At 42.6% G+C, this 53,466-nt stretch overlaps 2 protein-coding genes across 2 annotated transcripts; one reads left to right on the forward strand and one right to left on the reverse strand.

The window, feature by feature from the left end:
* Positions 1 to 206: 206 nt before the first annotated feature.
* On the forward strand, positions 207 to 28,657 carry TP53BP2 (tumor protein p53 binding protein 2; the record flags this gene model as incomplete). Its single annotated transcript, XM_079532939.1, has 18 exons — positions 207 to 257; positions 5,035 to 5,182; positions 8,509 to 8,622; positions 9,219 to 9,298; positions 10,254 to 10,355; positions 13,278 to 13,452; positions 14,799 to 14,980; positions 15,393 to 15,557; positions 15,945 to 16,182; positions 18,292 to 18,417; positions 18,796 to 18,932; positions 19,643 to 20,126; positions 20,490 to 21,271; positions 23,058 to 23,195; positions 23,814 to 23,947; positions 24,683 to 24,849; positions 25,993 to 26,192; positions 28,616 to 28,657. The coding sequence occupies exons 2-18, from the start codon at positions 5,035 to 5,037 to the stop codon at positions 28,655 to 28,657; spliced, it is 3,414 nt and encodes a 1,137-aa protein (XP_079389065.1). The 5' UTR covers positions 207 to 257.
* A 1,138-nt stretch (positions 28,658 to 29,795) lies between these two features.
* Positions 29,796 to 51,560, reverse strand: LOC306944318 (calpain-2 catalytic subunit; the record flags this gene model as incomplete). Its single annotated transcript, XM_079532808.1, has 21 exons — positions 29,796 to 29,834; positions 31,581 to 31,639; positions 31,976 to 32,092; positions 32,558 to 32,636; positions 33,273 to 33,341; positions 34,488 to 34,552; positions 36,089 to 36,146; positions 36,386 to 36,451; positions 37,280 to 37,316; positions 37,947 to 38,158; positions 39,796 to 39,807; positions 40,534 to 40,703; positions 41,125 to 41,285; positions 41,456 to 41,530; positions 42,187 to 42,272; positions 43,208 to 43,291; positions 44,766 to 44,934; positions 45,750 to 45,883; positions 46,128 to 46,246; positions 51,137 to 51,206; positions 51,324 to 51,560. 21 exons carry the CDS (start codon positions 51,558 to 51,560, stop codon positions 29,796 to 29,798), a joined length of 2,118 nt encoding a protein of 705 aa, XP_079388934.1.
* Positions 51,561 to 53,466: the final 1,906 nt, after the last annotated feature.

Raw genomic sequence — 53,466 nt, forward strand, 5'->3', positions numbered from 1 at the left:
TCTATGGTGCTTCCTACAGTACTCCACCTACCTTGCATCATAACTTCCTTTCTCACACTTATGGCCAAGAGCCAGTGCAATATAAACGGAGTAGTGTGCGCTGCAGATGAGACAGGAGGAACCTCACTCCATGTATTTGGGTGTGGCTATAGGTAAACATTAAACTTCACTTCGTTTCTGTTTCAACGCAGCTTTATTGAACAGCTGAATATGAAAAAAAATCAGGGTTAGTAATCATCCTGTGTGCCTGTCTTCTAGTAAGTCTATTATATAATCTTTTGCTTCCCTTAATCTTTTGCTTCCCTTAATCTGCAGGTACAATAAGTGAGTGTGTTGCCTACGGAAGGGCTATTGTAAGGTTCTGAGGGGCTTCATATGACAGGGTCGCTAATTTACTTTATTAAGGTACACTTTACAGGTCTTAACTTTTATTGTAACCATGTACCAGTTTCAAATGCTGTTTATTAGAACGTGAAAATCTGCCATCGCGCAGGCTGTCTTCTCTTTTTTTTAAGAAGTTGCATCAAGTCAGCAAAAATATCTATTTTAGTATCTGATTTCTTTATGGCTGTCTAGGAAGGTGCAGCGTCAGTGCTCCTACTAGGTAAGCTGCTTCCTTTTAAAACTGTTTGAAGGATTTTTGTACTTATCGGGAAAAAATCCCTCGTTGTTAAAACTAGCTATTGAGTCTGTGGGTGGAATCAGTTATTTCTGTCATCTGTACTTAAAATTTGATAGTTAATTTATTCATTATAAAAATTGTGTGGTGCTAAAATTAACTTCTTAAAATGTTTTAGTTTCGGGATCTAAATTGTGTTGTTGTAATTTCTCTCCGTCCCACGCACTGTTCCAAAAAAGCTATTTCTCATTTCAAACAATGGCTTTTCAGAATAGAAGCGTACTGCTGCTGTGTAACCGTGTTCTGTGGAGAAGTCATTGAAGGGCATGCAGTGAGCTCCTTCTTGGAAGCTTGTCTATACAGCAAATCAGGTGTGCATGCTGTCCGTGTGGCAGGAAAATATATTACCTATCTTGAACCCTTTGCAGCCTAAGTCAGTAGGTGTAACTCGGGTAACAAGAAGGAATACAACTGCAAAGCATTACTTTGTCAACCTTAACAGTGACTTTAAACACCTCCTTAAAAATTGGTATCTAAGAAAATTTGTTATGCAAGCCAAAACCATTATTTAGCTGTGCTATGGAAGCAAACCAAACAGCCAACAACATGAGTACTGTGTGATTCAAGAACAGTAGCGTTCACTCTAAAACACACAATATAGAATGTGGCGTACAATTATATTATTAGTTCTAATGCAAGGTAATGAATCATGATTTCAGGAGGTTGTATGCTTGTTTGATGAGTAAATAGTGTTGTTTCTGTCATTGCCTGCTTTGCTTCAGTCTCCCAGTCTGTAAAGTCGGAAACTGCTTGCTTTTGTCAGGGCTTCCTGGTTGTAGAATGCTTTGAAGATGAAAAATAGTTCATGAGTAGATGCTGCAGTTCGTATTGTATATTGTGTGGTTTGCAGGAAAGGACTGCGTGAGGTTAGGAGCTGAGGAAGTACTGAAAAAGATGGGTTAGTATTCTTAAGAAACTCCCTTCTTGGATGTAATATTTCATAAGCTACTTTCCCTGGAAGATTGTTGTCTGTTGTTGAAGTTTAATGATGTGAATTAGATCTTTGGCTAGAGACTGTCTGGGGGAAGGGAGGGACAGAAAGAAAAACTATGCTTATCCTCTCAAACTCTGAACTAAAGTAGCTTCAGGAATTCAGTGTTTTAAACTGTATCATGCAGAATAATCAAGTTTTCCACTGAATGCACTCATCCTGAGAATTACTGCTGCGGCTGAAACTTATTAATATAATTGATTATTGTATTAATTAGGAAGCATACAACTTAACAGCCTTTTAATACCTAAGATGTGTGGTATCAGTTTTATAGCATGAGATCTCTGCTCCTTACAGAATCACTGTCAAAGCTGAAAATATTTTTCTCCCCCATTGTAATCAATAGTTGAGCTCTTCTTACTAAAACTGGATGTTGATATAAAATGGTGTCTTTTTATAAAGATGTAAATTCTAACGTGTTTGTTCCAACTTGTATTCCAAGTAGTTTTGAAACCTGTTTGGTTTTTTTTTTTGTTTTTTATATGCACATGGTCATGGTCTAATGTTTCTGTAGAGCTATCCTTAAATGTTTTGGTTCAAGTTGAAAACACACCTCAACACCTGCAAATAAGTTAGGCTGTATGTGATGCTGGTGCAATTATATGAGATGATCCCGTTGATGAGTTTAACAGCGTGTGGGTCAGATGTGCAGGCAGATGTTAGGCTATTTAGGACAGATGTACAGGAGAGGAGGAGTAAGGTGGGGTGTGACTCGCTTTAATTGATGCTTTCTTATGTCCTCCTTTATTTTGGTTGCTTTTCTCTTCCTGGTCCTGGGTGTGTTACAGTCCAGACTTAGTGGCTGTATTTGGAGCGAAGCACGGATAACACAGGTTGGAACAAAATAACACATTACGTGCTGGGAGGACGCAAGTTTTAGTTCATACCACTTTGGATTTTCTTCGATTTGTGTGACAGGCTTTTTTAAGACCTCCTTTATGTCTGGTACTTTGCTTGTAAGTCATTCATCACAGCCACTCCTTGCAAAAATGATCCCTTGCTTTAGTTCGTGTGCCCTTGGTCATCACTGTGCCCTTGCTGCACCCGATCGAACTGCCTCATTTGGTGGCTCTGTAACTGCAAAATTTTATTTTCTGAGCTGTAGCAGAGTCAGCTGAAATCTGTGATGTGACTTTAAAGGGAGCTGCTCTGTTCCTTTTACAACATGCCTCTGGTTTCCTGCAAGTATGCTGCATTACTGGGATGTTTCTACATTGTAAAGCTTTTCAGCACTTACAAACAGTGAGTAATGTCTTGAGGGGAAAAGTGGGTTGGGGGATTCTTAGTTCAGGATTTTAGCCAGAGTAAGATCTCTAACTGAAAGTTCTCAGCTATACATGCTGAGCATTCCTAAAACTCAATCCTTCAAAATTTAGAAGAGTGAAAAGATGTAATCCAAGGCTATATGGAATTGTCAGGTATTGTCAGACACTGTCTGTCTGGGTGCTGTCTGTAAAAGAAAGTGTAAGATCTGAGATTTTTCTTCCCTTCACTTTAGCACATCTTTTAGTACAGGGTGGTTGAAGCTGGCAGAGATCTCTGGGTCTATCAGGTCCAACCCCTGCTCAAGCAGGGACACTCAGTACAGGCTGCCCAGGCCCACGTCCAGGAAGCTTTTGGAGATCTCCAAGGAGGAAACTCCACAGCCTCTCTGGGCAGCATGTGCCAGTGCTTGGAGGACTTCCAAGTGGTCTTGAAATTGTCCTTGGAGCTCAGGGAAAGTGGAAGGAGGTAACTGTGAAGGTCACCTCAATTGTGCGGACGTGTTTTTAGGTAATTTGTAGGGAGTGATGTTTCCCCCCATCCCCAGTTCCTAGAACATGGGGGACAGATTTAATGCAGATACCACTCTCACGTCCCCTGCTCAACAGGTTTGAGTGCTCTCAGCCTAATGTGTTAGTAATTATCTTGAGCATTGTGGATAGAAACCACAACTCGTGATCCTTCCTGTGTAGCTGTCTGTGTCTGTAAATCCTGAGGATTAAGGGCTGGAGATAAACAGGCACACTGAAGAGTGAACAGCCCTGCTAGGGTCAAATTAGGTCTGCTTTGTGTGCAATACCATGTTTTTGTATAACTTGCTCCTAATTCCTCTCTATGAGCTCATCTTTTAAAACTAACAAATCTTACTGCTGACACACCACCTGTGCAATTTAGTTAGATGAGTACAAGATTATGCAGCATTAAATGTGAAGAGTTTGTGTCTTGTGTTCCTATATAACCTTGTTCTAAAGCTGTTTGAGAGTCTGATTTTTATCTATACTTTTCTGCCACAGTTTTTGTGATTAAATAGTATTTTTACCTGGTTGCGTATGACATCCCTCACTGTCAGCCTCGAGAAATGCTAAATGTAAAGCAAGTGTGCAATAATGAGACGCCAGCAGCATATGGAGGTGCTGTTTGGAAAGCTTTGTCTCCTAATTTAGGTCAGTACTTCAGCGTGCTGTGCTGTTTACAGCACAGCAGTTGTCAGCCTTCCCCATCTAATAGGCGTGTGTGGTTAGCTGATCCCACCTGCAGGCCGGCAGTGTGGCTCTGGCCCTATGCACAGCATGGCATTATAGAATGGTTTAGTTTGAAGGGGACCTTAGAGATTATCTAGTCCCAAGCTGCTCTGTGGGCAGGGCTGCCCCCCACCAGTTTGGGCTGCCTGGGGCCCCATCCAACTTAGACTTGAGTGCCTCCAGGGGATGGGCCATCCAAGACTTCTCTGAGCAGCATGTTCCAACATGATGGCTTTAGAGAGGCAGCACAGTTGTGTGGGGTGTTCATGCGGAGTAATAATCAAAGATCCATCTATAGCTGTGACAAAAAAGCTGAGTAAAATAGTCTCTTTCCCCCTGATGGTGTTTTGAGGGAGACCTTACATTCATCTTAATGCATCCTAATTGCATAATGGCAAGTCAGCTTGTATTGTGTGAGAAACTAAAATGCTAAGTGCAATTGTTCTGCTTCCTCTGTACTAAATTCTGGTCTTCTACATCTGTTTCTCCCCTTGTTTTTCCATGATAGAGAATATCTGTGAATTCTAGGTGACTGTTCTGCTGTGTCAGCTGAGTGCAGTGTGTAAGTATGGTGTAAGGAGTTCTGGCACATCACTTAGGAGAGAAGGAAGGATCTGTATGTCCAGATTTGAAAAACAAACAATCCTCCAGTAATTCTGAGGATTACTTCTGTAGCATCTCACTGGTTTATACCTTTAAAGGAAATCTGGGTTTGTTTTGAAAATCAGTATACACAGTAGTTAATGGTGAATGGTCCTATTATATGGAAAATAATGTGAGAAATAAGATTTGTGCCTTCAGTGTACAGTCTGCCTTTGTGATCTGAAGTAAGCATGTCCTGTTGTCTTTGTCTTTTCCAGATGTTTCTGACAGTGTACCTCAGTAACAATGAACAGCACTTCACCGAGGTGCCAGTCACCCCTGAGACAACATGCAGAGATGTGGTGGAGCTGTGCAAGGAGCCTGGTGAGAGTGAGTGCCACCTGGCTGAGGTGTGGTGTGGCTCAGGTAGGTTAGACTTCAGCACAGTGACCTGATGGACACAGTCCTCCCCCTAGGGAATTTCTGTCTTATGTTTTTGTTAAACTCTTTATCAGAATTGCTGTATAAAATTGCATCCATAGGAAGGTGCAGGCATGCAACAAATTATTAAAAGTGGGGAGGAAAAAAAAAAAGTCAAGCATGCAAATTTTCTTATGCATCTGCAGCTCTTCTCCAGCTCGAATGAGTCTTGGAAGGTTGTAGGGGAGTTGCTTTCCTTCTCTTCCAAGTGGCTTGTGTGGGGGTTTTTGAAGTGGTAAGTAGTTCTAAGGAACAGCCTTCTTAAATCCCTTATCTACTTTCAATTGCTTGAATTGCAAACTTCCTTGTTTGGCTGTTGCCTTTGTCATTCATTAATAGAGTCTGGGAGGGGAGGAATGTTACCAGAAGTAGCCGGAGCCATCTGATACTGGATGGTTCTAAACAAAGGTGTATAGTGGGTGAGAGGAATGAGGTGGGACAGGGACAAGTTCAAAACTCTATAACCTTCCAGTACTCTGAGACTGGAGAACATGTCAACAAACAGATCAAAAGCTGAAGTATGGCTAACTTTTAGTGGTATAAATGGGAAGCAACTCTTATGTCCTGTGTCCATTTTTTTTTTCTGAGATTACTATTTGCAGAGCCTATTCTCATGGTTAGTGACAGTTTATTCTCAGAAGACCAAAGACCCTATTATTTGTTGATAAGGTAAAAATATTGGCGATCATTTGAGAAACTAAATTGTTCTTCCCTTTGTGGGCCCTGTCATGTTTACTAATTATATACTACTACGTACAAGCACCAGTGTGTGTGTGTTTGCACACAGTTTCAAATTGTACTTCTAAACAAAAAATGGAGTTGTCTTAAATCACATGCTATTAAGTGACTTGGGTACTGGAAGAAGCAAATGCATGTTGTTCTGATAAAAGCATATGCTTCTTTTAAGCATCTGTATACTAGCTTGTATATTAGCAACCCTTTGCAAAATAATGTTTTCATGTATATTTTGGATTTTTTTGAGAGGATTGGGATGCTCTTAACTTTGCTTACATCTAAAACAAAAGAAGGTAAAGTTCACTGTCTTGTTTTCCAAGACACCCCATGGTTTCTATTACAGCAAGCAAGTTAAACTTGATTTTAAAATAAACATGGCACATGCCAACCATCCTTCTGAGGCAGAAACAGAAGATGAATGTTGAAAAATGAGTGCTTGGACTTCAGTTACTAAGATCCTTCTGAGATAGCTTGTCTCTCTTTCCCTTCCTGATGCTTGCTCAGGAATTTAAGCCTCTGTTGTCAGACCATATTAAACATACTTTGAAACATTGCTGCAAGTGAGCTTGAGGCACTCTGCTCCCTGAATGGGGGCAGGCTTACTGCTCTCCCTGTCCTCCCAGTTTTGCTTGAAATTTGATGAGTATCAGGGCAAGCTTCTTGATCTTTCTGTTACTGTCAGAATTCTGTTAGATGGCTATCTTGAGTACGGAAAGCAGCCAAAAGTGTATCTGTAAAGGCTGTTTTTTTCTTTTTCCCCCTTTTTTTTTTTCTTCCCACTTTAGGAGATGGAGGATAAAAACTGAGGTCTGATAGTTTGTCTTTAGTTCTTGAGCTTTTCAAATATAGCTTTGTTTTATGTTTGGAGATCCCGTTGACCTTCCTTTTGAAGTCACTGAGTGATACTGAATCCTTGGGTAGAGTGCATCTCTCTTGATAGTTTCAGTTGAAGTACTGCCTTGCTGCTACAAAGCTGTCTCATAAGACTGCTATATTCTTAAGATGGAAATTTGTCAGTCATACTGTGTTTGTTTTTTTTTTTCTTTTTTTTTTTCCAATGAAGGTTTAGCAGATGAGGAGCTTTTTTAGCTGTCTAGACAAGTAACTGCTAAGAGGCTGCTTTTTCTGTAACAGTGACCTACTTGCTTATTCCATAAAGCTAATCTCTTTTGACAGTGACTCCAGAAATTTTCCTTCCTAGATTGCTTGAGCACAGCTGCAGTATTTTAAAGAAACCCTTTTATATTGAAAAAAGGCTTTTCATGTGCTGAAAACATTTTAGTAGCTCCTCTTCTTTTCAAACTGAAAACGTTTATTCTTAACACCATCAATTTTGTCCCCGAAATGATTGTTCCATATTGAGACAGTTACTTTGAAAGACTTTCCACTGAATGTGGATGAACTACTGATTTCTTTTTTTCTTTCCTTGTCTAAACAATGAAAGGAAATATCCAACAAAGCCATTGTTGGGACAAACCAAACTGGTGGTGTTTAATTTCAGTCTTTGTCTGCTTACCTCCTTCCTCTTGATGGGTAATACTACTTGTTCATCTGGCACTGTGTGCAAATGGATCTAACTTGATTGTGAGCCTCAGATATTGTCATAAGATACTGTGATCATGTCCTAACTACATAAAATTGATTACTTACAATGTATTAACTGCATAGCTGCAATCACTTTTAACAGAGGCATAAAGATGTGTGTTAATGTATCTAGAGTAACAAAATTAATTGCTTTCCAGTAAAGATTAAGGACAGTAAAGAATTCTGATTATATCCAGCCTGTGAATGCCTAGCTATGAAATGTGTAGAATTTGGAAGAGCAGTAATAAGGAAAAACAAGAGTACTACTAAATAAAGGCAGCAGGCTCAGGCTTCCATTGGGTTTTTGTAGTATCAAAAGGCAAAGAGTAAGCGTTAAAATTAGAGACAAGACTGAATCCTGAACTTGAGAGCAGATGCAGGAACAACAATTCAGTTGAACATGTGCATTTTTCTTAAACTTCATCTTAATTGTCTGAAAACAAATAGCAGGCTCTGTCTGGAGTCACTTCTCACTTTCTCATAAACTGAAGCGATCCTTGTAGGAATTGGGGGTAAAGAGCCTTTGAGGGCTGGGAATGATATGTCATTGAGTTATTCTGAGGTACCACAGGAGTGGTGAACAGATCCAGCAGTTCTGTTCCTATGATGGTGAGTTGGTACTGTGATTTGCAAATGCAAAACTAAGGTGCTCCAGCTAAAAGCTCTAAACTGCCTGTTTGTGTTTCCTTGGGCTGTGATGGGGCCTTCAGCTTTTCTTTCTGTTTGACTTCTGAGGGGTCAGTCAGCTTTTCCGAGGTGTTGGCTCACATTCTGAAGCAAGGGGTAGTGCAGAGCTTATGGAAAAAGTAGAAAGGCATTGGGCGAGGGCAAGAGTTAGGTCTGCATGCTGCACCTTGACGATAATAGCATTTGATAGGTGATGGATGAATAGTTTTGTTACATCTCCGAGCTGTATGGCAATGTGATTGTAAACTGTCTTTTTACCTTTTCAGAACGGCCTATAGCTGATAATGAACGGATGCTGGATATTTTGCAGCGCTTTGGGATGCAGAGAGGTGAAGTTCGTTTCTTTCTTAGGCACGAACGCTCTCCCTGCCGGGAATCAGGTAGGGGTTGGTCATAGCTGCTAAAGTGAGTTTTCTTTAATTCCTCAAGGTTAAGGAAACAACACGCGCATATTACACAGTACTACTGGTAACCAGTATGGTATTGCAGATCTTTTTGGTCTGACCTTTACTTTCTTATGTGGAGGGAATGCTAATAACAGAAAACTGCACTTGCTACTCACTCTCCTTTTTCATTTTTAGTGAAGACTTTATCTTCCTGTATCTGGTATGAAAATATCAAATCTGAATGGAAACATTAGCAGCTTTTCTAGAGCTCAGCATGACCACAGCATCTAAGAGCATTCTGTGCTAAATGTATTAGCCAGAGTTAAATATCTAGAGATGTGTGATTAGTCTCTTAAAGTGCAGAAATTGTGATCTTTTCCTTTGCATTTAGTAACCAAACTGCTGTCTGGTGATGCCTTTTATTATGTGAGATTAGTATGTTCCATCTGGATAGTAATTGGCAAAAGGTAGAGTTCATTCAGGTTATAAACAAGAAGTTGTTTCTTCTTTAGTATTGAGTGCTGTGTCTGAAGAAGTAAGAAAAATCCCAAAATATCTTACCATCTGTGTTATCCTGTATTTCTGTCTAGGGACTGGACCGAGGTCTCAAGATCCAGTCTTAAAAAGAAATGGTGTGAAAGTGTCCAGTGATCGAAGAATGGAGAATGGAGTAAGTTTTTGGTGTATTGGCCAGTGTAGTAAAAACAGGTTTCCCTTCTGAGAAGCTTGTGCAAATTCTACCCTGGAAGCTAAGAGGTGTTTCTGGTGAAATTTCTCAGGTCTGCTCTAAAATAGGCACAGGGCCTCTAACAATTATCACTCTTATTTTCAGTTCTTAAGTTTCCAACAAGGCCTGTTATTTGCCATGCGTTTGTACCAAGGATCACAGAGAAAGAAAGAAAAATCAGTGTTGCTTTCCCTCCTCTACTCCCATCCAAAATTTTGTCTCCTTTTTCTTCAGTTCATTGATCAATTCTTTCCACGTTCAGTTTGATGTCAGAGTAGTAGCCTGCTTTTAGTTCCAGTTTTCAAGTTGAGACCAGTTAGCGTCTTGGAATTTAATCCATTGTATGTTATTTCTTCTTGCTTCAGAAGATGTAAATATGAATATAGGATTAAATCTAGATTCAGGAAGGATGCAAACAGATAACTAATGTAAAATAGGGCTACCTTTGGTTTCCTTCTTTCTTTAAATTTTCTACTCAATTTATGTTGAAATACTTTGAATAGCATTGATAAATGTACAACCACTAATCTGCTTTGCCATGAGCTGGGCATTCTGGGCTCAGTCAGTCAAAGCTGATCCATGCTGAGCTTAATTATAAAGGGCTCTGAAATGTCACTTTAAAATGCCACTGGGATTTTGCTAGAAATATCAATTTTCCAAGAAAAGAAAAAGAAATTTTAGTTGCACGTGTTGCTGGGTTGGGGTATGCATCCGTACAGGCTTCCAAGTAGTTATATCCTTTAACATAGAAAAATGTTATTTCTTTCCAATTACTGAATATTCTGTTTTCATCAGTTTTAAAGATTTTAATCGTAGTTTTTTGCAGTAGCTATACTGAATTGCACGCTAGCCAAATTAGAAATTCTAGTATTCAAATGCTTTGGGTTTTCATTGGCAGGTCAGTGCACCAAGGATGGATATGACACTGGCGGAACTTCAGGAAATGGCATCGCGCCAGCAGCAACAAATTGAGGCTCAACAACAAATGCTGGCTAACAAGGTGAGCTTGGAAGAAAACTGTCTACAACTGGGAATGTAGATGGTAGGAGTTATGAGATGGAAGAAGCGCTAGGGATTTGTGTGTGTTTTTCTTCTTTTACTTATTTCATCCCTCATCTCTCATAAACAGAGAACTCCCTTTCTTTAGCTGCTGCTGCTTAAATTTGTAAGTCAGCTTATACACATTTCTAGTAGTAAAACACTAAAATAGTACTGGTGATAGCAGTGACCCTATAGCTTACTAAAAGGATAGAGCATATAGTGTTAATGTTGTCATTTATCCTGATGTCTGTGCCAGCCCTCTTTGTGCTCTGTGTGGTGACCAGCCATTCACCGGTTTGATCAGTGAACAATGCTTTTGTCTCTAGACATAATGCTGTCCTGTAATGATATCTTGCTTTCTACTGATAGAGTTCAGTGTGCCTGGCTTCCTGGGGCAGCTGTCTGAAAAAGATTGCCTTCATGTGATGAAGTAACTAGGACAGTGACTTATAAAATGTTTACTGAACAGTACAGGAAAGCTAATGACGGGTGCTGGGTGCACCTGAATTGTTTAGGAGAAAAAATGTTCTGACACATCTGCAGAATGGTAGCATGGATTTTTTTTGTTTGACTTCAGCATTGTTGTTATGCACTGCTCTTGAGAACACCACTGACAACACTGCTGTTGGCAGAGAGTCTTTATGCATGAGCCCAATCTGAAGAGGGTTTGACTCTGATTGGATTAGTTCCCAAAGCCCTGCAGAGTGTGCTTTGCTGAGGAGGAAGGCTGCTCTGAGGCTCCTGTCTTACTACTCTTCCTCTCTTAGAAGCCCTTCCTCACTTGACTGATTCACTAATAAGTAACAGTAATAGATGTTGGTCTTACAAGGTCTTATAAGCACTGACACTGTGGTTATCATATACAGAGAGCCCCAAATAGGAAAAATTCATATATTTACTGTAAGGGGAGTCATACAAGACTTAAAAAGTTAAGAGTTTGTCTGCATCCTGTCCATCAGGTAGGTGTCTTGCTGCAGTTGGTGGCAGAGTAGCCTTGTGGGTATCCTGATATACAGTTTATCATCTAAGATGCCTTTCACAGAATCACAGAATTGTAGGGGTTGGAAGGGACCTCCAGAGATCATCGAGTCCAACCCCCCTGCCAAAGCAGGTTCCCTACAGCAGGTCACACAGGTAGGCATCCAGGCAGGTCTTGAACATCTCCAGAGAAGGAGACTCCACCACCTCCCTGGGCAGCCTGTTCCAGTGCTCCGTCACCTCACTGTAAAGAAGTTCTTGCACACATTTGTGCAGAACTTCCTATGCTGCAGTTTCCAGCCATTTCCCCTTGTCCTGTCTCCACGTACCACTGAAAAGAGTCCAGCCTCCCCATTCTGCCCCTTACACCTTAGATATTTATAGACCTGGATCAGGTCCCCTCTCAGTCTTTTCTCAAGGCTGAACAGACCCAGTTCACTCAGCCTTTCTTCGTAGGGGAGATGCTCCAGGCCCTTCACCATCTTTGTGGCCCTCCGCTGGACTCTTTCCAAGAGATCCCTGTCTTTTTTGTACTGGGGAGCCCAGAACTGGACACAGTACTTTCTAAAAAGGTGTTTGAAAAGCTGTCTTTATTCTGAAGACACACTGTTCATTGCCTCTTTCCTGCCTTCTGAAATCAAATGCAGTTTTAAAAATAGGTTTGGAAGGGAAGAAAACGCTTTCTTTTTAGACATGGCTTGTAATACCTGTGGTTGGTTTTTTAGGTGTGGTTTTTTTTTTGTTTTTTTTTTTTTTATTTCCCTTTATAGAATTGTCTCTAAACTAGTGTATGTATTGCAGGTGTTGCCTGGCTTTCTCTGGAAAACAAGCTCACTTTTTTTCCTTTTTCTTTTTTTAGTCAAAATACACAGGAGTCTGTGTTTCTAAATACAATTGGTTTTTTTTTTTTTTTTTTTTTTTTTTTTTTTAATTTTTATTTTTATTTTAAGGCATATTTTCCTTTGGAAAAAATGTTGCATTCTAATGTTAGTAGCCACCGGTAGTCATGGCAGTTAGTCTTTGGATGCTTGGGAAGGTCTTAGCAACTTTCCTACTACTGAAATGACATATGTTCAGAACTGAAAGCCATATATAATTGCCACTAACTTAAAGGAAGTCTCTGTAGATGATCTAGTGGTTTATTTTAGCTCTAAACTCTGGATATCTGTGTGTAGAAACTGATGGTGCACCACCCTACTCTTACAGAAGTGAAAGCATCCTCTCCAATTGTCCGTTGCATAAGTGGAACCAAATCACTATAAAAGTTATCCTATATCTTGAGTTGTTCTGTGTTGCGATGTTGACTATTGCCTAGAAAGGGTGAGGGAGCTTTGCTGGTCTGTGATCACCATTCTTGAGAAGTCCTAATGGAACCAGAAGAGGTAGAAAGAGTGACAGACATGATCTGTAGTTTATGAAATACTTTATATAGAAAGAATGTCTAATTGACATTAAGTCATGCTGAAAAATAATGTGTCGTATGACAAAAGAAATAATGATTAGTTCCAGCTAATGAAGAACAAGTAGTCATTATGAAATAGGCAAACAGCATGGAACATGAATGCTAAAATTTTTCTTAAATTAAAAGTCTTTTGAGCAATTTAATGGAAGAAAAATGTGCTAGAGACTGCTTGATGTGGATACTGCCTTTGTTTCAGTAGACTCTTGCACTGCATTGTAGTGGTGCCTGTACTGGGGATTACATACATACTGTGGGCATTGAGAGGTGCTTGACCTGGTCTCAAAAGCTTTCCTTGATGCTCTGAGAAGTCAGAATGCTCAGCTGGAGTAACTGATGACCAGAGATGTGGTGGCAATTGTATATTAGTTTTAAGATTGTTTCTGTCAGTATTTCACCATTAATTCACTTTAAAAATAAATAAATTCCTTGCCTTGCCTGCAGGAACAGCGCCTGAAATTCCTGAAGCAGCAAGATCAGCGACAGCAACAGCAAGCTGCTGAACAGGAAAAACTGAAGCGATTAAAGGAAATTGCTGAGAATCAGGAAGCCAAACTTAAGAAAGTAAGAGCGTTGAAAGGCCATGTGGAGCAAAAAAGGCTCAGCAATGGGAAGTTAGGTAAGTTGTTGCTTGCAGAAGGTAGCCTGTTTTCATGCCTTTTTCATGTTTTCAAGCCTTTTTCATGGAGCACAGTTCTTGGAACTCTGAAATCTGTGGGGATTTCAGTGATTCAGAAGAGGTACTTGCAGTATTCCAAGAAAAGTTAATCTTAATTTTCACATCTTTTATCTACCAAAAGAATTCCTGAATGACCCAGGGGGAAAAAAAAAATATTTTCATATTGTATATCAAAATGTCACAAGTGTATTTCCCTCCAGTTTTAAGCTTACCATTTCTGTTCTTCAATTTCAGTGTAGATTGTTTCCTTACTTGAATACTTTTGTGTACCACAGTAAGTTTTTCTATCCTTTATGTTCATACCTCATGTTTTTAGGCTGTTAGGCTTTCCTTTTGGCCCTGAACAAAACTGTGAGCTGCTTGGCATGTTACCTATGTTTCCTCTTAAGAAAGAGGTAACTTAGTGGCTGTATACTTTCAATCAGAAAAGTCAGGCTAATGTCTGGCTTTCTACAGTATTAGTTGAGTGTTTGCATCTAATTGCTGAACTGCAGTATTAAATGTATTGTTTCAGACTTCATGTCTGAAATACATTCTCCTTCCTCTCTTTTCCTTCCTCTGTATCCATATCATGCAGAACTTGTTTCTGTGTGCATTCAATGAAAACATTGCTTATTATTATTAGTTGCCGTCTTTTTTTTTTTTTTTTAAGAAAAAAGCATAATGCTGTACAGATGAAAGCAAAAGACTTTCTATGGGAAAAATGTGTATTCTGTCCAATATTTATTTTATGTAATGCAACTCAGTTTAAAGGAAGAGAAAAACAGCAAAGTAACACAAAGAAATGAGAGCTGAGACTACATAGCATGTGTATCTGCTTCCCTGCACCGCACTTGCTTGAACAATTCCCTGTTCTTCAGGTTTTATTCTAAAATACTACAGTTTTGAATAATGAGAACAGCTGTTGATGACAGTGTGTGGTAAACCCTAAAAAGGCTTTGTTTAGTGTAACAGATTGAGTGTTTTGTCATTGTTATCTGTCATTCCTCTGACGTAAACTCAGGATTTTTGAGCATCATGCATTTGCCTTGTTTGAGTGAGCATCCTCCTGTAGAATCTTAGCATTATGTGAATTTAGCAGCTCTGCCTGTGTGCTCTGAGCAGACAGACTTTCTGTTGCCTTGCTGCCGAGTTTGCTTGTTCAGCTCCCTCAAGAAAGAGCTGTTTTTCCAGGGGCCACAAGCTTGCAGCAGCCAGCTGATCTGTGCCCCCGTCGTGCTGCCTTGGAAGCAGCCCACGCTGGGCCGTTTCTCAGGGCAGCTATTGTGCTCTCTCGCCCTCTTCAGTGGAGGAGATTGAACAGATGAACAGCCTGTTCCAGCAAAAGCAGCGTGAGCTGGTGCTGGCGGTCTCAAAGGTAGAGGAACTCACCAGGCAACTGGAGATGCTGAAGAACGGCCGGATTGATGGCTACCACGACAACCAGTCGGCTGTAGCTGAGCTTGATCGCCTGTACAAGGAGCTGCAGGTAGTGTGGAGGGTGGGAAGTTGACTGGGTGGCTTTTTGCCTAATTGGGAGGAAACCCCGTGCCCTTGCTCCGAGCAGAGCTCTGCAGTTTCTGAGGGCTGTGAGTGCAGGGCCGGCTGTGTTGAGCTCAAGGTAGAGAAGGGACAGAACACTCAGCCTTGACCTTGAAGGCAGTTTGGAGATGACCCAGCATTTTTATTTTTATTTTTTTCCAGAATATAATCTCAGGAGAATATAGTCTGTTTCAGCATGTAGTTTTGGGAGTCAAGCAAGACTTGACTTCTCAGAAAGTTTCTCTCTTCATAGCTGTTTCCTGTCCCCTATCCCCATCCTGAAAGTTAATTTGTTTTGATGTTTGTGTTGTGTTCTTTCTCCCCTCTTCCTGCTTCCCCCCCCTCGTGAATTTATTCAGCTGAGGAACAAACTGAACCAGGAGCAGAATGCCAAGCTGCAGCAACAGAGGGAGTGTTTGAACAAGCGCAACTCAGAGGTGGCAGTCATGGACAAGCGTGTTAATGAGCTGCGGGAGCGCCTGTGGAAGAAAAAGGCAGCTCTGCAACAGAAAGAGAATGTACCAGTAAGTGGTGGATTCTTCAGTTACCAAAAAAAAGGCTTTTACTTGTGGCACATATGGACTAAAGTGAAAGCTTGCTTGGGGAGGGCTGTTCAGATGCTAGATGTGTAGTTTTTCTCCATTCATGGTGGAAGTCTTGTATTATTAAAGTACTTCTCATGGTACACTGATGCTAACCTACTTACTGTTTATGAACAAGATGACATCTTACGTTGTGGAATTTTTTTCAGATTTTATTACTGCATCATTTATATTCGCTGAGGCTTCTAAGAAAGCTTCTTTTTTAGTTCTTGAATATAATTTTGCATTTGTTTTATACTTTTTGACTTCTAGTTCAGACTTTTTGTACAGCATACAGTTAATTACATTTTTTTCTTAATTTTTTTTAAGGTTTCTTCTGATGGGAATCTACCCCAGGCAGTGGGTTCTGCTCCAAGCCGAGTGGCAGCAGTTGGTCCTTATATCCAGTCTTCTACTATGCCACGTATTGCTTCCAGACCTGAACTCTTGGTGAAGCCAGCATTTTCAGATGGGACTCAAGCTTTGCAGGCATCTGATGGTCCATTGAAAACACAAACTTTGCCGAACATGCGAGCTGGGAGCAGTTCACAAGCTAAGGTTCCTGCAGGTAATAACTTACAATCAATATTTATTCTCTAGAACTATTTTATTCTAATTCACCAGCCCTGGCTTTTTTTTGCTTTTTAAATAAAGTATTATTTGAGTTGGAAGTCTTCTTGGAATTATCCTGACCCATGAATGTATTTTACAAGCGCTGAGGCTGTAGGATTAAATGCGTTTAAAGATGAAGTAATCCTCTTACAGATTAATCTGAGATGTGATACAGCATAGAACATAGGATGATTAATCTTCTGTGTTTTTCTTGTTCTCATAACGTTCTCCTAAATATACAAAAATACTTGCTCAAGTTTTAGTGGCAGTTCTAGCACGCACATGGCTAACCTGTTGTCTGGCCTGAATAACTAACAAAGTCAAGTTTTCTGATAATGCATTTCTGAAATGACATATGTAAAAGACTAACAAATATTACAAGAAATATTATAAAGGTGGCAATTGATTCTAACATAGAAATAGAAATGAAGTTTTGCTGAAGTTTTGGTGACACAGAAGTGTGGATTGACCACAGCTGTCCCACTCCTGATATGGAGCCTGGCACTGAGCGCTGGTGGAGGTTTGCCTGGTTTCTCTTTGGTTCTCTCCTATGAGATACAGTTCAGCTCAGAGAGCAGGAATCAGAAGAAACTCGGAGATGCAAACACCTTTTCTGTTGGCATCTTTCAGAGTTGCTTTTCAACAGGAGATACAAGAAACCCAAATCTCAAAAGGAAAAACAAGCTGTGCTTATAGAACAGTTCTGTTCCTTCATCCCTCTCCCCTTTCTAGTGCTGGCTGATGTTTATAAAGTACCAAGTTTCTTCTGCTCTGTTTGAGGATGGGGAACAGTTTGGTTTGGTTTTATGTGAGTTTAGATCCTGAAATTACTAGGTTGGAATTTCAGCTCTGATCTGTACAAAATCCAAATGTTTGCTGCAGGGGTGTATGATAGTGTGCTAATTGAACTAAGCCACCATGCCTTTTCTAGCATTTGGGCAAAATGACTGTTTTGCTAGAGAGAGGATATCTGATAATTTCTCCTCTTCTGCTCATCACTAATATTTGAGCTGGATACCGCTTACAGTGATAGCTGATGCAACCTATTTCTCTCAAGTTCTATTACAAGTTGTAATCTTATTTTTGAAGCAGACTGAGTATCTACTCCAGTGAACATAAAGATCAACTTTAATGCAATGCCTGTATATGCACTGAACACACAAATGATTTTCTATTGTTACGGGTATCACTACCAGGATTTATTTCTGCTTTAATGCATCACTTTTTTTTTTCTTTGATGCATGATCTTTTCCACCCCCTACTGGGGTGATGATCAACAGTCAGCTGAACATGAGCCAGTAGCATGCCCTGGTGGTTGACAGGACAAGGGAAGTGATTGTCCTCCTGTATGTGGCTCTGGTGAGACTGTACCTTGATTACTGCATTCACTTTTGGGCCCCTCACTACAAGAACGATTTTGAGTTACTGGAACGTGTTCAGAGGAGCAATGAAGCTGGTGAAAGGACTAGAAAACAAGATGTATAAGGAGGGGCTGAGGGAATTGGGATTTTTCAGTCTGGAGAAAAGGAGCCGGAGGGGAGACCTCATTGCTCTCTGCATCTGCCTGAAAGGAAGTTGTAGTGAAGGTAGCTGTCAGTCTTTTTTCTCAGGTGACAAGTAATAGGACATGAGGAAAAGTCCTGAAATTTGCACTCCAGGAGGTTTAGATTGGGTATCAGAAAGGTTTTCTTCATGGAAGCAGTGGTGAGCCATTGGAACAAGCTTCCAATGGAGGTGCTAGAATCACCATCCTTGGAGGTATTTAAGAAATAGGTGAGTGAGGCACTGTAGGATATGATTTAGTACTGGACTTGGTAGTTAGATGGATACTTGGACTTGTTCTTTGGGTTGTTTTCCAACTTAAATGATTCTATGAACTAGAACCTGAAGTGATGGTTTTCCACAGTAGTTATTCTGTGTATGATGCTTGTATACTGTCTGGACTGACTCCTCCTAAAAAACCAAAACTCCAAAAAACTCCACTCTCCAGTAAATAAGTAAATAAAGCAAAATATAGCTTTAAGCTTTCATTTTCATTTAAACTGTTTCTTTTGTTTTCTCCTAGGTTCTGTGGTACCCAGTTCAAAACCATCCCCATCTGCTGAATGGTGTAGCTTAAATACAGACAATCATTTAAGTCAAGGATCTGCCTTGACTTCAGGAAAGGGAGTTGTGGCTGGTGAAGGTCAAGGTAGGCTCTCTGTGCTTGGCTAATCTTAAAATATGGAGACTCAAGTTAATGACATCTGTTTTCCCTAAACATGCCTCACTTAATAATACGATTGAGAGCACAGAAAGTTAAAGGATATTGCCATATAGGCTGCAGTGCAGCGTTGCAGGGATTTTTTTTAAGATACCTTATTTGAGGAGGTGAAGTAGATACTAATGCCTCAGAAATGCTTCCGTTTGATTAGCAAGACTGCAGTTGGCGTGCCCATGAGTCCTTACTACAGAAGAAAGGGTACAGAAAAGCATCCCTTGGATACACAGTCTTGAGTTTTGCACAGAACAGGATTCTTACTCCTACAGTTGTCGCCATTTAAAAAAAAATCTTTCTGTTTAACAACAGCTGAAGGAGATGCTTTTTTACGAGACAAAGAGAAGAAAGTACGTCCGTTCTCAATGTTTGATTCTGTGGATCAGTCTGCTGGGCTGGGTACACTAAGGAAGAACCAGAGCAGCGAAGATCTTTTGCGAGAAGCTCAGGTATGCAGGGAACACAAACTGCTGCGCAGCTCTAAACTTTGCCAAGTTTTCCTACATGGATGGAGATTACTACACAGCTTTACAAAAAGCGCTATCAGGAAGCTATTTGAAAAGCTGTCTTTGAAAAAACTTCCCCTAGGGAGAAAAATTTCTCATACGTTTTGATTTATGACATAAAATAGCAGTGTTACTTGTGTTAGTGTGCATGTGGATATTTTTTTCCAAAGACTGAACGTACAGAGGCTTTTAAAATCACTTACATACCTGTTCCATTGTTCATTTTATCAACATCCTTCATGTGGTTGGTTGCAGCAAGACTTCCCTCCTAAATCTTTGCACAGGGGAATGATATGATTGTGTAGGTGTGGAGTAACATAAAATAACTGAGAATGTCAGGTGGTACATTGGAAACAATTTATTTCCATACAGATTCTAATGAGTCCTCTGCTATTTTTAGAGTAATTACTGTGCCCAGTCATCACTTGAAATTTTGAACATGGCTGCCACAGAAGGAATTAAGGAGAACAGAGTCTCCTTAGGTATAACTAAGTTGATAAAATGTTTGGAGAAGTGTCTTCATGTTTCCAACAAGACTGTAAAGAGTTTTGCAGAGATAGTACAAGTGCTAGATGCTATGTTGTCTTCTGGGGATCTTTGGTCTTTCCCAGCAGATTTCTTAACGTGCTTTTTTTTTTTTCTTTTCCTTTCAGACAGCCAATAAAAACGTAACAAAGGTACCACCTCCTGTCCCCACTAAACCAAAACAGATAAACTTGCCTTATTTTGGTCAAGCCAATCACCAGCAACTTTCTGACCCGAAGTTGGATGGCAACCTACAGAAGTTGCCTTTGGCTGTCACATCTGTGGGAAGCAAACAAAAGCCAGTGGCACAACAGCCCTCCCATCCTCAGCAGATACAGCGGATTTCTGTACCCCCTGTAGGTCCTTCCTCTAGCCAGGACCAAATTCTTTCCTCCTCCAAACAGGAGAGTCCCCCAGCAGCTGCTGTAAGACCTTTTACCCCTCAGCCATCGAAAGAGAACTCACTGCCTCCATTTCGAAAGCCACAAACTGTGGCTGCTAGTTCAATTTATAGTATGTACACACAACAGCAGACTCCTGGGAAGAACTTCCAGCAAGCAGTGCAAAGTGCTTTGACAAGGGCACAGACCAGAGCGCCACACTTCCCTAGTGGTAAGCTTGTAGCTCTTTACCTCTCTTCTGTTTTCATAAACCTCAGAGCTATTTTCCCCTTAATCTGTGGGTAGTGGGTACAAAGCTGTTCTTGGGGGGTAATTCAGCAAGTTAGTGCAGCTGCAAGAATCTCAGGTGGATCTTGCATGTTGTAAATAAACATTATCAAAGAGCACAAAGTACCTGTCTTCCATCTCTACGTTAATGATGACAGTAAACCTGGTTAAAAGTTGAGTTCTGTTTCGTCGATTCTACTGTTGTGCTTCTCTGCCTTAGGCAGGTGAATGGAGTTGCATGTTCTTGATAGGCTTATCAATCAGGTTTTCACAGTTGTTTCTTCCCTACCATTCTCTGACTCTCTAGTGTATGGCAAGCCTGTGATGGCAGGAGCAGGTGTACAGAATCAGCTGCCGCAGACAGAGAACATCTACTCAAACCTGCAGAGCAAACCAGGCAGTCCAGAGCCTGAGATGGAAACGACAGCTTCTGCTCATGAAAGTCATGAAACAGAGCGAATCCCCCGTCCCCTCAGCCCAACCAAGTTGCTGCCTTTTCTGTCCAATCCGTACCGCAACCAAAGTGACGCTGATTTGGAAGCACTACGGAAGAAGCTGTCCAACGCGCCCAGACCACTGAAGAAACGTAGCTCCATTACTGAGCCAGAGGGACCTAATGGCCCCAATATTCAAAAGCTGCTGTATCAGAGGACGACTCTGGCTGCTATGGAGACAATCTCAGCTCCATCGCATCCCTCCAAACAGACGGCATCAGCTGTCAGTCCTGAAAGCCCAGTGGAAATCCCAAATCCTTACGCAAGTGCAGAACCAGAGAAAGAAACTGTTTCTTCTCTGCCTGAACCAACCATTGCTGAGGAAGCAGAAAACACACCAGCAGATCAGAGCGAAGCTGTTCTTCCCTCCACTGCTTTAGACCCAGTACCTGAAGGGGTATCGGATAGTGATGAGTCCATGCAGCCAAAAATGGAAGAACCGAGCCATGAGGCCCCGCTACCACTGGAAGTATACATGGAGGAGTATCCTCCATACCCACCACCTCCATATCCATCAGGGGAGCCAGAGAGTTTGGGAGAGGACTCATTCAGTATGCGGCCTCCTGAAGTTACAGGGCAGTTCTCCTTACCTCCTGTGAGTATTGGCTAGCCTATAACTTAAGTGCTCTGTGAGTCACCCTAAGCTCTGCTGTAAATCCTGTCTTTCCTATTGTAGACATTAAGTGGATGTAGGAGAACTGTTGTGCAAACAGGCTAAAAGTATCTCTATGGGTATCAGTTTTCAATGACAGTAATGAAAAGCCTCTGTAATCTCTGAAGAGAATGCCATTATGAAGTTTAAATGGAGTTTGATACACAAATAGAAATCTTCTGAGCTTTCTAAACTGTTCCTTATAGAAGTCTGCTTGTTATGTCCAAACTATACTTCCTTCTTAAAGAAATTAAACTGTTTTTGAGGCAATACATATTTCAGAGCACTTCCCACTTTTGCTCATATGAGATGCAATCCAGGATTAAGGGAATTAGTTTCCATTTGTTTGTTTGTAAGTTTGCTTGAAAAGTGAGGGGGAATTTACTCCTTTAGTTTCTGCTTTAGTAACTCATTTGGAGGTAGCTGCTTGCATTTTTTTCTACTGAAATGTTTTCTGATTCATTTATTTAGGAACTTTAATTTGACATCAATTACTTCTCAAGTCAAATGGAGCCCCTTTGGGCTAAGGTTAAGGCAGTCTTGTTTGTTTGGGAAATATGTCTGTGTGCATAATATGGTTATCTCACTGTTCTAGAACAGAAATTTTTAATACTTTTGATTCCTCAAAGAGTTATTTTCAAGTTTATAATGAATAGAATTTTAATAACCATATGATGAAAGAATTTTATTCCTCCATCACTTCAATGCTGAGGAGTTAAAAGCTTTAGCATGCTTTTTTTTTTTTTTTTTTTAGCCTTGGAATAGTCATTGCAAGTTTTCATGCTTTTGAGACTGTCCTTCCTCCCTTTAGCGAGGAAACTTGAACAGTAGGATTTCCTAATTTGTATAAACTCTGTTCTGGTTGGCTTTGTAATAATTCTGCTATTATGAGAAGAAACCAACCCAACTTCCCAACTTCATATTTAAGATCTGGTTTGTGCTGACTAGGTCTTTCTTTAAAAAGCCTTTGCTTTTGATATACGCATGTCAGTGGGCAGGAGAGTATTTTCTGGGAATCTCTTATAAAACTTCCATCTTCACATGCTTGCTCTTGCAAAACATGAGTCATTTCTATTCATCTTTGCTTGGACATCTGTTGGGAATTTGCATAGCCTTATGAATGGTGTTTATTGCTGCTGCACAGCCAGCTGGGGAGAGCTCTGATCTAATGTATGCATATTCTCTACAGGAAAGAGTACAAATTAAGCTATAGAAATGCTTGCTTTCCAGTATCACTGGGAGCATCTAAAGCCATTCTACATTTGGTTCTACAGGCTTACCAGAATCATTTTCTTTAACTGTTTCTTTTCCTGTTAACTTCTGCTTAACTTAGCATCTCAACTTAAAACATAACAAAACCCAAAGAGACTCTGTGTTACTTGATACAGTCCTTCCAGTTTCTTGTTTTGTTTAACAGCCCTGAGAGCTAATGCTAAAATAATCTGAAAACAATTTTTTTTCCCTGATTTTTAGGGATCTGAAAGCTTTGGGATTCTGAGGAGTTTGATCAAGGTGTTGTTTGAGTTGAATATAGGAACCTTGCCTGGAATAATGGCAGAGATCTGTTATAACCTGCTGTGTTCATTATGTGGTAGAAGTGGTAGAAAATAGCCTATTTCACATTAAACACTGACTTAATTGTTTATTTCTGCCGTTGTTCTCAAGTGCATGACTTTGTATTCTTGTTCTTCCAGTAAAAATGTCCTGTAACTGTGCTACCTTCTCACAGGGGAAGAGGACAAATTTGCGTAAGGCCGGCTCTGACAGAATTGCTCATGGAATGAGAGTAAAGTTCAACCCCCTTGCACTGCTTCTGGATTCATCATTGGAGGGGGAGTTTGACCTTGTGCAGAGAATCATTTATGAGGTACGAATCTTAGACTTGTTTGAGTTGGAAAGGTCTTTGGAAGTCATCTAGTCTAACTCAAATGCTGCCTTCTAACAGAAAGACTAGCAATTCCAGTTCCAACTGGGCTGTCACAGCTTTTCTGGATGGGGTTGAGAAGCTAAAATAGCAGTGCATAACAGAGATCTGCCCTTGAGAGGATGGAAAGCAGTCCTAGTAGGAAATGGTCACTTGGAGGCTGGTTTGTCTGTGTTAAATCCAATCTGGTATTTTGCACCAGAACTGTAAATGTGCAGGAGAGGATTTATCACCCATTTTCTTACAGTACTTTTGCCTCCTATTCAGATAAATTGTGCTTATAGTCAATAGGCAAATCCTTGAAATTTATTATAAAACCTTTTGCTAAGTTATCTGTTTACTGCTTCTTTGAACCAGTTTAGCTTCTCAGTATTAAATGGAGGCTATAAGCTTATATGTGAATCTTCTGGTGAGATGGGTTACTGCTGTAGCTTTCTTCCTGTTGACGATATCCCCCATAGGATTTTGAGCCATAATTCTATTTCAGAAGAGGATTGCTCGCTTTTGTACACAGACATTTATTATAGAGATTCTGAATGGTTCCTTTTTCTGACTGGATAGGTTGAAGATCCAAGCATGCCCAACGATGAAGGGATTACTGCTCTGCACAACGCTGTGTGTGCTGGGCACACAGAAATTGTGAAGTTCCTGGTGCAGTTTGGTGTGAATGTAAATGCTGCAGACAGTGATGGATGGTAAGGCTTTCTTTAAGTTGTACCTTATGGTGCTGTCTGCCAGCCCACAGGTGACTGTGCTCTGAGCAGTGTGTAGCCCCACAAACTTTCCTTAGTTATCTTTCCATTACTCAGATGATGTAAAAATGAGACTAAGTTAGAAAGCCTACCATCTGCACTCTAGGCAAGTAACAGAGAGTGAGTTGCAAATACTTCTTAAAGGATGCTAAGATAGCTTATTGATAGAAGTGTATGGGAAGGTGATTTACTGTTAATTTCATCTGTAACAGAAGTATCTAATGCCCAAGACTGAAGAAAGATGCTTGTTGTCCCTCAGCAATTATTCCAATTACCTGTACTTGTCATCAGATCACGTTTTGAAGTCGCTGTCAATTTTGTAATAGGCTGTGATTTCAGGAGGGTTCCTGAGTGTGGGTTATTCCTTTTTTTTTTTTTTTTTTTTTTATTGCTTTCTTATTGCCTTGGTGACCATTCTTAAAATGTTGGTGGATTAACAAAGCATAATGTTACTATAGAGATTCATACGCAGCTTCAGGGCTCGGGCAGCTCTTGGTGGTGTAACCCCTGAACTGTGAAAAGCAATTCCTCTTCCTACCCGAAGCACTTAACTCAGGGTGGCAAGTCCTCAGTGATATACAGTACTGATTGCTGACGGTCACACATGATGGTTATTTACTCCAAGGAGCCTGTAAGCACTGCTATGAATAATAATTTTCTCATCTTCTTGGCTTACAGGACCCCATTGCACTGTGCAGCATCTTGCAATAATGTGCAGGTGTGCAAGTTCCTGGTGGAGTCAGGTGCAGCTGTATTTGCTATGACCTACAGCGACATGCAGACAGCTGCAGACAAGTGTGAGGAAATGGAGGAAGGCTACACACAGTGTTCCCAGTTCTTATACGGTACGTGATGACAACCATCCTGGGTAACCAGGTCTCCTGTTTCCTTCCAGAGAGGGTTCACATTTTCCCTAGTCTTCCTTTTATTTGTGATGTATTTACAGAAGCTTTTCTGGTTGCCCTTGATGTCTCTAGCCAAATTTAGTTCAGTCTGGGATTTAGCTTTCCTTACCTGATCTCTGCTTGGACAGTTTCTCTGTATTCTCTCAGGCTTCCACCCTCCACAGGCTTCCTCCCAGTGTTTGAGTTTGTCCTTGTTATCCATGCAGACCTCCTGATGTTTTTACCTGGCTTTCTCTGTTGAGATGCATTGCTCCTAAGCTTGCAGAAGGTGATTCTTAAATATCAACTAGCTTTCTTGGGCTCTTCTTCCCTCCAGGGATTTATCTTATGGAACTCTACCAAGCAGACTTGGACCAAAGAGGCCCAACACTGCCCTTGAGCTTCACGTTCCCTAATGGCCCCCATCTTGTTGGTGAGGTATAGCACCTCTCCTTGAGGGCTTCCCTATTGCCTGGAGAAGGAGGTTATCTTCCATGTATTCCAGGAACTTCCTGCATTGCTTATGCCTTGCTGTGTTGTCCCTCCAACAGATATTGGAGTGGTTGAAGACTTAACCAAAGGCAAGCAGGTGTTCCAAGCATAGGTATAAAAGGAGGCTTGTTTTAAAAGTCAAAAACTAAGTGACACAGGCAGAAAATGGCACCCAAGCAATAAGATGGAAGTGGGAGTCAGCATAAGCAGGTGGAGCGGTCTTCCCATGACAGAAAGGGGGTGACTGATGAATTAAGAGTACAAACAGGGGCTTCTTGTTCATCACTTATGTATGGAAAATGTGAACACCAATGTGAAAATCTTGCCTCTTATCAATCAGTGCTCTACTCATGTTCCCTTCCTGTTACCTCATGTTATCTGAACATGATGTAAAGAAGAAATCTGCTTGCCTTGTGCAAAGGCTGACTTTGCAATACTGCCAGTTCCCTGGCTGACTTTTGGCAGGCTGGTGACAAAAAGGAGCTACATGTGATTGAAGGCATTAAGATATTTTTCCTGGATTGCTGTTGTGTTCTTGTACAGTATTTCCAACTGTCTTTTTTTTTTTTGGTATCTTTTAAATTGAGCTGCTGTATATTTTTCATATTGCAGGAGTCCAGGAGAAAATGGGAATAATGAACAAAGGAGTGATTTATGGACTGTGGGATTATGAGGCTCAGAATGATGATGAGCTCTCAATGAAAGAAGGAGACTGCATGACAATCCTGCGCCGGGAGGATGAAGATGAGATTGAGTGGTGGTGGGCACGGCTGAATGACAAGGAAGGCTACGTTCCCCGCAATCTGCTTGGGGTGAGTCTTCGTTATTTTTTGGAGTCAGTTTAAAAAAACAAAACTTTATGTGAAATATTCACAACATTCTTCTCACATCTAAGTTACATGTGGTTTAAAAAGTGTAAAGGCAGGAGTTGAAGTTCTCCATTTATTCCAGAGGAGAGTGAAGTCGCACCCTTTGTTTAGATACCCACTAGATGATACTAATGGGTGCACAGAACACGCATTGCTGCCCTGCTATACATGTCAGATTGTAATACTAACCTTGTCTCATTATCTGAAAAGAAAAAGTACGTGAACAGGGCTTCCCCTCTTTTCAGAAGTGATACATGGGTAGGCACAGTAGACCTGCAGAGCAGGCACTTGGATTAAGGACGATTCATCCCTTTCTCTGCTACTTTTTTTTTTTTTTTTTAACAAAAACAATTGTTTGCAAATAATGGATTTTTTCAGCTATGTTACCATACTTCTCATGGCCTGCTTGCTAGAAAACTGCAGCAGATGGACACATTAAAAATTCTGTTAAGCTTTTATCTACATATCCAGCATGCCTGCTGCAGGAGATGAGAGCTTCAGCTGATGTTAAAGATTAACTGCTGTGAATTTTATCTGATTGATGTATGATGCTTGAAAGAGGCTGGTCTTCCTTCCTCATGCAGATAGTGTGTATATTCCTAAGCTGCTAGACTTAACAGAGATGCTTTATCTAATGCAAAATTAGTTTTCATTTCTATATCACTGTCAGGTCACTCCTACCCACAAGGTAATGTAAAGTACTGCATGAAGGAAAATTTCTGCTGAGTTTTTCCTCTCCAAATGTAAACATTTCTGAACTGAAAGTAGCCTCAGCCCTGCACAATAAAGTTTTTTTTTTTCCTGCCACATGCTGAACTGGGCATGTATAGCTTCTTCATGAACTTGCACACAGCCTTGAGCACAGGTGTTCAAAAATAGAGGAACACCTGTGCTTCTGCAATGAAAAGTACAAGGCAGCACAACTCAGACTAGGGCCCACTCCTCCTCCTTTAGCAGCACAATCCCAACAGAACCTTTGGAATAACTGCCCCATTCAGTTGTTATAGTATCATCACCTGAGTATTCTTTTTGTTGCTTTCAAAAAACAGTTTCTGGACTCCTAATGCTGCAGCTGAAATCCAGGCTAAGCTGTTAAGCCTAGATAAAAATGTTTGGTAGTTCACTATATTAAGTTGTACTTTTATCACAGCTTCTTCATCCTTTTGCAGTTGGGTGCACAGAAGAAAAGCAAGGATGAATTAATCTGCCTCAGTATTCTGCCCTTCTTAGTGACTCAGTAGCTCGCTAAGCTGTGCAAGAGCTCTAAAACTGAATGCAAATAGGATGATACTGTCAAAATACTGACTGCTTAATACCAAATAAAATCTTTTGAAGACTGACTTCATCTCTGCTGGGGTGAAATCACAGTTATCAGGCTGAGACAAATCTTTTGAGTGAATTTGCTGGTCTTCTATTAATCAATTATTAGCTTATTGAGCTTCGTGCTCAATTAAGAAGAAAGCTAGAGCCTTCCCCTAAATGGGGAAGAGAATATCTTTAAGAACTTCACCTGAAAAACAGCAGTATGTAAGGTAGACATGTTACAGCTTAGAGCATGGTGGGTGCATCCTTCCTAATTGAATGAAGTGCATCCTTCTATTTCTGTACATCAGTAGCCATGCTTTGCACAGTAGGAGTTGCTCCAAAGCCCTTTTCAAGTGAGGTCTAAGAGCTTCCCAAAAACTCAACTCTTCTGTGTACTGCATCAAGTCATATCACATCCATCGTTATGCTATAGCTGAGGCTGGGGAACCTCTGTACCTCCATATGCGTACTCAGAACAGGTGAATGGCAGAATGTAGCTGAAGGGCTGTGAGGTGGCAGATACTGATTAACAGCCAGGCATTGGGGTGAATTTAAGTGGCTACTTGCTATCTGCTAATCAATGTGTGGCTTTTACATTTCTGTGGTTCTTTTGCAGCCAGATGTTTCCAGATGGCCCAAAGCTGTAGATCTGTAAAGGCTGATGTGCATAAAGAGACTGAAAACAAAACACTTCAGTACCTCTCTATTTCCCTTTATAAAGCAGATTAAAAAAAAAAAAAAAAAAAAAAAAAAAACCAATGTCTCGCTGAGCACAAAAGTCTCTTGACTTACAAACCATACAGTTCTCTTAGCCCACCCACCTGGGCAGAGCTGGTCTGTGCTTTTCAATGCCTTCCTTTTGTACTGACAAGGTTAGTAATTTTTAAGCTTGCCAAAGATTGCTAAATTTACTTTTGTTAGTGCTCTGAGTGTTTTCTGTAAGTATGCTTTTCCTACTCAGGATTATATTAGAATTGTATTACCAGAGAGAAATTAAAAAAAAAAAAAAGTAACCTTTTTAAGCACTAAAATTTTAAATCCCATTTCTGTTTTACCCTCAGCTGTACCCAAGGATTAAGCCAAGACAAAGAAGCTTGGCATGAAGTAACAGATGCCAGATTCTTGAAGTACTTGCTAATCGTGGATGACTTGCAGAGAAAAAATTCATTCTGTGTTGGTTCCAGTATCATGAGACTTATTTCAATGACAGTGTAATTTGAAACGATGAAGAATGTGCTTTGAAAACAAATGAAGGATTGATACATTAGCAAATAGAGGAGGGCATTCTACAAGCTGAAATAGCGCTTGCAAGCAAACAATTATTCTGCCTGTGGTCTAAGCAAGCCAAATGTTGAGGTACCTACTTTGATTTCTCCAAGTGTGGCAGAAAAGACTTTCACACTTTTCTGCATTAAGTACAAGAAGCTTTTCAGTGTACCATTGAAGGAGTTGTCATGAGACAGACAACCAGCTTTGTCCCAAGGCTTTTTCCAGATGGGAGAAATTAGAAAAGTACGTGCGCAGAACCCAAATGCTTATCATTGGAAGAGGACATTTGCTGAAGAAGTGAAATTGAAGTGCATCTGAGCAGTGGAAAACGTGACCAATCCAGTAAGCAATAACTTCTAAAATGCTGTAGCATCTTAGGAATTCTATGTATTCAAAATATTATGTGCTATAACTGACAATGTAGTTTTAGATTCCTCTTTTTTGCAAAAAGTCTCATGTATTTATTGCCTTTTTTACTTTTAAAACTAAATGTAGAAACTTTCTGTAGTCCTTGACAACTTACTTGTTTTTAATTGACCGTGATACCATTAAACTTTTGTGTCTCTTAAGCTTTATCTCTGGGTGCTTTCCTGTAAAGCTTCTATTAGATCATCTGAAAATGTTGCCAAATGACACACTGCTGTTCTACATTATGGTCACATTCAATTACTTTCTCTATTCATACCCCCCCACCAATTAATTAAAAATTGTCTTTCTGTATTTAAGCCTTACCTGATAGTTGCACACAACCTGTGTTAACCTCAGCTTCTAAGAGATATGTTTAAGAAAAAAAATTTGAGCAGCGTATTTTCCGAATACAAATTGCCAGTGGAAATATTATTTATCAGTTTAGCTATCAGTTCAGGGACAATCATTTGGTAATCAAAGTTATTTAGTAGAATGGATCAAATATTTCCTCAAAGGTAAGGAATTTGTGATGTACCTCTGCCTCACCTTCAGGCTTGTTCTTTCTTACAGGGTAAGTTCTTGCTGCTTTTTCAAAAGGTTTCCCTAAGTAAAAGAGAGTGTAAAAAGGATACAAATTCTCAAGTGGATGAAGTTGTGTCAGCTGTAGTGAGAATTCTACTTGTGTTCATAGCCTCACTGTTCTAATAGGTCAGGTAAGAGGTATATATAGGAGTGATCATCTGTCTTGAAAACAGTTTTTCAAGCATTAATCTTTTAAAGTGTCAGGCTGTCTAGTACTGCATTAAGAGATGTACATTCAATGTCTGTTAGTGCCTACTCAGCTCCAAAATGTGTTTTGATTTCTTTTTTTTCCATATTAAAAGGCAACTGGTTCTGTTTTGGACAACTGAAGCTCTGCGTATATTCTGCAAGGCTCTCTCCCAAAGAAATGTTGCTCGTTTTCAGAAACAATAAGGATCTTGCAAACCTTATTTCCACTGTTATCTTTTTATTTAAATACTTCCTTGTATTTCAAAGGAAGATAAAAAAAGATGCAGGAACTCAAGACCTGAGAGCATGTGCTTTATCTGGTGAGGGCTGAGTTGCTGACAGCCTTTTCCCACTCCAGGGGTATCAGTGGTCAGGACGCAGAGATTTGTCTTCAGTTGATTTAAATGTGTTACTTGCTAATCAAGACCTTCAAAAAATACTTAACCTGAATGAATAATGCTGAAGCTTAACAGAAAACATGCAGGGCCCCAGGTCTTACCTGAACACCCATGTTATGAGGGGTTGCAATACCATCCGCTTTCAGGTATGTGGGACTTTGTGCTGCTGCTATTATAAAAGCCTTTATTCGAGCATAATGATCTTTCTTCCCACATTACGTAGGAAGATATTGGTAAAGAAATATTTTCAGAAGCTGCAGTGAGGATTTATACAGTAATAAAGCTGTACAGAGGGTACATAGGCTTATATAAAGACTATTAAATCTATCAAACAAGGTTGCAGATTCTTCTGCCATGGAATTAGCTCTTTCCTCCTTGTAAGCATGTGCAAAGTTCCCATTTGTAAGTTAAGGCACGTGTAATTTAGCATATATGTATTTTTTTGCTTTGTATGCTGTTTGATTATCTTCATCTGATCTTCACCTTTTTGAAGCATCTTAGGCTGATGGCAGTAGTTCAAATGACAGTGAAGAGGAGCCACTATGAGAGAGAAAAATGGCCTGAAATTTAATGAAAAATGCCCAGAGCAAATATGAATGTTTCTACTTCTACCATAAGGAGTGTAAATATTATTACAGAAGTAACTTTAAGATATGACCTGAATGAGTTAAATTTATCTCACTTGTTGTAGAGGAACTTCAGAATGATACATGCATTCCTCATTTGGTCCAGATATAAGTTGTTAACTGAACTTCAGTAACAGGTTAGTTTTCTCCTAGTTCTCTATAGGACACACATAATGGTCAAGAAAGCATTTATCCTCCATTCCTGTGAGTACTCTCATGCCCACATTTTACCCTGTTATTGACAGAAAAGGCAGGGAAGAGACCTACACAAGTAGGTCTCAACTAAAATTACTTCCAGTAAATGAGTGACTTCTGATTAAAATATTGCATCTTATTTGGGGCTGGCTATAGGTACAGCTTAGAAAAAGATATTTCTCAAGACAATTATATAGGCAATATAAACCTAACATATATGAGAATACATACCCAGCCATAACTAGGCAGAATAGAGCAGGATGCTCTTTGCTATTAACTCCCTCCATCTCCCAAATAAGAAAGGAACTCCCTCCATCTCCCAAATAAGAAAGGAACCTTTTAGAACGGAATGAACTTACATTAATGAGGTTCAATTCTATTGTCCCAGTTTTCTCGGTATCCAGTTTTTGAAACATTTCTGTGGAATGAGAGAGATGATGGAGAAAAATGAATATAGGGACCAACTGGAAAGATTTCCTCTTCTCTGTGCTTCAGCTCAGAGAGGAGTTTATGACAGACCAACAGACTTCACAGTAGCACTTTTTAGCTCAGGGTGAAATCATCCTACTAAGGACAGACATATTGTATCTGTAAGCCAGTGTACAAGAACTGCTTGCCAAGTAGGCAGAAAAAGATTTTGTAATAGTTCTGTCTGTAACATTAACAAATGTTAATTTAAAACGGCTTTCAGCATCCAGTAGCCTTATAGTGAAAAGGCAAAGCAGCAGAGTTTGGTTTTTAAACCTGTACTCACTGAACAAGGTTTCCAGCCGAATCAAGCACCGGACAAAATTATCAAAGTCAATGATGAGGTTTTCATCGGCAAAGCGAGCCACAATGATTTGATGTAACTGGCCGTTCAACTTGAACCCTATAATATGATGTCAAGGATTGGAGGAGAAGAAAAAAGGAAAAAAAACAAACAACAAAACCATCAAAAAAACCCAACTATTGACAGTGCTAGAAAATTAAAGATCTACTTTTGGTTAAATTGTCAAATTTTAAGGATTATCTACTCAATTTTGGAAAGGCTCCCACCACCCCCTCCTCACTTGGAGTTATTTAAGCTCCTGACAGTGTCTTGTGTTTTTCCTATGGTGCAAACTCCCACATTTCATTAGCAAACTGACTCTTGTAATGCTACTGTGAGCATCACACCTTGGTCAAGCTACCTCCCTTCCCTAAGTCACAGTATCCCTGGTGAAAGACTTCCGCTTAGTCTAGATTTTTCAGGTGTGGATGAATGAGATGTTTAAGCTTAGAAATCACGTGTAGGAGTGCAGTGAGCATCTGCCACCTCAGCTTGAATGTGCTATAATACTAAAAAGACAATTACCTGCAGCTTCCAGTGCTCTCCTCATCTCGTATGAATTCATAGTTCCAGATCGATCCACGTCAATTTCCCTGTAAATTTTCTGCAGGACATAAAACCCAAAGTCAAAACTTGTCAACAGTTGGGAGTGCTTTTTGGCTTCAGTCAAAAGGGTGAAGAGAAGCTGTGGATGCTGAGGGCTAAAACCTTGGGACTGAGGATGCATGAGTTGCAGGAGACGCATTGTACGCCTTCCCAAAGGTGTCACAGCACTGGAATGCATGGCTCTCACCCAACTTCTGGTCAGCATGGCCTCAAGCAGACAGCACAGGACTTCCAAGCAAAACACTCCAAGCCAACCAGATCATTTTCTGGCTACTTCATGTTCTGTAGAACTCTAGGGGAGTTTTGGTTGTACTCGCAGTTTGCTAGATAATTGACCAGCTTCAATTAGAATTGACGTGGGTGTTAAGTTGGCCTAGTGCATACATTCGGCTGCTGTTCTTGAGTTTCCCTTTCTAGTCTGTCTTGATCCTCTGCAAACTCAGAGGAGCACCAGTAGTGAAGAGGCCTCATCTCCTTCAGACTGGTTTCTTTTCAATAGAACGGAATTTGCAGTGATTGCATTCAAAGGAGCTGCGTGCAAAACTTGCAGTTAAACTTTCTGGTAGCTGTATATCGTATGAGGCAAAACAATCCATGTTTTATTGTATGTACTCCCCCAAAAGTTGTGTCTTACCTGGTATTTCTGAATCTTTGTCCAGAGTGTGTGGAACTCCTTCAGCCCCAGTTTTCCACTCCCATCATTCTTGCTGGAGTCAAGGTAATTTCTTTGCAAGTCAGAAAAAGGGTTTTCCCTATTTGTGTTGGGCTAATTAACATGAGCGTTTGTGACTTAATTGCTTTTTTTTTTTTTTTTTTTTTTTTTTTTTTTAAGTATTAAGAAAAGGATGCAAGTCCTCTCTAGAGCTTATGTTTCTGTTTGTCTCTTTTGGGTTTGTTTAAGCATTCTGTTGAATACACAAATGTTCTCCAAGGCTTCTTGTCTTTCTAAGTCAATACAGTGACTGATTCATTTAAACTGTGATCAGTTAACAACCCCTTCTCACTCCTCCTTTGGTAATTCTCTGTCTTTTCAATACATGTATAAAGCAGCACAGATGATGCCATTTTGCTCTCCGTAATTGGTTCGACACCTGCAGTTACAGGAGTTTGTAAGTCTAGGTTATAAACAGGAAAAGACACAACCAAGCCTGCTATTTAGAGAACTTTTGCACAGACAGCTAACAAAAAAACCTAGTCATTTATTGCTTCCCTCCCCAAAACCACTAAGTAATCAGTACTGGCTGCTAACACAAAATTTTAGCAGATAATCATTTTGTTTGGTAATTTTTTATTTATTTCTGAGTACACAGTTCAACTCCCACTGAATGGAGAAGCTGGATGTAACTATTCTTACACCCAAGTCCTTCATCCTACACTTTTGTGCTTATTCTTGGATGTAGAAACTCCTAAAAATCAGTATAGTCTGTGGCTCCTGATATTTGCTTGCTCTGTTTTCTGTTTATTAAATCCTTATGGCTTTACAGTGCCTTTCCCAACTCCAGCCACATAGCAAAGTGTGTAAGTACAGCCAGCTGTGTGCATCTAAACTACCAGCCAAGCCTGTCCCCACCCTGCTGAGAGCTGCCTGTTCCCAGCAAACCTCACTGTGGCATCAGCTAAACCGTAATATGCAAGACTTAAAAACAGATGGCCCTGTCTGGAAATGGAGTTCCCCCACTGCCTGAGAGAATGTGTATGCCATGGTCAGTGGCCAAAGCAAGGACTGTAGTTTTTATGTGGGGTACCAGAGCAAAAACAGCTTATCTGCTTCAGGAGGCATCGCAAAAGCAGCAGCTCACCTACTTCAGGCAGAAAAATAGCACCCTTAGGGAACAGCCTTAAAGGATACATCTAGCAGGTCAACCATTATTTTGCATGTCTCAATGCTGAAGCCATCAGATTTAATATCTTGGCCTGTAAAGAAAGAGCAAGAGATGGAATTACGGCTGCATACTGTACCAAAGGACCTTCCTCTATTGCCTAGGAGTAACCAGTGTACACACCTCTACCCTTAACTGCTTGTCTTTTCAGAGGCTTTGCAACTGGCAAGATGACCTTTTCATTTGGGTAATTTTGTTTCTCCATAATTAGTGCTTAGCACTTTGCCTTGTCTATGGCAAATTAGTTACTCAATGGCAGTGTGGTGTCTCCTTCACATCTGCACTTACAATGAGGTGTTCTACTGTATGGCTGCCGTGGTCTGGGCCAAACCAGCACAGCAGGAGGGAATGCCTGCCTGCTGCTCTGGGAATTACAAACAGCATCCTCAGCCTTTAGGATCTAGCAGTTGCATTGGTACCCCTTCTAAGGTAAGCTTGTCCTTAAAGATAGTTCTGGTCTTGTACAAGAGAGGGACACAGCACTGAAGCGGACAAATGGATGCTAATAAACAGCCCTTTTTTTCCTGACAGAGAGACTTCAGGGTGAAAGTTTGCTGTGATATTTCCTCAAGCAAACAGCCCAGTTAGTCTAGTTTGTAGGTATGCTGCAGAAACAAGAGACAGAGATAAGCAGACAAGTTCAGGAAGGCTTTACAGAGACAATGGACAACATGGACTTTTGAACTGTGGAGGTCAATTCATCATTCATCAAATCAAGCTTGGTAACCAGTAATACACCATTGATACACCATGATCCATGTAGCATAGCCCTGGCTTCCTAGCTAAGATTTCGCTTTGGAAATCAAAGAGAATTTCTTCTCCAGGCTCAAACGCTGCTTCATGTAAAAGAAAATAATCCTTAGCCAAGCTCTGAATGACTTCACAGAAAACCTGTGGGCTGCTGTTGTAGAGCTCTGACTCCTGGTTCTGGCAACAGGCAAGTGATAGGACTTGGGAGCTGCAAACGGTACTGGAACTGCAGAGGCACCAGTTGTTCTGTCATGGTCTCAACAGCTCCTCTCCAGCAGAAACTGTTCCCAGATGCAAAATCTTTCAGGTAGGAAATCAGTTTTCTTGCAGAGACAAATTTCTTTGTGAACGAATTACTCATGTAAACTTCTTTTCACTTGGGACGTCAGTGTGATCTCCTGGTCCCTCAACCAGGATCACTCAGGGCAATGGTTCATGTCAGGTTTGAATCCTGCATGGTTTAATACCAAATACCAGCAATACCCTCCCCTGATTACTACCAAGCACTAATTGCAGAACCACTTAGATTGGAATAGACCTTCAAGATCCTCAGGTCCAACCACCAACCTGTGCTACCAAGTCCCCTCACTAAATCAGCCCATCTTCCTGGCAGTCAGTTTCCTATACCAGGCACTGGAATAAAAGGCACCTGTTTGCAGCAGGCTTGCAAACATGCCCCACCAGAGCGCACACCCTGAGATACATGAACACAGCCCACATGTTTCTGCAGCTCCCTGAGGCTGCAGGGCATGTGGCCCTGGCCATGTGAAGAGAGGATCTCACGGCTGCGCTGGGAGCCCTGCTGGGGGCAGGTACTTACGCTTAGCCAAGATTTTATTCAGGATGCTGCGCAGCTCAAAGGCAGAGATCTCTGCGTCCTGAAGAAAAGAGGAAAATAAGTTCTTCACTGGGCGACACAGGCACCATCTCATAAGCAGCCTCCTAATCCTTAGGGATTGATGGTCAAGATCAGCGTCCCTCAGAGTGTCTGATGTGGGTGTGCCCTTATCATGAAACCTATTTGGCCAGTCTGAATCCACTGGCACCAGTGACTGGGAGTTGCTCCTCTTGCATACCTACCCGTGCCACCAGTAAGACATAACAGTGAAATACTCACGCTTCCTGCCAGCTGCCCAAAAAGCTTTTTGAAGCTAGGCTCAATGTCATCTTCACTGATCTCAGTCTAGAAGAGAGATAGAAAAACAGAATATGGAAAGGAGGAACTTTTCTGCCTGAGAAGGACTTAATGTCCTTCTAATAATGATGCAGTTTAAATGGCAAAGTTGTAGGTTGTTGTAGTTGTATTGTTTGCTTTCATTTTGATCATTTTTAGATTTAGGGAATGCTTAGAATGTTGTTGCAAACACTGAAGGATTAAGAACTTCTGCAATGGTTTTCACTAAAAAAAAATGAACATTCTTTATCAAATTCTGTATCAAAAAAGGACACAACCAAATTCACAGTCTTGCTGTTGCTGCTACTCAGCTGGGCTAGCTGTCCTCATTTTAAGAAAAGATTGCAAAATGTAAGTTCTCATGTTGGAAAAAAAAATCCCATAGTCATGTAGAGACCCATTACTGGGTGAAACATTCTCAGCCCTTACAACACAAAACCTATGGTGAGCCACTTTCTACTCATGGAAACAACATCCCGTGAAAAAGTATACCTATGGCTAAAGGCTTGTGCTTCTGGATTCCTGGACAGCAAAGGGAATTTCCTATGGCTTCAGCTTATCTCTGCAGGCAGCACCTGATCCTGGGCACCTGGAGAGCCCAAGTTCCCCACCTCAGAAAAGAAGCAACATTTGTTTCCATTATTGCTTATGATGTTTTCTACTCACTGGTCTGGGCATTCAATTATGCATATCCAAAAATCTGTTTCTAAAGTGGGATAAGTTCTTGCTAATGCCTGCAGAAAAATGCCATCTGCCTGGACTGCAAAGGGAACAAGACAGCCCAACCCCATTTATTTATAACAAAAATTATCTCAATTTAAAATATTTAAAACATACCTCTTCAAAATTGGCCTCTATTTCATCATCTATAACCCTAGAAAGATACAGAAATTGATATCAAAAACAAAATAAGTCACTTTTCTGATTCAACTACTTTTTTTTTTTTTTTTACCAAATTCTTTAAATTACAGTAATAATAATGCATGTTTAAAGCTGAGAGGTTGGTGGAGTGAACCTCAGACACACTGACATTCCAGTATTCTCATTGGTATAGAAAATACTCAAGGAGAGAAAGGTTTCTGCTTGCAGTGAAGAAGGTAAGTTGCTGTGAAAGATCTCTCACCCCTTCTCAAGGCCCCATTCCCTGTGCTGTATAGGACATGTCACATCTGCAGCCAACAGTGTGCTTTGAGCCGGCTCTACTAAAACCCAGCTCAGTGTTATTAAAGACAGCAATTGGCTGAACAATTGTCTTGTTTTCTTCCCAGCATGATTTCAGAGGTGTGGACTATTTCTCGTAGTCAGTGTGCTCACCACCAATGCAAAGCATGTCTTTCTGTGGCTTTCTTGTTTCCACAGATCAGGCTAGGCTGTGGGACCCAGCTGGCTACGCTCCAAAGGCTCCAAAAAGCATCTATCCAGACAGAAATTACTATAAAATAAATAATAATTGTAACAAACCATCCCATTCCTAGTAAATAACCTGTAGCACAAAGCTACGTACGCTGAGTTTGCGTTTTTCTCTGAGAAGACTCGGAGGCAGAAGTCTCCATTCAAGTTGGGTTCAAAGGTAGAGGGCACAATGATGTATTCTCCTGCGGGGAGCTTGAACCGATTCAGCACTTCCCGGAGGTTGATGAAGGTGTTGGATTTTTCTCTTGCTTTGTTAGTCAGGAAAAAATTTTTGCTCAGATGAATATTCGTCTGGCCAGAAAACTTATGGAAAGCAAGAAAACAGAGAAAACACATCATCGGTACGTATTTGTTCTTTTTAGTTACAAACGCAACAGAGACGACAATTACCTAGGTGTGAAGAGAAAAATGTATGTTCCACCAAAATGAAAGAGAAAAGAGAAAGGGAGTGGTGTCTCGCACCACAGTACTCCTGTGTTGCAGACCATCTCACTACAGCATTCAAATAATGCTTATGTTTAGCAGATTGTGAAAAAATCTGACAACTCTTTTTGGAGACCAACATGGTCTGATAGTGACAGGACAAGGGAGAAACTGAAAGAGGAGAGATTCAGGTTACATTTTAGGAAATCTTTCACAACGAGGACAGTGAGGCCCTGGCACAGCTGATCAGAGAAGCTGTGGTGGCCCATCCCTGGGGGTGCTCAAGGCCAGGTTGGATGGGGCCCTGGGCAGCCTGAGCTGGTGAGAGATGTCAATGGCAGGAGATTAGAACTGGATAGTCTTTTAGGTCCCTTTCAACCCAACCCATTCTATGTTTCTAGATGTTCTTTCATCCCTGATTTTATTTGAAGGCCAGATGTATTGCAGCTGATGCCCAGCCCCAGGACTACTGCCACGAGGGCATTGCAGCTTTGCTTCCCCAAGCCGCCCTGCAGCAGAGAGCCCAGTTCTGCAGGGCTCTGAGAATAAAATCAACACTGCATGTTACAGAAGTGTATTTGAGTGGTGACATCTTCCAGAACAAACTCTTCAGGGCAGGGATTTAAAGACAAGCTATTTCAGTTCCAGAAGCAGACACCAGGAACATGCTCTGCTTAGAAAATCCCACTTCCCCTCTGTTCAGATTTTTAAGAATGCAAAACCCGTCAGACCTGCTGCAGCTATGGCAGAAAAGTCAACAGACTGTAGTTTGAGTCTTTTGGTACGCAGAATAGATTTTAGACCACTAGGGTATGAGCCAAGGAGTAACAAAATGTTGCTAAAGCAGTCAGAAGGCAGGTAAGAAATTAAATGAACTGGTAACTCCACTTCTTTCCTGGTAAAACCATGTTTTACATAGCAACCAAATATGCTGCATGCTGTTCCTGCGCCTCAGGGATCTGAGTGCACTCTGTCAGGTACAGCAAGCCATGGCTGAGGTCACCCTGGCACTTTGCTCCACCTCATTTGTCTGAGAGGGGCCTGCAGCCCTGCCTTGCATTGCTCAGCAATCACACCCCACTGCATGCTCTTCTCTGACCTCTGGGGCACGCTGTTAATTGCCTGCAAGTAGAATCTGAGAGAAGAAAGGATGCCCTGGGGAATGAGAATGAACACCTTTGTGGAAGATTAATTGCATCAGGCATGACCTCTGTGCAGGGCAGGAGCAGGTGTGGGTCTGTGCTGGGAGAACAGCTGTTGCATTGCCTACTACAAATAGTCATGAAGGAGCTGCTCTCGTGAGTTTCTGCTGTACTGGGAGCTCTCATCTGAACCCAGAACATTTTGAAAATGCAATACAGGCTCAATCCCACCTCAGAATAAACGGCCACTAACTTCAGACTCTGCATAGCCCATATGGTCCTTCAGGGAAGGAAGATCCTCTCAATTGTTTTTGCCACAGACATCAGACTCAAAGCTGCACCTTGAACTCTTTGACACCACTGCGTGCTACGTACCTCTGGGGGCACCTGCAGAGAGAAAAGGACAGTTAGTTGTGTGCTGCAGTGCAGTTAAGGCAACATCTGTATTTCTAAACAAAGAGACTGATTAAGGAGCTGGCATAGACACATCCCTGAACCTTTAGTCAGACAGGGTTTTACAGGTGTTTTGGCTCATTCTGCCCCTGGGCTCATACTTCCCAAGCTGTGCAGATGCCCTGGCTAGCATTGCATTCCTGTTATAGCTGCTCTTCTTTAGTCTCTATTCATCACAGCATAATAAATAAAGTTCAGACTGTGTTTTTCCACTCTGCAAGTTTCTTTTTTTTTTTTTCTTTTTCCCTTCTTTCTTTGTTTTAAATGCTTTTTTTGCTGCTCCATGTAGAACCATAGAATACTATGGTTGGGAGAAGCCCATCTGGGTCACTGGATCCACACCCCCCACTCAAATCAAGGCCAGTACCGAAGCTAGGTGGGGCTGCTTGGGACCTTGTCCAGACCAGGTGTGAATATCTCCAAGAACACAGCTTCTGTAATCTCTCTGGATTGTTGTCCGTGTGTTTGACCACTGTTTTGGTGTAGGATAATTTTCTTAACACCTAAATGGAATTTTCCCTCTGCCTACTGGTATCTGATTCAGCCCTAGTTTGGGTTGGAAGCCCAACTTTGCTCAGGTAGAGCACAGAAGGAACTGAGGACTTTGCTGAGTTAATAGAGTGAGTGACTTTTCCTTTTCCTTCCATGCATCTTACTTGCCTCATAAATTGCAAAGCCAATGGTATGCATGTCCTCTCCCATCTTCCTCTGCTTCCTCCGATGCTTCTGAATCAGGCCAATAAGAAATGTGCAGCCTCCCTCAGGATCATCAGGATCCTCATCTTCTTCCTCCAGCTTAATTAAATACTGTGGATTCGTCCAGAAGGTGTCTGTGAAGTGGATATATGAAAACTGCTCAGACTTCTTTGATAAACACATGCCAGCTAGGACAGACACAGCCCTGACTTCCAAATTAAGCTGTGATCAATGCTTCCCTTCCGGCCTCACAACCACAAGTAGACCCTCATTATGCAGCCGTGTCTTTCATGCACTTGCATTTTCTGGATATCATTCCCTGATACTTCCAGCATGTCATAAGCCACCCCAGACCAGTGAACATCAAGGACAAAGGTGCGTTAGGCAAGCAGGACTGACCAAAGTCAACACCAAAGTCAACATTACACCAGACTCAGAAAGGTTTCTCACCACTGTGCCACTGGGGTTATGGCTTCAACCCAATCCTTTACACTGCAGAATATCTATCTGGAGACTGAAGCTCCCAGAGCAACAAGCGGATGAGCACACTCTTACTTGGGTAATTCCTGCAGCCCCCCGCAGTAGCTCCTCGCCTCCAGTTCCCGTCCAGCTTCAGCAATCTCCACTTCTTGTACCTGTCACTTGTCAGAGTGTCTGGAGTCAGATTGCAGATTTCCAGGCGGGAGTAGTGCCTCAGAAAATCGTTGAAGGCCATCCTGGGGGAGGCAATGCCATCTGTTTAAGATGGACAGTATTTCCAGACAGCCACCTTGTCCTTCTTCTACTCAGCAGTTTAGCACTGGGAATTGGGGTGAACTTACTCACTCATCTTGGAGAGTGTGGTGGGAGAGGGTACTTTGTGTGGGAAAAAGGCTCATTCACTTACCAAAACTCCCCATCCTCATGTCTCCTCGTCAGCCGCTCTCGCACCTCTGGGTCAACACCACTCCAGTTTGGGCAGCTGAAAGACAAACCCACATTAACTGCAGTTTAAAAAAGTTAAATCTTAATGTAACTGGTCTGGCACAATGACTCAGTTTTCTCACAGCCCTACACGATTGCTACACTCCATGACACCCACCTGACAGCGGCTCTAGGGCTCTCAAACAACAGCAGAATGGAAATACAGGGACACTGGGACATTAAGTACCTGGCCTCTTAAAATGCAGGGCAGGAGTTTCATTTTCACAAAATACTGATGCCTTGACTGAAACAGAGCAGGAACACCCAGAGTAAATACTGTTCAGCCACAACAGTACATAAACTCCAGCTTTCATTGCTAACACAGAAAGGCATTTTTACAGCCCTTATATAAAGTAGGTTTTCAGAAGCTCACCACTGAATCTGGGCTGTTAAAACAGCAGAAACAACAAAAAGACTTGCAGGAATCACAAACCAAACCACCCCATCTAGCCCAAAAGCAGGTGTTTGTATGGAGGGCACTGTAGCATGGGAGACAAAGTGGTGGGATGCCTCTTTTAACCAGCTCAGGGTGAACATCGCATCCAGACATGACTTAAAGTGAAGCTGGAGGTAGGGAGAAGACAGAGGACAACAGGAACACAAGTACTTCCCTGCAGTCAACACCTATAGGCAACATGCAAGCCATTGACTCACTTATCATTCCATTTCCCCGTCCACTCCACTTCCCCCCAGGGATTTCGGATTCTGATGAGCTTCTGGATACTTCCACGGAAGTTCACCTGGTGGGATCAGAAGAACATGGAAAGTCACTCAAGGACTCAGCTCTGTGCTCTCCTCCATTTTTTTTTTTAATCTGCCCATTGCTCTGCACACAGAGCCTGAGACAAACGAAGCTCTATGAGGTCCAGTGAGAACAGTCTTTTTTTACGAGGAACATGCAGTTCTGGAGGCAGGAGCTGCAGCATCACTAGAGCAAACAGAGGAGAGCGGGCAGGGCAGAGCTCCAAAGTCCAAGGATGGGTCTCCGTAACAAACTCTCCATACAAAGCCTGCAAACATCTCTAAAGGAGAAGCTTGCCTATCTTTTTGTGAATTAAGGTCAAATTCCCTCCCGATTCTTCTTCTGTGACAGGAGGACCAAGTGCATGCACCCCAACCTGCCTGTGAGCACTGCCCATCGCCTTGCAACATGCCTGTGGCTGGGGACTCATCACACCTCACTTTGCCATTTTATACATACTTCAAAAATAACTACTGGAGTGACCAAATGTCCTTTATACATGTGAAGGATGCCATGACCTGTCTGCTTCCTTTTGTTTTTGCACACTTTAACTTTGTTGATCACCTGCTCTTGGCTGGGCACCTGGCTCTCACACGCAGTGCTCTACTGGAAGGTGCTGATTGCTGTTAATTAATACATAATAATATTTTTTTTGCCTGGCACGTCTCACACATCTTGCCGTGCACCTAAGGTGTAATCTACCAGAAGATAATGTGCCCTCTGCACAGAGCTTTCTCAAGAACTCAAGTTTGCGTTTACCCAAAACACACAGATTAACTCGCTATTTCTTCACACAGAAGTGACTCAGAAATCTGGTTCTGCAGAGACTGAAGAATTTTTGGCTATGAAGACCAATCTGTTGCTGCCACGGCTCAGGGAGGATCACGCATGGGGCTGGCTGCATTTGTCCCCGTGTTGGGGCACAGCACCTACCTCCTCTGCCCCAGTGACGGAGTACGCATGTCCTTTCACCAGTTTCTGCGATGTGACTGCCTCCGTCTCAGCTGCACTGGTGATCTGTAAGAGCAAAGAAGCTATTACAACACTTGACTAGTCTGACCTATGAACACCGCAAAGAAAATCATTCCTCACAAGAAAGTGGCTGCTTGACATCCTGATTTAAAGCTTCTTCAACCTCCATTAAACATGTTTGTCACTCTCCTTCCTCCTTATCAGAAGGTATGTGATCTTCAAACAAGCATACTTGAAGCTTAGAAAAAAAAATAATAAAGAAGGGAGTGGGATCAAGCAGACGGAATTCCTGCTGCCATTTCATGCCCTATTTTTACTACAGGTCTTTATAATGCTTAACTTCTATTCCCCTTTTTCTCTGACAGACAAGAAGAAAAGAGTTTACAGGATTTTTCAAAGACCAAACTCACTAACAATTACTTTACAGTGTATAAAGCACTCACCAACAAAGGAATATATTTACTTTCCCCCACCCCCAACATGAGGTTTGTATCATTCCGGAGCAAAAATCCAGATATCAGATTCTTATCTAAATGCAGACTAGAACATGTCTGGAAAGTGCTGTGGAGTTGCACGTTAACATTGACAAAGTATTTTTCCTGCTGTGAAACTTCCCTCTCTTGTGACTGGGATTTAAAACAAACAAACAAAAAAAAAAAAAAAAAAAAAGGGAGGAAACACTTGAGTTTAAATTATGAATGCAATTCTTGTCAGCAATTTACCTTCTCTTTAGACACAACTAAGATTTAATCTCCTTTGGGAGTACATTGGTTATCATAGTAGTAATGATACCCAGATTAATTTCAGTGAGGCCAAAAGCAATGCTGAATTGCTGTAGTCAGTGACAAAAAGCTGCTCATTTTTTTTATAGCACAGATTTAGATTTTGGCAATGTGTTTTCTGATAAAGCCTTTAAAGTGACCAAGAACAGCCTCACTGATTGGACAAGGTATCCCAGTTGTTTTTACTTCAGTTTTCTTTTTTGGAACCTTTGGGTACAACCTGTACAACAAACAGGATGGAGACCACAACAACTGAGCGCACAATGGAGGAACCATTAGCAGCAGCTCTTTGCCCAAAGCCACTTAGCCTGTGGCAATCTGCTGCCAAGACACAAACTTTCTGAAGAACAAAGATGTACACTGGGATCCCTAATGAGTTACCCATATGATTCTTCACCATGAGCCTAAAAACAGCAGAAATTTTCATAAAATATCCTGAGTTGGAAGGGACTCGCGAGAATCATCAAGTCCAACTCCTGGGTCTTAAGGAAGAAAAATAACTAAGGCAAAGAGCTTTAACACATGAACTAACTAGATCTATGTTTCAACCTATTCTCAATTGCTGTGTCGTGCTTCCGGGTCAAACTCTCCAGGCAGAAGGAAGAGCAGAGAACTGATCTTCAAGAGGCAGAGGGAAGCATCCTCTGTGCGCCTCCCGCGGTTGGAGCACAGGTCCACCTCCCATGGGCTCACATGCAGAGTGAGAGCCAAGCACCCAGCAGTAAGCACCAACTCACATCGATGGAGCAGCCAAGGAGCGAGCCTTTCTGCAGTGCTTTCTGAATGATTTTGAAGAGGTTGGGTGGTGCCTTCTGCAGCTCATACCATTCTGCAATCCCACCAGTGAAGTCCTCAAAGCCTTCAGTGGTGGTGCCACCGGAGAGAGCCTCGTATGATCCATTCAGCCTGCATGAAAGCACACACCCACACAACAATCAGGTTCCCTATTCTCCTTTTCTCTTGGAGATTGGCACTCGGTTGTGGAAACTGTCACAGCACTTCTGCTTTCAGCAGCACCATGGCAGCTACAAAGGCAACCTCCTTCCTTCAGCTTTCCTTCTTATAGCCCTTTAGAGTAAGGCTGAATGTGATCATTTGCAAGTTCAGTCATATCAATGACAAAAAAAAACAACACAAACGAACTTGGATGCTATTCAAACAAAAAAAAAAAACAACCCCCAAAACTCAAAAAACAAGAACCAACAACATACTTGTTCACTCCCTTAAGCAATCATAGGATTGACTTTCAGCTGCTCTAGAAGAGTTCTGTTTCTTGAGTCAATTTAAAAATTGTAATGTTATATGGCAGAATTCCTCCCTGACCCCCTCCCAAACTTGAAATTCACCTTCGAGCATCTTCACCCTGAAGACAGATCTGGGCAGGTGGACTGGCATGCTTTGCATACCAGCAGTGCAGCTGAAAACCCTCACAGGTGTTCAGAGCACATGAAATGGAGCTCCCAGACCCCAGGAGCAGGAAATGACACTCAAAGAACAGGCTTGCCAGGGGATGTTTTTCTTGGCTAGCAGCAAAGACAGTACTTTTGGCTGCTGTCAGTAGCACCTGTCAGCACAGCTTCACTAAAGCAGCTGCTGTGATAATGAGACTGACATTTTAATGTGTAGTATCTGCACTGTGGTGGATGCTATGGGGAAATAGAAGCAGGAAGTGAGAACAAGCAGCTCCTCTTGCCCCAGGCGGCCACCCAGGCCTTACTCACTTGGCGTAGGCCTTCTCCAGCAGCGCGCTCCAGAACTCGCTGCCCTCCGCTGAGTGCACGAAGAGCAGCTCCCCATTCTTGGTGGGCAGCCGGTCGTCCACCACAACATCCACCCACTCTCCATACTGCCAGAACTGGGAGAGAATGCAAACACCTCATCAATGGCCCATGTGCACCAACAAAGAGAACCCCTGCTCCTGGCTCTTTGGTCATTGGCCTTCTTCCCTCCATCACCATCACTCTCCTTGGATTTTGATGCCTGGTTTTTTTATGTCCCCCAAGATGTTCCCAGAGACATCTTGCATGTAGACATGACCAACCACAAAGGTTCCTGGCAAACAGCACTCAGGAGAAGGCGAGAGCCAGATTTCCACATACCTGAAAGTGGAAAATTCCTGCATATTCATCCTGGAAGCTCTGATCTCTGGGAACAACACGGGCCAGAATTTCTTCATTCAGAGTGAGGGAGGCAATAGCTGCCAAGAGCCAGCAGTCCCCTGTAAAAAAAAAATACAACACACATTACTCAAAGTTATTCTTTAACTTTTGCACTGAATAGGGATTGTGCATTATAACCAACATGGGGATCACTGTGCCTTCTCAGAAATGAACCACCTCAGCCGTGATGAGATGATCCCACTCATCACTTTACCTCTAGGACACATTAAATGTATGTATACAAATATATGCCATTTCCAAGCAGATGTGTTTTCCCAAGATTAAAAATAATAATAATAATAATAAAAAAAATAGTAATAGCAATAATTATCACCCGTGCTGGAACTATTTGAAAAAGAAATAAATATTCAATTGAGTATACAGCATAGGTTAGCATGAGTGAGTATACAGCATGGGGAAAAGTCAAAGAGCACAAAGGTTCCCTGAGGTGCAATTTCTCCTCAAAAGGCTTGTGTTTTCTCAAGAATAGGCTGCTTTCTTTTCCTTCCTCTACATTTCACTAATGCTTATTGACTTGCCACCCAGACATCTATCCTAGGACTGAGTTCCCGCTAAAGTTCCCTTGCAATCTCCTGCCAAACAGGAGCTCCTTTGACCTTATACACCTCTGGAGGCTTGTTAGAGGCCTCTTTGTCCTGTGCAGCATCTAATCTGACACTGGTCAGAAGAGAGGCAGGAAAGACCTGAAGGCAGGCACTGTTTCTCGAGCCTACACACCTCTTCACTCTTCCAGAGATGGAGCCAACACACACTAAGTCAGGCTGGGTCCAGGCTGTTTGGACAGTACTTTTCCACACCATCCCTCTCCAAGCAGGAGACTGCAACTGTTGCATTTATTTTCAGAAACAAATGTTGTTTTAAGAGTGGTCACCTTCCAGTTAAGCACATTAAGAGCGTGGTTACAGACATAAGGACTCAGTGCTTCCCTGACTCCTGCAACCCATAGGAAGAAATGGCATTTCAGAACTCCTCCTTAGGAGAATCACAGAGTCACTGAGGTTGGGAAAGACCACTAGGATCGTGTAGTGTCATCCATCACCACTATGTCTGCTAAGCTGCGTAATCAGAGCTGCTGTTGCTACTCTGTTTTGTGAGCACATAAATGATGGCATTATGCATCAGATCCCCCAGTACTGTCCTGCAGCATGTGTTGGATGGCAGGCTTAGGAAACACACATCAGCTGCTAGCAAGTCAGAGGCCTGCCACTTTGAGTAGGGCCCTTGTGTGGCCAAAATGAATCAGGACATTCCCATCACTGAATTGAGACCTCATTGTCTCCTCCTCTTCCCGGACTTGTTTCTCTCTCACTGGCACTCATTGCACAACATCACAAAGCATCACAAAAATTCACTAACACAGGCAAAAAAAATCCTTCTGTTTCTTCTTCACAGTAAGGATGACAGAGCACTGGAACAAGCTGCCAGAGAGGTTGTGGAGTCTCCTTCTACGGAGATATTCAAGACATGTCTGAACGCCTACCTGTGCGACCTACTGTAGGGTACCTTCTTTAGCTGGGGGTTGGACTCAATGATCTATTGAGGTCCCTTCCAAGCCTTGCAATTCTGTGATTTATGAAGTTAAAGGAGGTTACAGGGACAGAGAGGTGGGTTATTAAGTATTTGGCATATTGGGCTTCAGACAGCAGAGACATTCTGAACAGTGGGAGAAGGGGATGGATGTAAATACACATGTGCATAAGATATGACAAATAGACAATCTCAAAGCACCCTTAACACTAGGATCAGGCATGAGACGTCAAAAAATCACAGATTAGTGGGTTATTATCTCTCAGCACACAGGCCAAATAATCTATCATCAGTCACAGAGGCAAAAGGCTGGATTAAAGTTTATCAGTAGGACTGTACTAGTGATCTGGCCATATCTGAGCTTCCATTTCCAAACTTTATAACCAGCATGCCAAGTACATCAACACAGTAAAACAAACATAGTCTCTCAGAAACTGCAGTGCTGGTGGCAGAGGTGTGCAGGAAGCTTGCTGTCCTGCACAGCAGCCACCCTTCCCCTTCCATCCCTGCTGGGCTGCCCACAGCCTTCCCATCTGAGCAGCACTGACACACATCTCCTTCCCTGCAAGGCTTTGCACCTGTGCACAAAGCAAGTCTGACATCTCAGGCTGACAGCAGCTGGATTCAGGCTAGCTCAGAGGATGCTCACCCACACTGCTGGGACACCTTCCTTTGGCCAGGCAGTTGCATGCTTTTCTCCAGAATAAATCAAATAAACTCAGAAAAACAGCAACTCAGCCTGCTCAGCACAGCTGTATTGGCTGTGGTGAGTATTTGGCCACAGTATGTGGCACAGCTGGGTGAAACCACACAGTTCCTGGACAGCATAGCTCTGCTCCCAGTCAACTGAAGGGGTGTTTCCCCTCCCAGTTGCTCAACCTGCAGCAACCAGCTGAGCACACACTGCAGAGCTTTGCTCAGCCATGCACTCAGGGACTCCAGGGGATCCCCAGAGTGTTTGACACCATGTTATTAGCATCAGAGAAGTCATGGAGGACCTCTGAACTCTTAGCAGAATTAAAGAGGGTTTTCCTTTACCTCCTAGTTGTACCATGAAGGCAGACAGTAGAGAAGGAAACAGAAGGCTTTGATGTAAAGCCTCTCTGTGGAGCAGTTTCTAATGAAAACTTAGGAGTCAGACAACTGTAGATATTGACCCTGCCTGGGCAACAGCTTCTTGGCATTAAAGGGCAGATAGAGCATATATATATAAGCTCACCACCCCTTGGCTTCCACACATAGAAGTGCCCAGTAGTCAGGACTTAAGCTCTGCCTTTCCAAACTGACATCACTAAAAGCAGACCTGATATTTCAAAGCCTTTGAGTGTATGTGGAGTTTTAGCCTGCACTAAGCAAGCCTGAAGAAGAAGCTCCTTACCAAATATCCTTAATGATAAAACTGGTCCTTCTGTATGGCTGTTGAGCTACAGGTTCTGTATAGGGTATATTTGAAAGGGCTGACAGCCATATTGGGCTAATCAGTGCAAATGCACAATGCAATAGACAGAACAAAGTGATCAGAAAAGAGGATACTATCAGGCTGTGAGTTTATTTATAATAACAAGAAGTAGGGTTTTTTGGTGGTTTTTTTTTTCTTTTTTTTTCTTTTTTTTTCATCTTGCTTCCTGTGTGCTGCTCTTGCTGTTTTACTTCTGATTTCTATGCATTCATCTGTGTATTTACCTAATCTCCAACAATAAACAACAATACTACAACAAAAAAACAAACAAAAAGAGTTACAACAAGGCAAGCATAAATAGCCCCAAGATGCTTGGTCTAAAATAGGCCATTCTGGACAGCTAAGCAAGGCAAAGCTTATTGTACAACACGAGGGCAGCTCATGTAGCAGTGTGGGGTCAAAGGAAAAAAGTACATTCAGCCAATCTCAAAAAGCATCAGTATATTAGAGCAGTCATAACTGTAGATTAATGACTATGTCAGTGACTGAGATATTTGTATCAATACTGTGGGACCCCTGGAAATTTTCTGGTTGGAGACAAGAAGCAGTGTCAGCTCACTCACAATAGAGTGGTTTTCTGCGTGGGAAAACCATGCATCTCATTTTCTACATTCATCCTACTCACTTAATTATTTTTCCACACATCTGTATTCAAAGAGAATACATCTGTGATTAAATAGCAGATAAAAGACACTGTGTCCTATACACCTCAGTGTTGTGATACCATGGTGACATCCCTCCAAAGAATGTGGTTAAGGGTGAATAAGCTTCCTCTGCATTTGCTTTGGTTCTGCTACAATGAGTCACCACATCCCATTTGCTGCAGTTCTGGGCCAAGCCCCATAATTAACTGCAGACCTGATACTGCAAAACTGACTCCAAATACTTGTCCTAAAAAGCTTCTAACTAACAATGATAAAGCAGAATAATGGCTAACCCAAAGCTAAAAGGGGAAAACTGTGTTGTCCTGAGAACCTAATGAGCTTTTCTGTGCTGGCAATCCATGCCAAGAATCCTGTCACAGCAGTGACAGATGCATGTGCTTTGGATACCTACTGTAAGATGCTCCAAGCAGGTTAGCACCTGCTGTAAAACACACAGGTCTGTTGCTTTCTGATCAAGCTTTTTGGGTGATAAGTAGACCACTAAAGTTTTCTATGGACAAACAAAAATATAATAATATAAAATACAAGAGCATCTGATGTCTTTTAGTGCAATGTCCTTTGGAACATTCCGAAACATGATGTGTTATCAGTGTCATCAAGTGAAGTTCAAGTGAACCGAAGTTTAGTTAAATCTCTGTGCAAAGGTGAGTGTCAGAAGAGGCAGAGGCAAAATTAAAAGCATTTGCACAGAACATCTGTGCAAAAGAACACAGATTCAAAACAGGGTCTTAATAACTCAGTGGCTATGGAGGAAGAACCTATAGTGTCGAATTAGTTCATCAGTAAGTAACAGAGAAGACAACTCTCTGCACAGATTGGTAAGAAGATAGCAAGGCCAATCACAGCATCAGTTAGTCATGCTGAAAACAAACACGAGCACTAAGAGCCTCTTATTCAAATATTGTTTCAGGAGGGAAAGGCACAGCAGCTGTGACTCAAGTCATACCCTTTGGTGGTACCACATAACCTCAAGAGAACATCGGACTGTCAGTTATGGCAATGATGCTCCAGCCCTCTGAGCATCCTCACGGCCCTTCTCTGGACCTGCTCCAAAACCTTCACGTCTTTTGTGCACTGCCGTGCTGCTAACGGCAACCGTGAGTCAGGCTGACGAGCACACAAAGGCGGGCAGCAAGCAGGGAACGGAAAACCTGCCTGCATCCTCCCTGCTCCTATCCGGCATGAGGCGATACGGTGGGCACGGGAGGGCAGAGCCCAACGCGAACCCACACGGAGCAGCGCTGGGAGCAGAAAGCTGCGACCGCCGCCCCGCTTACCCAGGGCTCCTTGGCAGATGTCGGTGCGCGTGGCTCCGCCGGCGATGAACCGCGGACAGGAACACAGCTCCTGGCAACAGAACGAGCCCGGAGTTACGCGAGAAGGACGGAACCAAGAGAGGGGCGAGGGCGGGGATGGAGCCGGACGAGCACCGCGCATCTCGGACATCCCGAGCCGGGCACCTACCGTAGGTCTACACCAGACGACGCCCTTCGTTTTGTAGGAGTTGGGCCCCAGCTCCCGGTACCCGAGAGCGGCGGGTCCGGCGGGGAAGGAGGGATCGTGGAAGAGGCGGCCGGCCTGCAGGCACTCCCGCCGCAGCGCCCCGAAGTCCTGGCCCAGGTAGGGCACGGCCTGCCCGTGCCGCCCCGCGCCCGCCGCCGCCGCCCGCTCCTTCGCCAGCGCCGCCGCCATCCCCGCCATCGCCCCGCCGCCACGCCTCTCCCGTCACGGGGCCGCCCCGGGCGTGCCGCACCCCGCGGGTCGTGGGAGGGGAACGTCAAACCAGATCCCAACCAAAAAATCCCTCGTGGGGTTGAAGGGAAGCGCGCTTCCTTCCCGCCGAGCCCGCGCATTGCCGCGGGTGTTCATCCTCCGCCAGGAAACGGACGTTTTCTGAGTTTAAAGCGCTTTCAGCGGGAGGAATCCCCGCCTGGATCTACAGCTCTCAGCGGGACTCACGAGGAGAAAGCGGATGGCATCGCTCCCAGCGTATTGCTGGCGTCGGGAGTCCCCCGCTCCAAAGCCCCGCACGTGTCCGAGGATGGCATCTGTCCACGCACAGCCCCCCGTGCTGCCTGAACGGCTCCCTGCAAGGCCGCCTCCGGCTGCGTGCCGCTGGCACCGCTGCAACGGGGCTGTCCTCCCACCGAGAGCCCGGGCGGTTCGTGCCGTGCTTCACGTCTGACTCACAGCGCTGCCCGGCAGCGCGGAGAACCACCGCGTTTGGGGCAGCGGATCCCGAGCTCCGCACGCACTCGTAGGGCTCGTTCGGAGCCGTCCTACTGAACTAAACTCGATGCCGTTGTTTGAAAAGACTGGTAGAATACCTGGCTTTATTGTGTGGTGAGAAGTGGGGATTTTCCCTTGAGAATCATAAAATATTTCCTTCACTGTCGAGACAGGGCTCCTCGATGTGTTGAGGGGCTCTGCAGATTTGCTTGGTGGCTTTGAGCTTCAATAATTAATGAAGCACACATTCTGCTTACGCAGTTATGGGACAAAACATTGCCATTGCACTGGAAAACAAGCAAGTTCAACCTGAGGCAGCCATGTGCCTGGCAGCTACAAGGGCCAACAGCAGCCCAGCTGCCCCAGGCTCAGCGCTGCTGTCGGGTGAAAGGAGGGCTTGTCCTGCTCTGCTCTGCTCTGTGCAGCCTCTCCTCCTGCACTGGGTGCAGGTCTGGGTGCCACAAGACAGATACCACTGTGTTCTTGGGCATCCAAAAGAGGGCAACAAAGATGGCGAAGGGTCTGAAGGCAACCTGTGTGAGGAGCGCTGAGGCCGCTGGGTTTGCACAGCGCAGAGCAGAGGAGTGAGGGGAGGCCTGACGGCGGTTGCAGCTCCTCACAGGGAGCGAAGGGCAGCGCTGAGTTCTGCGTGACAGCAACAGGGCCCGAGGGAATGGCATGGAACTGTCAGGGGAGGGGCAGCTGGGGGTTAGGGACAGGGTCTGCTCCAGAGGGCGATGGGAAGGAACAGGCTGCTCAGGGCAGTGGGCACAGCCCCAGTGGCAGAGGGTGTTCAAGGGGTGTCTGGACCGTGCTCTCAGACATAGGGTTTGGATTTTGGGTGGTGCTGCAGTGTAACCTGCAGGGAGCCACGTAACCGCAGAGCTGCTCCAGAGGCACTGGTTTGGCTCCACACAGTGGATCAGAGCTGCACAGCTGCCACAGATCATACTAACCTCATTTTCAAGAGCCACAGTAGAAGGAAACTAATGTCAGTTTAAAGCAGTGGTTTTCACTAGCTTAGAAACGAGGTCTGGCTTATGAACTCCTCTAGCTAGCTTCCAGTAAGTGCAGAAGCTTAAGTTAGATTTGTCATACAATAGCTCTGTTTTCTTTAGCAACCTACCTGTGCCCCATAAGGGATTACTAATGACTGCTGTAGGGGCTGCTGACAGCATGCCTGTAGTCTATGCCTGGATAATGATCAAGAACATCACGTGTGTACAAGGAGGTTACACAGCCTCTCTGTGCAGACAGTTAACAAAGGTTTCTTGGAGTCCCTGCAGTGAGACAGGGGCTAAGAGGACCAAAGGGATGTCCCAGGTAGGATGTGCTTGCTCTTCTTTCCCTATGTCCCCGTCCTCACTCAGTAATTGGG

The sequence above is a fragment of the Tetrao urogallus genome (genome assembly GCF_951394365.1).
Source record: "Tetrao urogallus genome assembly, chromosome: 2".
In the NCBI taxonomy this organism is placed as follows: Eukaryota; Metazoa; Chordata; class Aves; order Galliformes; family Phasianidae; genus Tetrao; species Tetrao urogallus.